The sequence below is a fragment of the Lathyrus oleraceus genome, chromosome 5, assembly GCF_024323335.1.
Source record: "Lathyrus oleraceus cultivar Zhongwan6 chromosome 5, CAAS_Psat_ZW6_1.0, whole genome shotgun sequence".
Taxonomy (NCBI): domain Eukaryota; kingdom Viridiplantae; phylum Streptophyta; class Magnoliopsida; order Fabales; family Fabaceae; genus Lathyrus; species Lathyrus oleraceus.
The window spans coordinates 186927152-186999240 of NC_066583.1; the positions used below are offsets into that span (position 1 = coordinate 186927152).

At 37.9% G+C, this 72089-nt stretch overlaps 2 protein-coding genes and 1 non-coding gene across 3 annotated transcripts; 2 read left to right on the plus strand and 1 right to left on the minus strand.

The window, feature by feature from the left end:
• The first annotated feature begins 3694 nt into the window (after window positions 1–3694).
• LOC127082238 (transcription factor SPEECHLESS) lies at window positions 3695–6911 on the plus strand. Its single transcript, XM_051022482.1, has 3 exons — window positions 3695–4220; window positions 4347–4883; window positions 6569–6911. Exons 1-3 carry the CDS (start codon window positions 3825–3827, stop codon window positions 6632–6634), a joined length of 999 nt encoding a protein of 332 aa, XP_050878439.1. The 5' UTR covers window positions 3695–3824; the 3' UTR covers window positions 6635–6911.
• A 6046-nt stretch (window positions 6912–12957) lies between these two features.
• TRNAH-GUG (transfer RNA histidin (anticodon GUG)) lies at window positions 12958–13029 on the plus strand. Its single transcript has one exon. It is a non-coding gene; the product is annotated as a tRNA-His (tRNA).
• A 1283-nt stretch (window positions 13030–14312) lies between these two features.
• On the minus strand, window positions 14313–19109 carry LOC127082239 (mitochondrial carrier protein MTM1). The gene is made up of 10 exons (XM_051022483.1): window positions 18696–19109; window positions 18493–18582; window positions 17406–17534; window positions 17221–17280; window positions 16943–17113; window positions 16233–16335; window positions 15679–15770; window positions 15441–15593; window positions 15126–15184; window positions 14313–14853 (listed from the first exon to the last, which is right to left on the minus strand). Exons 1-10 carry the CDS (start codon window positions 18894–18896, stop codon window positions 14721–14723), a joined length of 1191 nt encoding a protein of 396 aa, XP_050878440.1. The 5' UTR covers window positions 18897–19109; the 3' UTR covers window positions 14313–14720.
• Window positions 19110–72089: the final 52980 nt, after the last annotated feature.

Here is a 72089-nt window from a genome sequence, read left to right on the forward strand (position 1 = left end):
CTTTGACGTGTCTCAGATACTGAATGATGGTGGCAGCTCTTGTAACATAATGTACTCATAATTGTTAGAGAAGATAGGCCTAAAGATAGAAAACTTGTTGCCATATATGAGATCAGATTTGCAGGCATTCAACGACAAGATGACCCGTCCTTGAGGATACATTGAATTGATGATCAAACTAGTGAGATAAGAACAATCATCTTTCGAAGCAGACGTCTAATACTCTTTTGGAGTACAAGGTCCTATACGAGCCAAAAAGACACGGGCTCGCGATAACCCTCTGGAACCTCCAAGAATATCGACATCGGGAGCAGCCCCCGAGGCATTTCCTCCTTGCAACCTAAGAGAGTCTGAATGAAAAGATCGGGCTAACCTCATTGTCACCCTGACTGAGGCACGAGTACTGAATGACACCAGAATATGCGAAGGACCAGTAGTCACCATCATAGTCTGAATTCCCCTCTTCATTCGGTGAATTATCTTCTCATTATTCATAGAATTCATATATGGAACAAACTTGTACACCTGTTTCCCATTTTGATTCCTATGGAAAATACGGTCGCATGAGCCTCTTCGTTGAGAAGGGTAACCAAAATGAACTGATCTTTGAAGTGCTTCACGCCATCAAAAAACACTTCAAAATAATGGAAAACATGCGTCATTTCAATTAAGTTATGGCCCTGCGTGTGGTTTGTCGAGCTACGTTGTACCCTGAAAAGATGGGAAAAAAAAGGGATAAAGATGGATTTCCTCCTAGATGTTCACATCGGTGCTGGAAGACTTTAATGAGGCCTAACTCATAAGATTTAGCTGCGAGGGGGAAATCATTGGATGGTTCAAGACCTTTACTTTGAAATTGATGAAGGGTGAGCGAAGATCCATGATCAAAAAAATTGCACTCATAAAAAGGAATATTGCATTCATAATATTCACTTCAAATTCTTTTATCTTTCTCAAGGATCAATGCGCCTCATTCAGAAGAAAGACTCACGTCAAGGAAAGCCCCATTCTAAGCTACCTTCGCAGGAAAAGGTAGAAGCAGTTGTCAAAATTGTAGGATCAACCCAAAAGATAGAAGTGTCATTTGTTTTTACTCATGGTGGGCACCATTTCCATAGACTGGGAAAATAATATTTTATTGAAATGCAAATGATGAAAAGAACAAAAAAAACACCCCCAAGAAATTATGCAATTGACTCCACAAAGATCATGTGACACGTTACCAAAAGAAAAATGATATGAATTATAAATGGTTCAGATTGCCTCAGAAAAATACTCAAGTACTTTAGTTCCCAAAGGTCATTATAATAAAATATATGAAAAGACATCTAAAGTATGAGACGCATTTAAAGTGTAAGTTCCCACATGACAATGACGTGACACTTTAACTTTTCACATAAGTAGACTACGACTGGTAGAAGAGGACAAACACAACAAAGCCCTCAACCTACATAGCAGAGGCAAGGGCTTGAGGGCAATTGCTCTGGATCGGCTAGAAGGTCCAATAGATATTAGAGCACATTGATCCACTGTATCACTCACGTAGCAGGTATGATATCTTATATGCAAGTGATCTAAATCTACGGTCCATCAAACAGATCTTCACTTTCCACGTCTAAAGATTAATAAGTTGTTATAACCACCCTACTATATAAGAGTGGGACACACCATTTTTGGTACAATTCAAATTCAAATTTCATTCACTCATTTTACTCTCATATTGACTTCAGTATTACAGTGTTAACCTTGTCGATCAGTCATCCTCTCATCATACTAAAAGCTCAAGTCCATCGTTGTAATCCAAAACCTTCGACCTCCGATGAATTCTGATTTTGTAGTCGAACAAAGTTTTTATAAAGGAATTAAGAAATCAACATTTAAGTGACAAAATTTCTTTTTCTTCACATAATTGCTTTAAAAAAAAGAAAATCACATAGACAAAAAAAAATCCTATCTAGCAATTGCAAAGAGTTGGATAGAATGATTCATAGATCAAAAAATATTGAAAACCTCCAAAATTTAAATTATTACTATAATTAAATATGTAAAAATAAATAGCAATTGGTTATGTGTACTATTTCAAACTTTTCATGATACTAGAAGTTGTTATAAAAAATAAATACATGGTAAAAAAATGTTTTCTACAGAATTTTCAATTACAAATCACGCAGGAAACAACCGGACAAAATATGCAAGGACAGAGTCCGCTATTTATCTCATGAGTGCCGTCTCTCGGCGGGTAACTGTATAGTAAGATTTGATGCACAACATTCTCCTATTTGGCCATATATCAATAACGGTTTCCCACATTTATGTGGCCATTTTAATTTGGCCATATACCAATATGCTCCATTTTCTTTCTTCCTCCATAAAAATTAAAAGGTGACTTAACTACCAAGATTTCTTTTAAAATTTTGTTTCCATTTCTGTTGGGATGAATCCAGGGGATTAAGACGAGAGAATTTTATTTTGAAGACTTTCTTTTAAGAACAACACACATTTGTAAACACTACATACTCATCAAAAACTTTAAAGTGATAGGTGTGTGAGTTCTCTTACTTATAAATGATCAAATCTTCATATTTTTAACCAATATGACACTTATCCATACTACTCATACTTGTAATTCTTTTTCAACATTGTCTCTCAAATATGAGTCTATCCACAATAGGACCACCTCCTACCTTGTAGGGAATTTTGATACAAGTAAGTCGTTCTCTTCACTCGAACCGAAGACTCATGATATCACTATTGGGGACGAGTCACCTCCTATCTAGTAGGAAATTTTGATATAAGTAAGTTATTCCCTTCACTCGAACCAAAGGCTCATGATACCATTATTCGAGCTATTAAGGGGGGTCAACAAGAGGGGGCATTTTTACTTTAAAGTTTTTCTTTAAGAGCAACACACATTTGTGAGACACTATATAGTCACTAAAAATTTTAAAGTGATAGGTGTGCGGATTATTCCACTTATAAATGCTTAAATCTTCACATTATTAATCAATGTGAGACTTTTTCATACTACTCATACTAGTAATTTTTTTCAACAAACATTAGTAGCAACGACGCTTCTAAAAAAATATACTTATAATAGTGTCTAAAATTGACATTGACTTTTGTGACTATATTTTATTTGTTTATGTTTTAAAATTATTATAAATTTATCATGTTCCCGAGATCTACATGCACATAATTAAAATTTATTATTCAATTCACTTTTATATAAACATAAATCAATTATCTTAAATTCAATTTTATTAAAATCAATTTTTCGAAATTCAATTCCTTTCAAATTAATTATGTGAATCTAGAGAGTGACTGCAATCTTCTTTAAGGAGATGTACATAGTAGTACTATTACAAAATGGTGTTGCATTATTTGAGTGCTAGAAGTATCCGAGGTACATCAAATCAAGTTTAAATATTTTACCGTTCACTCCCAAACAGAAACACAAACATTTCAGTGACATATTAATCAACAACATCAGACGTATTTATGAATCACAATTACAACGCCCTTTTTTAACTCATGCATGTATACTACCCTCCACTTGCACTCCTCGTAATAAATCATTATAAGACAAAATCACTAACTACCTCAAATTAAGTTTATATATATATATATTTTATATATAGTACTTGTATTGTGTATATATATTTATATTTTTTTTATTACTCCTTTAGCACTACTATCACTATATAAAACTTACAAAAACCCTTCTCTTTCTCCATTCTATCTCTCTCTCTCTTTTATTACTTTTCTGTATTCTGTCTCTGCTCTGCTGCTTCTGCATATTGCATTCAGATACCTACCCTTTTCCAATGGATGAGAGCTTATATGATATATTTGAAGACAGAACAGACGACGATCTTTTTGCCATTTTGGAGAGTCTAGAAAACTTCACTGATTTTCCTCTCATCAACAACAACAACCACCCTGAAACTGTTATTACTCCGAAAGAGAACGATTCAACTTCCACCTCAAGATTACTGTCTCAGAAATCAGTCTCTTCTCAACAAGATTCTGAAACTGAAGTTGAAACTGAACACAAAAACAAGAGACAGAAACTCACACCGTCTTTGTTGCAGGAGCAGATCATTAACAGTGATGGACAACAAAGGGTTTCTCACATTACCGTCGAACGTAACCGAAGAAAGCAGATGAATGAACACTTATCCGTTCTAAGGTCACTCATGCCTTGCTTTTATGTCAAAAGGGTAAGCATTTTTGTTTTGTTTATATTTTATATCATATCAGAGTCGTCTCAGGTTTTTTATCTCTATGCAGTAGTCTGCCTTATACGCGTTTATTTCCCTTATATTTTTACACTCTTTTTTAACTAGGGAGATCAAGCATCAATAATCGGAGGCGTAGTCGATTACATCAACGAGTTGCAACAACTACTCCAAGCACTCGAAGCGAAGAAACAAAGAAAAGTATACAACGAAGTCCTAAGTCCGAGATTAGTTTCATCGAGTCCACGGCCTTCGCCGCTAAGTCCGAGAAAACCACCATTGAGTCCAAGACTAAACCTACCCATTAGTCCAAGAACTCCGCAACCAAGTAGCCCTTACAAGCCAAGATTGCAACAAAGCTACAACAATATTTTGCTTTCACCTCTTGACCCATCTCCTACTACTTCATCCGCTTCATCTGTGAATGATAATATCAATGAACTTGTTGCGAATTCTAAGTCTCATATTGCTGACGTGGAGGTGAAGTTTTCAGGTCCTCATGTTCTTTTGAAAACGGTTTCTCAGAGAATTCCAGGACAAGCTTTGAAGATTATATCTGCACTTGAAAATCTTGCACTTGAAATTCTTCATGTTAACATTAATAGTACTTCTGATGATACCATGTTGAACTCCTTCACTATCAAGGTACGTTTTTTCTTGAATATTCAAATGCATGTATAGTGTAATCAGTTTTTTATTTCCTTTTCTTTTTATACTTTAATATAGTTTTTTTTTTAACAAAAATAAAGATAAATTATTTCTGGAATTTTTTATGACATGAATAATGTAAAAATCATTTTTTATATTTAATGTCTGACTCACTAACGGAAGGAATCTAGGAATAATTGAAGAAAATATATTTTAAAAATTATTTAATGATTAAAAGTGACATTATATAACATGGAAAAATCTCTTAAATAATTCTATTGACAATATTATTAAATTGGACATCAGGGTTGAATCTTAGACTTATGTGTTAGTTGAATTTTTAGTAATTATTATTGTTTTCTTAGTGAAAAATAAAAATAAATTATTTCTAAAACTTGTTTATCACATTAAGAAAAAAATCATTTCTTATATTTTATATTTAATGTCTGACAGACATAAGACACAAATATCTTTAAAAATATAATAATCCAAAAAAATATATAAATATAAATAAAGATAAATATTATTTCAAGACAAATACTAACACTAACACTTTATAATAATTAAGCAATTTTTGTTTAACTTATTTTCATTCTTTATAATTTAATAATAAAAATTATATATCAGACTATATTACTTATTTTTTTATTGGTAAAATTAATTATCTTAAGAATTGTATCTATTAAATTAAAAATAACAAAATAATTGGAAAAAAAATATTCAAAAGATCGTTTAATAATTAAAAGTACGATGCTATAAGTGAAAATTCTCATAAATAAGAATATACATTTCTATGGTAATAAATCCCAGTAGTTTAACGGATAAAATGAAAAAAATCAATATTATTAAATATAATGGGTGGTAAAACGGATGCGTCTCGTGAATATACCCGATTTATCTTGTAGGACAGGTCAAAGATTTAAACCCTCACTCGTAAAGTCCAGATGTGTTTTTTCCATGAGCTTTTATGGGAACGGTATTTATATATATTTTTGTATTTTTAGACTTAAAAGATGCAGTGTCTGCAGACCTTTTCCATCCCGCCGTAACTATTTTACGGGACGTGCATAGATTTTAGACTCACATCTTCAACTATGTCAGTCCCGTATTTTCAAACTTTTGTAGGGTGGATCTAAATGGGGCAAATATGTTCGTTTACTACCCTTAAGTGTAAGTATTACACGCGGGTTTTTAGCTATAAAGCCCCAAACACAACAACGACATCGAAACAGCGATATCAATAATAATTTTTAAAAAATTAATTAATTAAAGTAATCACAAATATTGATATAGATGTTGGTGTTCAACGCGGATACAGACACATACATATCGTTTTCAGAAGTGTCGATATTACGTAGTTTTTAGTAACTATTTTCAGTTCCTCTCTCTCTATCTATATATATATATATATATATATATATATATATATATATATATATATATATATATATATATATATATATATATATATATATTGTGAATACTAAATATGTAAAAGGATAATGGTTAAAAACTTGATGATGTGTGAAAGTACTAACTGCGCCTTTCTGGTATAGAAAGATTCATGCATACAGACAATTTGTCTTCATTTGGTGAAAAGACATGTCTATTATTATTGATTACTATTATCTGATTAAAAGAAGCTTATGATTGACTAGTAACAAATACATTTTGGTGTATAGATTGGAATTGAATGCCAACTGAGTGCAGAAGAATTGGCTCAACAAATCCAGCAAACATTCTGCTAAAAATGCCTATGTCTAGAGGACACTCCTTAACCAAACATCACTCTCTCTCTTTGTTATTGCTTTATGTAACGCTGTATGTACGTATAACTGTACAAGTAACAGAGTACGTGAAAAACTCATTTAATTTACAAGCATCTCATCATCATTTTTTTTCTCTTGTCTTTTAACTACAGCATAGCAAGTTAGTCATCACTAGTATAAGTTAGCTAGTACTAGTACTAGTATACAGGGACTGTCTTGTAATTCCACATGTTTTATCTTTTTTCTATTTCTCATATTTAAACTCAGTTGTTACATCAAATTACCTAGTACCTAGTGTTCTCACTACATTACTCAACAATCTGCTCTAGTTTTGTTGAAATACTACAAATTACCTAATAGACAGGCTATGAATTCCAACTATTTAAAATTTAGATAAATCACATAAATTGAGTTATCATGTACTCCATCCACAACTTTACAATTTTAGAGATCATTACTCAAATGATAACTAATCAATCTAAATGGACAATCACATTTCAAAAATATTGTTTATTGACATCTCATTTTCTTCTTGTATTGTTTGTACTTACCATTTCTTTCACATCCCAACACAATAAATGGTTTTTTTTATTTCAATTAGGTTAGATTTTTAAATGACAATAGTAAATCTTAATACTCTGTCTCACCTCGAGCTCATGTCAACAACTCATCTCGTAAAGCAAATTTTCTCACAACCGTAAATTGTAGGTGTCAATCAATACGGTACCTAATTGGAGTACACTATCGATTTTTATATTTGTAAGAGAATCCATATTAGAATCAGCGCAAACCAAATTAAAAAGAACTACTTCAGTGAACATATATTTTCTATTCTACAATCTGAACGTGCATTATGGGCTTGTTTTTATTCGGATTGTAGAATTCAAAATTGCATAATATGCATGTTGGGACTTTAAAAAAACGCTAAAAATGCAATGGTGAATGTTTAGAATCTTATTTCATTTGCATTCGGAATCCATTTATGATTTGATTATCATTGTGTAAGTTTTAAGAAACTATTTGTTTGAGAGAAGTTACAAAAACATCTTATAATATTTTTTATAAATTATTTTTAACTTATAATTTTTCATAAGTTCTAGAAGATAGTTTATAAAAATAGTTTATAGTATGTATAAACACAATTTAACTTTATGTTCATCTTTTACTTCTGAAAAGAGATCCAATCTCATTACATAAATATCATATATAGGATTTCTCACCTTCTTGCGCGAGCTAGCTCTAAACCTCACAACAAACCTTAAAAGCCTATGACAGTCTTTAACCAGTCAGAGTTATCACATATTGTAGTTTTAGAAATTATAAGTGGCGTCCACTATGAGGTCCCGATAAAATTGACATGGGCCACCATTACTAGACCCAACCAGATTACTATCATCACGTTCAATTCCTCCATTCATCATGGTAAACAAGAAGGTAGTAACTTCGGTCAATACTGAATTTGACAGCGAGGAGAACGCATGGTAGAGATGTGAGCTGCCAATGATGATTTACACCGTCAGAATCAAACCTTGAAGGATAACGTCATACACATCCAACAACGTCAGCATGAAATTAATCCTCCAGAAGATGTTGAAATATCAGACCCTCATCCTCTCTCAGATAAAATATGGGAGTTTCGGTGCTGGAGAATTTTAAATCACATTCGTTGGCTAAGTTAGATGGGAATAAACGAACTATATGAGCTTATCGCCTCCATCAACACATAGATGGAAATAATTAGAGCTTATAATTTCCTAAAGTTCAAGCTCCTTTCTACCACCATTAGAGATTGGTAGATGGCCTTGTCTCGCCTCTCCATAATTAACTATAAAAAATTAGTGAAAAATCTAGTCCACTAGTTTGCAACAAGCGAACATGGATAGATTGTCGCCACCGGCCTTTTCGACATTCCTCGAGACCCCACTAAATCTCTAAGGGATTACCTTGTATGCTTCAATGAGGCGGTGATCAAATTCGTCCACCCCAACAAGGAAATCTTAGTAGGAGCATTCCAAAATGGGCTTAGGCGGGACATTTTAATGAATCAATCTCTTAGAGACCCGCATCTTCCTTAGTTAAGGTTATGACATGCGTGGAATTTTATATAAAGGGTGAGGAAAACACTGCCAAAAATAATACTAGGGATGTCAAAGAACACACCTCTGGTAATCCTGACAGCTCACAATAGTCACAAAAGAGTCATTACACATCGCCTATTAGTGACAAAACAACGTTCAAGCAAAGCAGAAAAATTGTAAAGAGCTTAACACCCCTGAACACTCTTTGTGAGCAAATATGGCGAGAAGTCATCCACATGCATGACATTTCATAACCTCCAGCTTCCAAATCGGATGTCATGGGGCCTGAGCCTAGCAGATGGTGCAAGTTCCACAAAGTCAAGAGACATCATATAAAAGAATGATATCAAATCAAGAAAGAGAAAAAGAGTATGACCCAAGAAGGTCACCTGAAGAAATATATCAAGGGAGACTCTGCGCAAAGGCTATGCGGATCTAGCTCTCAAGGGCAAGATGCTTATGGGAGCCCTTAGTCCAAAAATGGAAAGAAAAAAAAAGTCTAGTAGAGGGGGAAACAAAAAAGTTGTACGCCATACCCTTAATACTATCAAGAGAGGAAAAGGTCAGGCAGAATAAGATAAGGTACCTTATTATAGATGCACCTTCCTCATATAACATGATTGTATTTCGGCATGCTTTAAACTATCAAGAATCCTCCTTTTCTATATTATATATTTTCATGAAGTACCTATTACCAAATGAGAGAGTTGGGGATATCCAAGGAGATTAGGAGAATTCCAGGAAGTGTTACATCGAGAGCCTAAAGCTGATGAAGACTTAGAACATGGGCGTGAACATTGTAGGTTTAAAGTTTGGAGCCAAGCCACAAGAGAAAACTTCTAATGTTGAAGACATGACCACTTCACTCCATGAAATCACAAAGGCAGCTGAAGAAGATCTTTGTTAAAGGTTTTTAATTGTTTAGGCATTGAGCCATGTTTAGCTTTTTTCATTTACTATTTTTGTTTATTTAGAAGAGTTACAATATTTGTCACTTGTAAGGTTAAATTCATGACATTCTTTCTTTGGTGGGGGGCATTATTTTCCCCTGCAATATCAACGTGGTGCAAGGGTTTTTAATGAGGCTCATTTCCTTACTATATAAGTTGAGAATATTGTTGTTTTATTTACATGAAACCGAAGAGCGAAAGATATCTTATCGCAGTCGCCTATTAAGGCGGCCATATATAATGGATCCTCACAAAGGAATCATTTCCATCCTTTTGAGGAAATTACACATGCAGGAATCCTTACTTCCCCTCGAGGTGATCACAAATGATGAATCATCAAGCAGGAATATGTGTCGCCCATGTGGCAACATTATTAGCCTCAAACAAGAATCCTTGTTCTCCAAGATAACATCAAGGCCAAAGCATGTTCGAATGACATTCAAAGACAACTCACACAAAGACAATAATAACAAAAATATGCAATAGAATATAAAGGAAGCCTTCGAGGGAAGAATTCACCATTACATAAAAGAGAGTCGCCAAGGGTGTTATTACATGATTAATTCGCAAAAGGGCCAAAATGAAATAGGAAAAAACCTCCGGCTCATTGGACCCCTTCGAGAACCCATCTTTCCTTAGAAGCATCCTCTAGATAGTTGTGTAACACCTTAAAAAACCCCAAGCACATTTTATAACATAATTAGAGTATACTTTCCACCAAAGGGTGTCACACATTCTCAGCATAAACATTTTTCATCATTTAACATGTTGCAACAGAATTTAAAAAATTTAGTAACATCTTTTCATGGTCTTATAATATAAATTTATTTAATCAAAATAAAAAAATAAGTTCAATAACAACTCAACAATAAGCGGAATAAAATAAACAACGGCCACATCCCAGTGTTACACTATCAGAGTGATACCAAGTACTAGACAATAAGCATAAAGTGATAAATGAAGAAGGCATGATCCATCTTCCATACAATAGCATCTAAGGCTTCTTAGTCTTTACCTGAGTATCTGCAAACATTGGCGTAAAGCCACAACAACAAGCAAATAGGGGCAAGAATACAATTCAAAATATGATAACAATGGAAAGTACAACAAGGATAGATAGCACACAAGTACTCTCAATGTTATAAAACTCAATCACACAACAATTAATCACGTAATACAATTTATGTATGCAATGAAATACTCGACTATACTCCAATGCATGTGGTGCCAAGTTTTGGAAGTTCAAAGTTATGTTACTGAGGTCATCCACTCATCAGGTTACATCTATAAACATGATTACACGTCCAGATCACGATGCTAGATCGAACACGTCATGATCACAAAATTAGATCACAACTTACCTATCTTTAATATATATGATGCATGCAATACAACTACCCACATATGCACAAAGGTATCACCACCATCCCCAATTTCACAACTTATAACTAGTTACAACACTAAACATGTTACTCGATAATGGTCACAACACTAAACCAATAACATCAACATCATTATTGTCAATATAAGATCATCACAATTTATAGGTCCCCTCTCTGAAATAACGCCATCAATTAAACAACATAATAATAATGCCAATCATAAGGCTATGTCGGTTACAATTTCAATTCAAATACGTAAACATATCAACCATTAGAACACAATCATAATACTTGATATATTTCTGAATAATCATTAATCATACACAAGAAATTAAACTCTTAGGGCATCACGAAGGATATAATTATGCGTTAGTTTTCCAATGTTATGAATCACGCCTCAAACGGAGTCATGAAACTTAAGCTATGATGAAAATAGTATTTTGAACAAAATTTGCCTTCATGATTCGAATCATACGTAATCTGTGACTCGAATCAAATCAGGAAGAGGCCACCCGGACGCTATGATTCGAATCAAATTTCACAATATAATCCCATTATTAGAATCAAATCAATCTGCAACATTTTTGTGCTAAATTTACACGAAAATTCCACTTTTAAGCCTAGTTTTTTCAACCTAAATCTATCCCAATCCAATTTTTAACATGAATTATCATAACATATCACTTATACCATTAAAATCAATATTAGAATCAATCAAACAACACTCAGTAATTCAACCAAATACATTAAGTAATGATAACACATAATAAAATCACAATAATCACATCATAGGTTATAGAGGTTTGCTCAACCATCTCTAACCTCAAGCTCCATCAATTGATAATGGGAAGGGTGAGAAGAAGGAAGAGGACATTCTCTGTCCCGTCAGAATGTTTTGTGTTTTTATAATAGTAATTCCACATGATTATGTGCTCATCGCGAGTCGGTGGTTCTACCAGGTTATCATTCTCGTCTAAATCCTTAATTATTGCATAAAGAGAAGGGAGAAGAAAAAATATTGAATCTGGTTGGTATATCAGACTTCTGAAAATTTTGGTAAACCAAAACGACACATCGAATATGTCAAAAATATCCGATAAAAATTTACACTGAACTTTTAAAAAATTTGATAAATTCTTTTTTTCTTTTGATCTGTACAAAAATCTAAAGAATTTTTTAAAAAAACTATCGGATTTTTTACATTCTACTTACTTTTTAATAAAAAAATTATACAAATCATAAATTTAAAAAAATAATAATAATAATAAAAGAGATATTTTTGACATTATTAAAATATATGTGTCAAGTAAATTTTTTAAGATTTTTTAATTGACATTCGCATAAAAAAAATATGATTGACCTCCATTTTTTTCATTCAATTGAAATGTACCTTCTTTTTTTTGTAATTACAGTAGTATTATATTAACATAAGCTTAACTAGGCCATGATGCTTCTTATATGGGTGATCCTTATGCTTGAGAAAAATTGGTCCACTCTTGTTAAGGGATATTCCTTCACACTGTTACACCTAGTCCCTTCTTACATATTTTTATTTCCTTTTTATTTGTCTTTTAAATAAATTATAATTTAATAGCATACATACTTATTAGGGATTATAGAATCAGCATTGCTATATGATTTGAACTGTTTTTTCATACAATGGAAAAAGCTAGATCACATGATAGTTAATTGTGAAGAAATAAACCATGAAAACTTTAGGCTAACGATGTTAATTGTAGATACCAAATTAGTGGAATAAATTTGTACCTAACATATTATTTTATAATTAATATTAATTTCATAAACTTAACAACATCAAGTGGCTGGAATAAATTTGTACCTAACATATTATTTTATAATTAATATTAATTTCATAAACTTAACAACATCAAGTGGCTGTAGTTTAGTGGTAAGAATTCCACGTTGTGGCCGTGGAGACCTGGGCTCGAATCCCAGCAGCCACACTGAATTTTTGTTTTTTTAAATCTAACACTCTGGATTTGCAACAATCTACAGGTTGAAATCGCTGTCTTATTTGAGGATTTTCCTAAACGTGCGGGTGCATGTTGATTCAACATCTCAAAATGGCTGGCTCCTATCAAAACTTGCATTGCCATTATAAAAGGAATTCCAATAGCCTCTTTCATTTTCATCACCCGAACATCTTTCTCCAACACAAGCCTTGTTTTTCTTTTCATTTCTCTCTCCTTTCTTTCTCTTCAAAAAATAATAGAGAAAGTAAAGGAGAGAGAAAAAAAAGCAAACAAACATAAATATGGCTGTTTCTGGTACTTCATTTAGGGTGGTTGTCTTCCTTTGCATAATTTATTCAACCCTTATGTATGTGGTTTCTTCACAATCTATTGCACCTGCTCCAGCTCCTACAAGCGATGGTAAATATTTTTTTTCAATTTTAATTATTTCATATAACAAATATCATATTCTCCTTTTTAATTTATTTTTTAATAAATATAAGTGAATAGTGCATATTGCTGATGAGTTGTTGTTTATAATTTGCAGGAACTACAATTGATCAAACGGTTGCATGTTTACTAATGCTTCTGGCTTTGGTGCTCACCTATATAATTCATTAATTTATTCATAAGAGATTTCTCATTTGCTTCTAATTCTAAGTTCATGGATGCCAACAGAGCTTTATTTTTTAGGCAAAGAGAAGCATTTATTCATGTCATAATTTACAGAGGAGGGTGAGATTTTATAATTGGGGAAATGTGTTGTGTGTAATTCTCTTTGTTTTTCCAATAAAAATCTCATTTTAACTTACCAGTTGTTCTATAGATTATTGTGTTTTGTTTCTGCAATAAAATTCATTCATTTCCTAGAGACAAACCAGATACTTCTAAAATCAATTGGAAACAAAAAAAATGATTTTTTTGCTCAAATCATTGATGTTAAAAAATTCTAAATATATAAATATTATAATATCATTTTGTACATCTAAAGTGCGATATTGACTTTCATTTACTTGGACACTATTTTTCTGAAGGAAGTCGTTATAAGTTTGTCACTTCAATTGAACAACTACAAAACACCCTGGAAATCTTTCAAGAAACCCCAAATTTAGCGCATTTTTCTTGATTCTTATAGCATTTGACTTATGTCACAAATTGAGGAAAGCGTTGGAAGAAAATAAACTGTAATTGAATGGAAATAGTAGTAGCAAGTGAAACTTCTAATTCATGCATTTCAAATTTGAGCCCAGAATAGTAGCTTAACAAAAAATCCATACAGAATCAACAATTCTAGCTTAACAATAAATCTATATAGAATCAACAATTCGGTTAATAACTTAATAGCCTCGTGTATACATAACCAAGTGTAGTGCTGATGTTTTCCAAATAACTAAAATTTTATTTAAAATTTGCTTTTGGGAAGAACCCCAATTGTAACAAAATTGAACTCTGCTGATCAAAGGCAGAGAAACCACAAAAAAAGTTCAAAAACCTATACTTGGAGGTTGTCCTATACTGGTTATTTTTTGTTATTTTTTCCTATGCATGAACGTTGGTTCATGAGTAGAAACGAACTGGAATAGCTTCCTTTCAACGGAAAAACTAGCTGCACAGTATCCATAGGTTCTCATCTAAAAAAAGCCGCTTTGGCAATAAGAAAGTATCCACAGTATTTGACATGGTCATGTTGTTACGTTCCGGTGATTTAAGACAAACTTTACAACTTCATAAAACGAAACCACGATTCCAACAGAGGGGCCAGCTCGACCAACTCGCGGACCAAAACCAGTAAAAAGTCCTTTCAAGCCTCCGTCTCTGAGAGATGGTAAAAAAATCAGATCAGATAGAGCATGTCAATAACCAGTTATATCGATATATTGATAGATTCTAACAATGTACACCCAGATAACATATTAATACGAGACGGAGAGAAGAAACAAACAAAGAGCTTAAAGCAAATCATCAATTATGATACATAGATGCAGCAGACCACAGAGATAAAAAGAAATGAGTGCACATGGCATCTAAACTCTGTCATAAAAACATGGATAAAGTCAAAACTTTCTAAATTTCAAATTATGGCATACCTCCAAATCTCGATCAGTGTCTGTCTTGTAGTCATCTTCAAAGCTCTGACATGATCCATCTGCAAAAACATTATGCAGAAAACATGACGAGAGTAAAACCAAATGCGCAGATGCATACATATAAAATGTGTCTCTAGTTCAAATGTAACAGTTAATCTGAAAAGAATGATAAGCTGCCACCTCTATTTTCCAGAAGGAAGAAAACCAAAGCAGAATGAGCCGAGTAAAATCCTCTACACCACCCCTACCTTCCCCTTTAAAGTTTGAATAAATAATACGCGAAATGTGACTGACTCAAAACCAAATGAAACAAACCTCTATCTGTCTTCGTGTTTTTGCAACATCTAGTGGACACGTAGCTCCAGCCGCTAGAGTTCCTGCAACAACACCAGCTGAAAAATTTGCACCAAGAACACTCAATATACCGGCATCATCGCCTCCAACCAAACTAATAAGTTTCCTTCTGGTCTGCAAAAGAAAAGTAGTTGACATAAGAAGATAATATTATTAAGAAAAACAACTCCTTATTCTTAGGACTTGGAAAGAAACTCACAGGCTCAAGCGTCGACCAACAAATTGCAGAGAATGGTACATCACGAGCAAGCTGTGCGCCCATGCCAGTCCACAGGGCACGATAACCTTGCACTGTAAGTAAATAACAACTATTACTAGATAATCTTGTATTGTTATACTGACAAATACGGCAGCTAGGTTAGTGCAATAATTGATTATCAAAAAAACCATGATCATTTTAGAATCAAACCAAACAGATCAGAAATGTAAATAATTCGACCACGCTACTTGCTTGACATACATACAGAAGAACTTTGCCATGAATAGCCACTATTAAGAGCTGTTTAAATTATCAGTTCATTAACAAGCTAAATCCAATTCCTAAAGATTATATTATGACATCAACAGTAAAACTGTATTGTGTTTGTTCAAAATTTAATAAATTAAACAAAAAGGGGGGAAAAACCAGTCAACTAAAAAAAATTATAAATTTATATACACTAAGTAAACTCCAAAGCATGCGGATGCAGACTCCTTTCAGTGTACATTTATATAATATCATGTGTTCTGTTGTCGCAAAAGCTGTGCACTTACAGCTGTTCGGTGAATTACTTGTGCGCTTGACATTAGAGACAACACCTAGCAAAGTCTTGTATACTCCAGGTGGCTTTTGCCCGATTTGAGTCTCTTTAAATGCCTACAAAAACCCAAGATCCAAACACCAGTAAGAATCCATATTGTGAATAGGAAATGTAGCTGGATAACATAATATGACAACATGGCTTTTCAAAAACCCACTGATTAGGAAGAAATAAAAAATGAAAAACACCATTGCCACGCCAAATTAAATCCACAGCAATACCAACTTGATCACCAGTTGAATAAAGAAAAAATCAAACCACGTGAACTACAGTAAATAGAAGTAGAACAGAGATAACTCTGAGGGACAAACAAGTAAAGGTAAAACTCAAAACATTATCCGGCCACAATGCAGTTCTTTAACTATAAGCCATGACCCATGACAAAGTCATAATCATAAGTTGAATATAATGCTGCCAATTGGAATTGACTTGTGATAAATCATGGCATCAATGACTTGGTACTTGTGAAATAAATAGGAAAAAAATAAACCATGCACTCTCCAGATCAGTTGGGAGCAATTGTCAGGCTAAAATCCACTTTGAACTGCTGGTTAACTTGCGCAATTACAACATAGATTCAAAAAAGCATGGAAAATAACTGACTTGAACAACATGGTACTTCAAGAAGAAAAGAACATAATAGAGACTATCTTGATTAAATACCTGCATGCGAGTTTTGGCAAGTTCAATAGGATAACAAGTTGCACAAGCCAATGAGCGTGCCAACGAACCAGCCACTAAGGGTACATACGGAGTTGCGATGGGAGCATTTTTGGCTGTGTACTCCTCGAACCAGTTGCGAAATATGTCATAGCAAGGAAGGTAAATTCCAACCTGATTTAAGCATATAAAAGAATACGTTAGCCAATTCGCACGCTCTCATTATGCAATGTCTAGTACTTAGAACAGTAAAAACACAGTTAATTGGATTGTGAACCTACAGTCGGTACTGCAAGTGCGAGGCCTGCGTTGGTGCCTCTCCATAGCCTAGTAAATCCTTCCTGAAACAAATACCACTCTGGCATTGATTAACAATGTGCATGTATTAAACGCATATTATACAATACAAGTAAATGATTGTTTTAATCCATCCAATACCAATATTCTATAATATTAAACTACCAACCTGTTGTGTAACTTTATACATGACATCTAGTGTTCCTTTGTACCGAAAACAATCGGGAGGACATAGTGATACAGTGCCATGGAATCCAGCCCGGGTACATGATGGAGAACATCTTAAATCAGCAAACATCTGAAAAACAGTATTGGAAAGGTCAAACTATTTGCTAAATTAGCCTTCTAAAAGAATGGGATTTTCTTTCCGCATGTTAACATACAACTAGGTTGGCTTCAAAACGACGCAGAGTGTAATTTAACCATGCAAACTGTTAAAAACAATCCCAAATCACGGCTCTGTTTGGCCAGGCCAAACCATTAACTTATGAAAGATAGCTTATAGGATAAAAGCCCCTACAACTGTTTGTTTGGTAGTGGTCATTCTCTCACGAACTTGCAACATTTTTCACGAACTTACAATGATTGTTTAGATGCTACTTCAAGTTACGTTTGAACTTGTAATTTATAGTGTATCATTTTTCCCTCATTATCTTGCAACAACAACAACCAAACTTTATCCTACTAAGTGACGTTGACTATATGGATCAACTTATAGCTAATGTTCTATCCAGGACCATGTTTCTATCCAAATCATTAACTTTGAATTGTTCCTCAATAATTTCTCTTATAGTTTTTCTAGGTCTTCCTCTACCTCTAGTTGTTTGACTCTTCTTCATCTAATCTACTCTTGTTATCATTATCACAGAATCTACAAGTTTTTTGTCTACATGCCCAAACCTACAGGTCTTTTGTCTACATGCCCAAACCTACAGGTCTTTTGTCTACATGCCCAAACCACTTAAGTATTCTTCTACTATCTTTTCTACTATAGGTATTACCCCAAAACTCTCTAATATTGACATTTCTAATTCAATACTAATTAAATAAGATTATGTTATTCAATATTGTTTAGCTAGCTTGACCGCTAATTTTATTAAACACTTCGAATTTGATCAGCTAACTTATTCGCTACAAGTTCGTTTGCTATCAGCTAGCTTATCATATGTTATCAGTTACTTTATACAAATACAGTTGTTGAAGGCAATAAGAATTCTCTGATAAAAGACTTTCAAAATGGGTGAAAGGACACATACCATATTTGGGCCAAAACAAGACATTCTGCTGATCAAATTACTGAGTGGATGAGAATAAGCAACCCCTGCAGCTTGTGCTTGCAACCTTGTCTGATAAAATCCAGAAAAAAAATATAAAAAACGCCATAAAATTATTATATAAAGTAAGAGAATGAAAACCGCTAAAAAGGATGATTGAGTAATTGGCAGAAGAAAGAGCGGACCTTGGCAACATCAAGGGGGTTGACAATGACGGCGGAGAGAACAGCGGCGCCGGCGGCAGAGAAAGCGCGTTCAGGAATCCCTAAATTATCACTATTAGATGATTTCGACGGAGGAGAAGAGCGTTGTGTAGCGTTGGTTGGATTCATTGGAGTTTGTTCCGACGCCATCCATGGGTTTTGGATTCGGTCTGAATCCACCATTTGTGTTAAACGACCAAAATAAGCGATTAATTGGTTTAGCTTTTTTTAAGAGAGGAGAAAATGAAATAAATTGGGTTGGCGAATATGTGGGAGGGAAAATTAGAGAAAGAACGGCGAAGGGAGAAGCTAGAAGGAAAAGCTAACGTAAGTGCTTATGCCACGTTTGTTGACAAGTAGTGGTAGACGTTTTTTCCCGCGATGTAAAAACCCTAGATAGATGGATGCAGTGAAATCTAGAATCAATAAGCTTCTGATTTTTAAGACAAGGGTTTTACATACATATGAAAAATCTAAATATATGAAAACAAAAATCGGTTACATTTATATGAAAAATCTAAGTATTTAGTACCTTACACTAATATGCATCTATTTGTTTTTAAAATTAACATTATTCATCCGTTTATTGAAATTGTCTATTATTAAAATTATTTATTTGAATTATAACTTATAAAGTTAAAATGTGATTGATTGTGAGACCTTGATGTTGGAATTAAACCAAATTTTCGATATGGAAATTTATTAAATTTATGGAGAATTCCGAACCAATCTTGATGAATAAGAATCAATCATTTTTATTGATTATTTTTCTTATTCTTTATTCTTTATTTGCAAACCGATTATGTTACATGGTGATTATTGAGGAAGAAAAGGAAAAAAAATGAAAAAGAAAATAAATTAAGGTTTCAACGAGAAAATGAAGAAAAATTTTGCAACAAAACTTCTCTAGTTTCAAACTAAAATTTTATTCTTATTTTCTATGTAATTGCATTCACGTGTGCTTTACAAATAATATGGTACCTCCCTATTTATAGGCTGAGATTGATTGTCCACCAAACAATCTCCAACTACCCTAACTAACTCAACGAAAACAAATAAATAAAGTTAAGTCATAATTCTGTCAAGATACACTTATTTTTGACATTTTGATACTAACAAGTATTTTGACAACTTCTTGTTTCCTTCGAGCAACATGTTTCGATACTATGAATTACATTCTCAACACATCACTTAATTCTTTGTGTCTAAGTTATCTACATTCATCATAGATCTTAATTTCTTAAATATTTTGACCTGCACCGCTTTCGTCACGATGTCTGCAATTTGATTCTTAGTTGTGCATTATTCCAAGTTCAACTTTCCATTTGCTATTTGCTCTCGAAGATAATGGAATCTCATTTCGATGTGTTTGCTTCTTTCATGTGCTATCGGGTTCTTCGTCGGGTTGATAGCAGACATGTTATCGATCTTCATGGTAATTGCTCCATGATTCTTCGCTGTAATTTCTTCGACCAAATTCACCATCCATGTTGCTTGACATGCATAGAGGGAAGCAACTATGTACTTTGCTTCACACAATGACAACGCCACTACTGGCTCTTTTCTTTAGTTCCAAGCAACTGGTACACCACTTAGCATAAACACATAACCAACTATGGATTTTCTATCATCAACATCACTGCACCAACTTGAGTCAGTGTAATCCACTTGCTTGCATTCTTTTTCTTCATCAGCTACAGGAAACATAATGTCGTAGTCGAGATTTCTTTTTAGATACCTTAGTATCCTCTTCGCCGCTGCTAGATGTGATATCTTTAGCTTCTATATGAATCTACTGATCATACCTACATTGTATGATAGATCAGGCCTTGTGTGTCAAAGGTATCTTAATGACCCAATAAGTCAATTATACTGTGTTAGGTTAACATCATCTTCATCTAAGTTTTTCGACAGATGCAGTCTTGGTTCGGCATGTGTCGAAGTCGAATGGCAGTCGTCCATCTCAAATCGCTTGAGTATCTCGCTTGCATATCTTCTTTGATGCATCAATAAGCCTTTACTACTCTTGTAGAATTTGATACCAAGGAAGTATGAAATATTATCCATATCAGACATTTTGAACTTCTTGCTAAGATCATCTTCAAAGTCTTCGATCTCTTTCTTACAGCTACCTGTTATCAACAAGTCATCGACATAGATATATAATATAAGCAATTCATTATTGCTTCTTCTTACATATACTCCATGCTCAGTTGTTCATTTCAAAAATCCATTCTCCCTTAGAAATCTATCATCTTCTTATTCCAAGCTCTTGGAGCTTGCTTAAGTTCATACAGGGCTTTATGCAACCTGTATATCTTGCTTTCTTCGCCTTGCTTCACAAACCTAATTGGTTGTGCGACATAAACCTCTTTATCTAAGGGGTCATCCAAGAATGCATATTTCAAATTCATTTGACACATATTCTAGTTTTTCGTGTTTGTTAGACCAACAATCAACCTGATTGTTTTGATCCTAGTAATAGGTGTAAAAACCTCATCGAAGTCAATTCCTTCTTTCTGAAGAAATCCTTTCTCCACAAGTCTTGTCTTGTGTCGAGTTGCTTCTCCTTTGGGATTCAAATTCACCTTGTATACCCACTTCACATCGATTGCCTTCTTTCCGTGAGGCAAAATTCGACAGGTGACCAAATGTTGTTGACTTTGATGGACTTCAATTCCTCATTCATTGCTTTCATCCACTTTGAATCCTTCAATGCCTCAGTTGCATTGTGTAACACCCCATTTTTTATTAGATATTTTATTATATCTTAATTGTTTGAATTATGGATTTTGAATTTATTGTATGACTGGGTGTTGGCGGAGTATGTATCCTTGAGTTAGGGGTATAGAGGGATGATAGAAGTAAGTAGAATAATTTAGAATTGCTTTGATAATTAAAAATAATATTTTATTTATTTTTATTATATTAATTAGTGAAGATAGAATAATTGGGCCAAATATGAGAAATTGAGAAAGTTAGTGGGAGGAAGGAATATGAGATAATTAAGTTTGTGTCAAATTGGTGATTTGGAAAAGTTTACCCTAAAAATAAAAAGTTAAGAGAAACCTAGGTTTAGGGAGATTTTCACAGTATGTGACATTTGAGAAAAAAAAGAAAGAGGCAATAGGAAAGGTGATCAAGGGAAGAGAGTGAAGGTTTCAATTCAGAATTTTTGCAAGGAATTCAGGTAAGGGTGGAAACTTGTTCCAATAGTAATGAGTATGGTAGAAGGGTAGAATGGAGGAACCTTTGACCTCTTTGGGGTTGGGTGTTTTGATTCGTAATTTTGAATTTGGATGCTATGATGGTTGTTATATGATGATTAAATGATGAGTTTCGTGTCCCTTATGTGCGTGTATTTTTCTATTTTTATGATTAAACATATATCCACCATTGTTGCAATTTCGAAGGTTTTATGCATAATCTTAAAACTGTGATTAAATGATGTAATACTGTTAAAACTATAAATTAACTTTAAATAATTAGAGTATTGCATGGGTTGTAATTTTCTGAGCGTTTGACTTTTTACGGAATCGAAATCGGAGGTCCGGAAGGCCTCCAACGATGAAAAACACAGAAAATTTGGCATTTTGTCTGTCACGATCTAAGGGGTCATCCAAGAATGCACATTTCAAATTCATTTGACACATATTCTAGTTTTTCGTGTTTTTCGGTCGAAATCGTTTTGGCCATAACTTTTGATCCGTAAGTCCAAACTGAGTGTCGTTTGAAGTGTTAGATATATGAAACAGAGTCTATAACTTTGTTTCAGGGATAAAATATTTTTGGTGATTATTTCATAGACTTTTTTGGGGCTGAATAAGATGTGAATTGTGTTGGAAATTTTAGAAAACAACAACTTTTTAGTAATGCCTTCGTGCCCGGTTTTTATCATAATTTTCAACTCGTGAATCATTTTGGGTTGGGGTTTAAAGCATTAGAAAGCTGACTCTAATAGATATAATGTGATGGTCATAAGTGAATTGATTGAGTATTATTCCTATGCCTATTGTATTGGTGAAGTTTTTGTTCATACGTTAGGTTAAGGAATTGTTGACACATCCCGACGATTTTGGTCAAAACTTACATTTCGTAAGTCCGATTTTGATGGCGTTTGAAGAGTTAGAAAGCTAACGCTCAGACCTATAACATGGTAGTAATTGTTGATATGTTTTAATAATATTCATATGCTTGATATGTTAATAAATGTATTGGTTTATACGTTTGGTTGATGAATTGTTGCATTGTTGTAATATCGTGGTGTGATGATTATGTTGTTATGTCGATGATGTTAAGATATTGATGAATTGCTGATGTTTGTTGATATTATTCACGTGGAGACATGAATTGGTTGTTGCATGATGAATGATGTGATACATAAATGATGAGATGTGTGTGGGGATCCTTTAGGTGAACTTTGTTGTGTTAATGCATGTTATTTAAGAGTCATGCATCTTGGTGTACGGGCTTCGGTCCAATTTTGGTGAGCCTCGATTCTATGGTGAGGGATCGAGTGCGAGTAGCTAATTCTTATTATGGGGGATTAGTGAAGTGTTACCTATGTTGATGGTAACGAGTTTTGGTGAGCCTCGATCCCATTGTGATGGATCGGGTGCGGGTAGCTAATTCCTATTATGGGGGATTAGTGAAGTGTTACCTATGGTGGTGGTAGCGATTTTGGTGTTCTCTGGTTCCAAGAGGGAATCGATCCTATGGTGGGGATCATGGAGTGATATGAACCTGAGTGTTCATATTTGGTACCACATGCATGTCGAGTCGGTGTTGAGTATATTGCATAAGTGTTGCATTTGTATTGGTTGTTATTGATGTGTTGTTGAATGAGATGTTGTTGCATATGATGTTAATGATAATTGATATGTGGTTTTGTATGATGTTGATGATAATTGAGATGTTGTCGTGTATGATGTTGATTATGATTTGGATGTAAGAATGTGATAAATTGGTATGCATGATTGCGTAGATATTGTAGTCTGTTCTTCATTCTATATTGTTATATTGAAATGAATTCCCACCCCTTTTGTTTGAATGTTGTCTTTACATGGGCATCATGCATATACTCAAGAGTAGTATTGCTAAAGCAAGTGGAAGATGACTCTTAGATTACTTCTTTATTTTGTCGCTTTTACTAGTGGTACCTTGCTCTGATCATGTAACATCGGGTTGGGTTAAACGCTTATTTTATTCCTTATGTCTGATTATGTTGAAGTCATAAGACTAATTTTGTTGTTGAGAATTATTAAGATATTGAGTTGATTGATTAGAACTCTCTTATTTTATTATTACAATTGAAGTTGAGACTAGATGTTATTACTTGCTTTATCTTTCATAATTGTGATGATAATTCCGCTGTGATGATACTTTAAAATGAAAGTGAGCATACAATGGCAAGTTATGAATGTCTTATTTTGTGAATATATAATACCGATCAGATGAGAAGGATGTCGTGTAAAAATCCAAGGTATGATTCAAATAAGTAGGATGTCGTGTAAACATCCTTATTACAAATGTGTGTATTGAAATTTACTGTTGAAACCTGTGTTACGGAGCAGGTCATGTGTGTTGTGAATGTGTGACACCCTACATGGTTTTATTTTATATTTAATTTACGTGATAAATTATGTGCGGGGTTTAGGGTGTTACACATTGACTGGTTCGACATCTGCATAGAAAGCATAGTATACCAGTTTGCCTTCATCATTGACTATATTATCTGATGTAATCACACATTCTTGTAATGTTGCAGGCATGTGTCTTGTTCTTTGAGGTATGCTTGTGATTGGTTGACCTCTGACTTCTACTTGTCGAAATTCTCTTTTGACTACACTTATTGGTTCTTCACATAAGATTCTTACTGAATATTTCTTTACTTTTTCAGTCTAATCTCATTCCTTAAGCTCATTTATGATCACGTCCATGTTGATCATTACTTGCTTGTTCACTGGGTCAAACAGTTTGTATCCACCAGTCGAATGATATCCTATTAGGATCATTTAACTCGACTTATCATCAATTTTTCTTCTCAACTGATCAGGCACATGTCTACGTGTTATATATCCAAATACCTTCAGATGACTCAAGCTAGGCTTGACTCCATACTAACATTCTTATGGCGTGATTCCTTCTAACATTTTCTTTAGACATCTGTTTAGTATGTATATTGCAATCAACACATATTCTCCCCATAATTCTTTGGGTAGATGTTTGCCTTTCAACATACTTCTCACCATATTCATGATGGTTTTTTTCTTCCTTTCTGCAGTTTCATTCTACTGTGGAGTGTAGGGTGGCACCACCTCATGCACAATCCCTTCTTTCTCACATAATATGTTGAAGTCTTTCGATACATATTCTCCACCGCCACCAGTCCTTAGAATCTTGAGTTTTTAGCCACTTTGTCTTTCGACCATAAATTTAAAGTTGGCAAATACCTCAATCATTTTACTTTTCTTCTTGATCAGGTAAGTCCACAGTTTTCGACTGAAATCATCTATGAATGTGAGAAAGTATTTGTTACATCCAATCGAATCCACCTGGAGAGGACCACATACATCAAAGTATATGATTTCAAGAATTACCTTTGACTTGCTTCCTGCATCCTTGCTGAATTTATTCTTGTGCTGCTTTTCTTGTTCACATTCCTTACATACTTCATCTTGAATGTTGATTTCTGGTAACCCTGAAATTATATTTCTCCTTTTTAGATCTCGGATGTCTTTGAAATTGAGATGGTCAAGTCTATAGTGCCATATCCATTCATCCCTGCTAGCTGTAGTTGCAAGGCACGTGTGCTCCATCATATTAAGTTCAACCTTGAAGGTTCTATTATGAGACATATGTGCCTTCAAGAGTAACCTTCCACTTGAGTCGAGAACTCTTATCATCTTGTCTTTGATTAACACTTTGTAATCATTTTCAAACAACTGCCTTATGCTGGGAAAATTACTTTACATGCCTAGTATATACAATACATTGGAAATTACTAACCTCTTGCCATATTTCCTCATAATCAGAACATCACCAATACCTTCATTTGCCAGAGTATTGTCATTTGTAAATTTCACCATGTTCTTCATTGAGGGTTTTATGTTCAAAAACCAATATTTCCTATATGTCATACCCTAAATTTTATCCTGAGATTTTTTCACCTGCATCAGTATAGCACAATCATCTCATTTCATCATACATTATATCAGTCAAAAGCATTCATCGGGGTTTAGATGAAAAGTCAAGAGTTCTGGCATTTTATTTGGTCTTGATGACATTCATTCAGTCATATTTTGATTAAGAAGTCTAAAGATTTGATTTCCTAGCCTAAGTGCATCGTTTATTCCATTGCATCAGGTTTTAGAGGTCCAAGGGGTGATAGTTAAGAGTATTGTTGTCATCTGAATCTTTGTAGGTTTTAAATTGTGATTCATTTGCATCTGATTGTCTATTCATAATTCCTCAGTCAAGAAATCAATACATTCATTAGACATTTACATCATCTATCCATCATTTCATGCATTTCATTCTGCATAATACTTAAAATGTCAACCAGAATAAACTTTCGGGTCTATAGACAAACCGGTTGAATCAATTTTCAAATATACATCGAATAAACAAGCTAATAGTTTCAAAGTCGAGCTTGCAGACGTCGGTATTCTTAATCTACGGTCCGCGAAGTTTAACCTAGTGTGCTCATTTTGTTTTTCCGTCTACCTTTTCATTCACATTTCGATCAGTCTAAGTCTTTTAATCGGGCATTTTTTATTTCAAAAATCAACCAAAACATGTATGTTTCTGAGAAGTTTGTTTTGTACGGATCATTTTAGTGCATTCAATTTAATTTTTCGAGCATTTTTGCGTCTTTTTTTTTCTTTTCATTTTAATCTCTTTTATTTTTGTTTTTATATCAAACTAATCATATAAAAATAATTATAATTTATTAATTAGTTTGATTATTTTTTATTAGAGTTTTTTTGTTTCTTTTAATTTTTAATTTTTGTTCCATCACCAAAAATAATATCAAATGGATTTTGCATATAATTAACAAATCATTTTTGTTACTAAGAGGAATGAAGGGAAAAACCCTTAACATATGCATATGGTGCCTAGATTGGGAGAGGACGGACATCTCACAATTGTTGTTTCAAGGATGACTTTTATCTAATAAAAAAGTGTATATGGATCAATATATATGGATACAAAAACAAAATAAAATGGGAGTTTTTTAGATATTTTTCCCCTTTTTCGAACTTCATACCCTCTCTTCTTCATCCATACATCTTCATACTCCCTCTATTTCCTTCAATATAACAAACAACATAACTCTCACGTTTTTTCTTGAACTTCAACAATAAAACAAAATTTTCTCAACTACAAACACATACATCTTCACCCCCAATCTCCAAGTCCTCTTTTCTCACCATAACCAACATCATAAACTTCATCCATTCTTCACTCTCACACAAGCCATACTCATCTCCAAACAATACAAACACAATAACCATAACACAACCATCCACACTTCAAACATCATTTATGACCCTCTCTTTTCACTCTTCATCGACCAACCAAATAGACACTAACAAACATCACATTCCATCACAACTTCACTTCATCACCATCATCATCAAACAACAACAAAAGCTCCAAACAACCTACAACATAATAATACCAGCACTATCGTCTACATGAACACACCTAGACCTCACTTGCACCATCGAATCTATGACCAGCAAACTGTGTTCATCCTCGTCGACGCCATCACCGGAAGCACCATTGTCAGAAAACTCACCCTAAAACCACATCCACCACCGTCAGACTTTTCGATTGAAAGTAAGTGAGAGAAGTTTGAAAAATAGTCACGTTTTATTTTCTTGTTAAGTTTTAATATTTTGGTTGTTTATTCATGGAACACTTGAGAAAGAAGGAGTTTGGTTTTAAAAGAAGAAAAAAAAAAGTGAAAATATTGTTGTTGTTGTTAACATACCTGCGAGGAAGAAGAGAAAAACTCTTTTTTTTACTTTTTCTTACACAACTTTACAATATGTCGGAAGGGGTGTGGAGGAATTTTTTTTGAAAAAAATCTTTGTTTCTTCTCTCTGAACAACCGAGCCACACCCTTTCCATTTTTGTTTCATGATTTTTTTTTAATTTTTTAATTTTTTTATATATTATTATTATTATTATTATTATTGATTATTATTTTTTATTATTACTATTATTGATTATTATTATTATTATATTATTTATTATTAATAATTATTATTATTATTGTTAATTATTATTATTATTGATTATTATTGTTATTACTAATTATTATTATTATTATGAGATTAATTGTTATGCATTGTCAGTGTAAAAAATTTTACACTGTCAATGTATCACAATCATCTGATTGTATTACTTTTCTGATTAATTAATAGTGTAAAAAATCTTTTCATTGTCGGTGCATATCAATTAAATTCTATTATTATTAGTATTATTATTGTTGATTATTATTATCGATTATTATTGTTATTATTAATTATTAATATCATTATTATTATTATTATTATTGATTATTATTGTTGTTACTAATTATTGTTGATTATTATAATTATTATTTAGGTAAATGGTTTTGAATTGGGTTTTGACCCATTTAATTTTTGCACCCTCCTTTTTATATTTACACCCTTGTAATAGTTATAATTTGGTTTAATTGGTTAATTTATTTATTTTAATTTGATTATTGAATTTTAATGATTAATTGGATTATTTGATTGATTGTTCCAACAGTTCCAATGCGTCGTGATTTCGTAGTTAAAATTCAATTTAACTTTAGAAACCGCTCAAACGCAGAGATTGTATTGATTTGCTTCTTATAGAGTGACTCATACATGAATTACTTTAAGTTAACTTAACATAGCGCTAAATTAATTAGTTTAATTGTTGTTTTATTTTATCTTTAAAAAATATTTTTTAAATCATCGAGTTGTTGGATTTTCCAAGTGTGTCGCGAATTCAGAGTTAAAATTCAATTTGACTTTAGAAACTGCTCGAACGCATAGATTTTACTGACCGACTTCTTATAGAGTGATTCCTACATGAATTACTTTAAGTTAGCTTAACATAACAATAAATTCACTAGTTTAATCAGTTTATTTATGATCCTTTGACTTTCTCTTGAGCCTTCTTACAATGAGATTTTTAGCTGTTTACAGTTGTTTATTGAGCTTGTATTGTTAATCGTTTTATTATATCCCTATTCGAGAAAATGTACCCTTGTTCCCATAACCTATAATAATTTTACCGCTTTCCTTTATTTTTATTGTTATTGTGTTAGTTGATTGTTAACTCAAAGATTAAAATCAACTACTTTTAGAAAAGAACAAAAATAGTGTTCGATCAACGTCGAGCAATTTACCCAAATCAAAACCATTTTCACTATCCCGACTTCTCAATCATTTTTAAACCCTCAAATCATTTCATCCTGTTTCAATTCAACGCAAATAAAAAACCTCAATCAACATTGATTGCCTTTTCCTAATTCAAACTAAAATACCTAATCATACTTAAACACCATTTCGAAAGGGTGAAAATGGAGATAGTCTAGAGCCTTCGATTCCTCTCCTCGATTCTTTGGATACGAGTTGTCTTACTCGATCATTCAAGAAATCATCATCCATTAAAAACTTCTAATTGGATTCACCTCAAACCACTTTCATAATAAAAACTTAGTGAAACCCATTTTTCGTAGCAAAACTTGGACGAAAAAAGAGGTGGCTCTATTCCCTTCCCCGCATACTTGGATACGAGTTCCCTTAATCGACCATTCGAGTATTTTTCATCCATCCAAATTACGTTAACCTTATCTAAACTCTTTTAGAGTTAAGGATGAAAAAGGAGATGGTCTAAAGCTTTATATTCCTCTTCTCGATTATTCTGATATGAGTTACATTACCCGACCATTCAAGTAATCGTCATCCAACAAAGCACTCAATGCATCAAACTTGTTTTCTCGCTCTTGCATGACTTTGAAAAAGGAGATGGTCTAAAGCTTTATATTCCTCTTCTCGATTATTCTGATATGAGTTACATTACCCGACCATTCAAGTAATCGTCATCCAACAAAGCACTCAATGCATCAAACTTGTTTTCTCGCTCTTGCATGACTTTGAAAACCTTTTCGAAAATGAGTATGCTTTATCCATTTGGATGTGAAACAAACAAAGGCTTCTACTTCCAAGAGCGAGCGGCAAGCAAATGTTTAAACACTCGAAATCTAACATTTAATCGCAAATCTAACTAAAAGGTTCTCATTGAGTATAATTAATGTGAGGGGTGCTAATACCTTCCCCTTGCATGATCGACTCCCAAACCTGAATTTTGTTGCAATAACCATTTTCTTTTTCTTTGTAAAGGGATTTATCGATATTTTCCCTTTCCTTCTCTGGAATAAATAAAGTTCGGTGGAGACTCTATTCGAATCAGTTTTCCACAAGTATGCGAACACCTTCGTGAAGGATCGTATTTTTCGAGATACGACAGTTGGAGACTTTGTTGGGGGACTAAAGCTCCAAGCTAGAGAGAGTCAAGCCTAATTTAGTTAATTTTGTGATGAACGTTAGCTTTGTTTATTTGTTTTATTCCTTCTTCCTTTCTTTATCTCATTATTTTGTTGTTATCTATTATCTGTTGTTGGTTCTCATTGGTATTATTGGGGATCTTTGTTGTTTGTTTTCTACCCGAGTATGAGGAAAACCATAAGATTAATATGGTGCTTATGCAGTAGAGGCCCGTGAGGTATCTTCCTCGTTGGGACAATACGAAAACCACTCCTAGAGTATACTCTCTTGGAGATATTATCGTCCGATGAGCCTTCATCATGATGATAATGTTTTCATGTTTGATCGATGACTCAGGGGACCTTTTGAGAACCTTGGAGTAGATGATTATGTAATATTAGCCCACGTGTATCTTCCTCATTGGGATGATACGAAGATTTCACCTAGAAGAGATTGTCTTAAACATATTATTGTTTGACGAGCCTTTGTCACGGCGGTAATATTCTCAAGAAGGATCCACGACTCTTGGAACATATCAACCGTAGAGCCTACCTACGAGGTTCCTATAACCATATATACTTATTACTTGTTATTCTAACCAACCTAAGAAATTTATTATACCCGTGATCGTGAAACCATGCACATGCATTGTATAATCATAATCATAATTATAAACATAACATTTGCATTTTTGTTTCCTGGTGTAAGACCCCAATTTTGACCCTAAGATCCCTCATGCAATTTCATCATAAGCACTAGCATTGGGATCATACCTTGGCATCCTCCTTACCCCTCTTTCATTGGGTTTGTTTTGGGAGAGATCACCAAACACTATGTGATTGTATCATACTTGTATATTATCATTTTACTAACCAAAATACCAAAAACATGTCTTTGCATTTGCCTAACTCTTTTGTAGGTAAGGCATGATCCCCATTGATCTATCAAGTTCGTATCTAGGATTTGAGACCCTCATGACAAAGAGCACAACCATGAATTGATCCAAGAATGGTTATGAGCATCATATATGAGTTCCATTTATTCCTACATGTTATATTGGTCAAGTTTTCTTCAAGAGTTTGAGGGTGATTTGCCTTGGAAACCCTAGTTTGACTAGGTATCTTAAGTAACTTCTCCAACGAGCTATCTCACCAACTGATCAAATTTCTCAAGGGACACTTAAAAATTCATCATCTTATTCATATATAATCTACCATGATCCAAAAAGTCCAAAGAATTGAAGGTTAGCAAGTTGGTTGATGGTGGTTGGCCAGATGAATTCATCTGATCAAAACTGGGTCTCCCTAGACCTTATCTCCTACAATTTTCACCATATGAAAATGATTCCAAGAGAAACTTTACTCTAAATGACATTCCAAACAACTTTAATGTTTATACCTAGAGCTAGTTTTGCTTGGAAAATCATTTTTTATGTTGAAACATTATAGGTCATTTTGTCTAAACCCTAATTTGAAAGTCAACTTCCCAAGGCCATAACTTGATTAATTTTTATGATATGAAATATTTCCAAGTTGCACAATAAAATTCAATATGTCTAATTTAACTTTTATGTTTGGAGTGAAATCAAATTCAACTTTTATGAGCATGTGATATGAGGTTACATTATAGGTCATTTTTGACCTATACCATTGAATAAGTGATTTTTCCAAACTTCAAAAATGCATAACTCTATCATTCCAAATCCAAATGGCATGAAATGTATGATCATTTTGAAGGTATTTGAAATATGTACAACTTTTATGAAGACACTTTTCTCATTTGAAGCTCACATAAAAAGTTAAGTAAGGTGGAATATTGAGATATATGGCTTGACACTTAGAAAACTTTTCAACATGTTGAAATTTCCAAACTTCCACCTCAAAATTCTCTATGTTCCAAGCTCCAAATGAAAAAGTGTTGAACATCAAACTTGTTCCCCTTGATCCAAGCTTTCCAAAGAACCCAAGTTCATGCATTTGGGATGAAGTTTGCTAGGTCTGCGTATGGCTTTAACAGAGTTGCATATTTGGCAAGAATCAAGCTTCAAAACTTCAGTTCCCTTTGCCTTGCCAATCAAGCTTCCATTCAGACTTCATTTGGAATGATTTTGGACCTTTTTTCATTGCATCATAGGCCTGCACATGCCCATGCGCTCGTGCCATCAACATTGCTAAAATTAGACAAAATTTGAAGTGTGCAAATATCATTCATTCATGCTATAAATACATGCTCTCTGTGCTCATTTGAAACACACCTTGCGCGTCAGCTTTGCCCCCATTGAAACCCTCTCATTCCAAAGGAAAACCTGATAAATTTCAGTTTGAAATTTGAGTTTGAATCTCAACTGTTGGAGATTCAAGAACTCCAGGATCCAAAGCCTTGTAACCTCTCTAATGACTTCTTACTAGCTTCTCAAGTGTGATCAGATCGTGTTTGGAGCAAGCAACACCAAGAACTCCATAACATTGAAGGTAATTTTCAGAAAACTTCATCTCTTCAATTCTCTCTCAATTCTACTCGATTCTTTTGGATCTTTGGTTGTCTAAAGTCCTACCAATGTAGACAAGAAGATTGAGTTGCTTAGAGGTCAAATCGAAGCAACTCAGTTAACACACCTCAAAATTCAACTCCTCATATCTTTCTACATATGTGGAGTTGGTTAAAATTGAGGTCAGATTCGTGCTCTACGCCATTTTTTCTTTCAGATCATGTCCTCCTTTTTCATTTTCTTGATGGTGATGAGTGAACCAGTCCGGCCAGGGTCATCGGAGAAGATGATCGGCCTTTGGACTCCGACGATGCACTGGAAGTGTTCAAAACCATTGATTTGTTTTAAAACGTTTTAATCTCACGCGTCCATTGTGAATACCAGGCATGTGGATGAGTTGACTAGCGTGCATCATGGAACGCGCGTTCTAGGCCACTTGATCTACCACCTTAATTAATGAGGGAGATCAAGTGGCTCACGTTTTTTGCTGTTTTCTGATTCAAATTGTTTTAATCTCACGCGTCGGTCTTGATTACCATTCATGTGGCGCATTGACTTAAGTCCACGGTGGAAAGCGCGTTGAGGACCACTTGATCTGCCACCTCAATTAATGAGGGAGATCAAGTGGTCCACGTTTTTTTGTTATTTTCTGATTTTCTTTTATTCCTTTTATTTTCATTAATTCATATTAATTTTAATATTGATCCAAAAAATATGAGAGTTTCACCAAAAAAATTCAAAAAATTTCCTCTTTCATATTCTAAATTAAAATTATTTTTTGGATCATTATTAATATTTTTCATGATTTAATTGATTTTGTGATTATTTTTAATTGATTAAAAATACTTTTAAGTCTTTAAAAATTCTGAATTTTTTTCTCCAAGGTCCTTTGACCTTGTTTGACCTATGATAAATCTCATGGCCATTTATTTGGTGTTTTGATGAGATTTTAGGAATTTGACAAATCATATTTAATTTAAATGCCTTATTTTAGTATTTTTAATTTGAATAAATGCCAAATAATTTTGTTGACCAATTGTGATGACTTGTTTGAGTTTGACTCTTGTTGTTGGGCCTTGGTCAAGGTTGATTTGACTTTGTCAAGTTAATATCATTGGATTTAGGGATTGATGGAATGTACATTCCATCTCCCAAAATGAATGGATGATATTAATTTGTTAAAAGTCCTCCTTTGACCAATTTGAGTTTTGCTCCATTCCCCTCCCTCTTCATCCCATTCCCCTTCTTTGTGCATTCATCTCATTTGGCTTATGATATATCAAAGTTCTAAGGCTAGTTGATTGAAAAATTAACATAAGTATGGATGAGATTTGACCACCTCTTTTGCATATTCTTTTTGTGTGTGGTATGTTTCATGAGCATAGTCCATTATATTATGTCTCTAACATGCATTAACACCAAAATTCTATTGCCCGACCTCAAATAGTTGTGACTTCTACATAAGTCCAATTACGATTGCTTAAATAACGCTAAATTTGTGACACAAAAGGCATAACATTCTAGTTAGTGAGATTGTAAGTCTCCCCTCTTTCATGGTATTGTGCGGAGACTTGGCCTTTTTTCCTTCCTTTGGAAGATGTCTTGGCTCAAGGATCCATGCTTGTGATAAGTGGGTTGAGTGTTCTCCAAAGAATGACTTAAAAAAATGAAAAGCAAAAGCAAAACAATACTAACTTCTAACTAATTAAAGACTAACTTTTAACTCCAATGCATTTACTTTAATGTCATTTCATTTTAGCTTTATTCATTTGCCATTGTTCATACCATTCTAATTGTTTATGTTAATGCAATTTTCACTTTTTCCACTTGGACCATATTGTGTGATATATCTTGTTTGTGTATACTTTGCTTATTTGTGTGGTCTTTTAACCATTAATGTACAAAATAACAACAAAAACCCTAAAAAACTTTTGTGTGGACTGTTGGCTTGATCTTGGACAAATGGACTTAGAATTTAGGCAACATTCCTATGCTAAAGGACTTGGCCAATGCCAACTTTTGTGAAACCAAGTACTTGTAATTTGAACTTCATATGATAAATCATCCAAGATCCCTCTGAGTTCATCTACAACATGATCACTGTGAAGCTATTATTTTGAACCTGTGACTTGTGGAATTCATCTGCTACATGGGATAATTTTGAAGAAGATCATGGAATGGCTAAAGCTTGGAGGTGGCTATCTTTATTTGGTGCCTTTGCTCTTCAAGATAATATAATTGTGCATTTAAGTGTTGCTTGATTCTAAATGTCCAAGGGAATTCTGGGTTTCTATTGACATTCTTGTCTATTGGATTGCTACCCATTTGGTCAGATCTTTTCAACTCTTAACTTTTAATTTTGTGCATAGGATTAGTCTCTTCATCTTCTCCCCATTTCTTTAATTTCAAAATCTCTCCCCCCTTTTTAAAATATTCTTTGATTTAACTTATTTTGTTCTAAACATTTGACCATTTTGCCAAAAAAATAGAAACTTTGGCCTTATGCCATTGTATTTTCAAACTTCTTTTCTTAAATTAAACTTGTAAATAAACTTAACTACACTTGACTTAAACTTTCAAAAAGCCAAAAAGAACTAACTCATTCAAACCATTTTTAGGCCTTTGTGCCTTTCAAACTTAATTTTTGTTAAAAGCATTGCATCCACTTTGAAATTTGTATCACGAACTACGAGGTTTTGATCCCTCATTTTTATGTTGGTACGTAGGCACAAGTCCGAAGGTCTTGTCAAACACAAAAATATAATTAATGAATTCTTTTCTCATCCCCCATTCTATTTGTTTGTAAACATCAATTTTGTACCAAATACATATGCACACAAAAAGGGCTTCCTAGGAGTACCTAAGACACTTTGGGTGTTAACACCTTCCCTATGTGTAACCAATCCCCTTACCTGTAATCTCTGACATTTTATTAGTTTTGATTTGAAAACTTCTTACCTTTGGGTTTTGTTCGTGCTTTTTCCCTTTTCCATTGGAAACAATAAAAGCGCGGTGGAGACTCTTGTTATTTGACGTCTAGCTTATCCATAGCTTGATGATCATGAATTTACCGCTACAGAAATTAAGTGGCGACTTTGCTGGGGAATAGTCTCTAGTGGGTTTAGCCTACTTTTTATGTGTAAATATTTGTATATATGTGATGTTTGTATATATGTATGTGTGATATAATCTGCTTGTTGTGCTTGGTGATCTCTGAGTGGTGAGATTAGTTCTAACCCGAACTTGAGTGCAATTAAGATAGGAGGATGGTATAGTCATGTTCGACTTGTGTGGAGTAGTCCTTAACAAGTTGGCTTGAGATCCATCTGCTCAGTGGAGACTCTTTTGGATTTGGAAATGTCACACAAGTATTTGTGGTTAGGCATTACTATCTCTAATTTGGGTCCGAGAAGTTGAGGACGACAGAAGATTTACCCCCTCTTGGCCTATTTAGGACGTAGTGCAGAAACTGTTCAAGTGTAGACTTGATAATAGTTGTTATGCGATACTACACTCAGACGAGTTTCTCTTGAGAATATTATGGATTGATGAGTCAGTCATCTTAACCTGTAATATCCGATAGATGGAATTAAGACTCTAGGAACTTTTAGAACATGATCTACAGGTTTTTATCCTTAGTTCACTCCTCTGGGATGGTTCTTACCCAGACTTCATGCTCGTGACTTACAACAAACCCTTGATTCTTGGTTGATCCAATCAAGTCTTGACAATATCAATGGAACTTGGGTGTTGATAAGGTGTAAACTATAATCCACCAAAATGGATGATTGATCTTGACAATGACTTGATTCATCCCTTGACCTTTGTTTGTTTGCCTTGTGTGTGATCCCTTATTTGTGATTGTTGCATTCATGCATTCATGCGCATCATAACATTCATCACATGAAAATTTCAAGGAACTGAGGTATTATTTGCAAATATTTTCAGACCATGGGTTGTGGACGAAGGAACACTAAGATGTACAGTTTCAGATGTCCCGACTTGAAAGAGTTAAGGAAGCTAGCATTTTTTGTATTAGATCCCTTGGACTTCAAACAACTCCATGGGAAGCTTCTGTCTATCTTGTTTATTGATGTGGTTGAAGGACTTTTGAGTGTGCTAGTACAGTTCTATGATCCTCTCTACCGTTGTTTCACTTTCCTAGATTTTCAGCTTGTGCCTACCTTTAGTAGATTGGAGGAGATTCCCCGATCTAGTATTATTACTGAAGCTCTTCACTTGAAGAAATCTGAGATAGATGCTCATTAGGTGAAGAAAGGAGGATTGTTTGGGTTGGCATCTGATTTCCTCATCAAGGAAGGTACTGCTTTTTCTCAAGCTGGTAGTGTGGATGCTTTTGAAGTTATCCTTGTGTTGCTCATTTATGGATTAGCTTTGTTCCCTAACATTGACGGTTTTGTTGATGTTGACACCATTAGACTTTTCTTGATTGGGAATCCTATGCCTACTTTGTTAGGTGATATGTATTTCTCTTTGCATCTAGGGAATTCTAAGGGTGGTGGAACCATTGTCTGTTGCACTCCTCTTCTGTACAAGTGGTTTATTTTGCACTTGCCTCAGACACCTGCTTTTGTGGAGAACAAACAATGTCTACGGTGGTCTCAGAGACTTATGTTTCTCACTAATGATGATATAGTTTGGTATGATCCTTCTTTGAGCAGTTTGGAGATTATTGATAGTTGTGGTGAATTCTCTAATATGCCTCTCATTGGTACACAAGGAGGAATTAACTACAACCCTGCTTTGGCTCGTCGTCAACTTGGGTTCCCCTTGAGAGACAAATCTAATAACACTTTGTTAGAAGGTCTTTTCTATCAAGAGGGTAAAGATCCCTAACATTTGAAGCAGAAGATTGTGCATGCTTGGCATAATGTGCATAGAAAAGGAAGATCCGAGCTTGGTCCACGCAATTGTGTAGCTTTGGAAGCTTACACTCTTTGGGTGAAGAAGAGAGATTTAGAGTTGAAGATGCCTTATCCTTGTGAAAGACCTATGTCTATGGTTGTGGTTGAGCCATTAACTCTCCCTAACCGAGATGTAGAGGAGTTGGAAGACGCGCTCGTCAAGATGAAGCAAGAGAAGGACATGTGGGAAGAGCGTTTTCGTGCTTTGAGTAAGAAGCATGAAGAGTTGCAGTTGGAGTCTAAGGACAAAGATGAACTTATTGAGTTACTTGAAGACCGAGTGACAAAGAGATAGAGAGAGCCAGAGGTTTCATATTCTAGCATGCCTCAGCCTTCCGTTGCTTGGAAGAAGATTGTTGATCAACTTGTCCTCGAGAAGACTCAGATGAAGGCTTCTTTTGAGACCGAGACCCGTCGCATTCGAAGGAAGTACGCGCCTTCAGCCAGATCTTCTGACGTTGTTAGGGATCCTTAGGATGACTAGTCTCCTTTTCTCTTGTATTTTTCATTTGGTTTCTGAAAGTGTACTCAGTGAAATCCTTCCAATTATATAAATGAAAAAGAGATTTTTGGTCATATAAAAATTATTGCAATTGTTGACGTATATGTTTGCAAATGATATAGTAAGTTCCTTGAAAACAAAAATAAATAAACAAGCAATGCATTTCATGCATCATTTGCATAAGCAGGTTTCTCTTTCGCCAGATGTCTCATTGGTGTTTCTTCTGTGCTTTAGCCAAGCTGACTCATCGGTACAACACCCGCGCCAATCACTTCAAAATTATGGAGCATCTAGAGCAAGAGAATAGAGAGCTGAAGGACGAGATCGCCAGCCTGACTGCCATGATGGAGTCAGTTCTTACTGCTCAGAGTTAATCTTCTCCAACGCCTGCAACTCTTCCTCCTCAGAGGACAGTTATTTCAGAGGTGGCCACCTCTACCATGCTTGCTGCTACCGCTCATTTCGCGCCCACTATGCCTGCCGGATTCCAGTGGGGAATGCCGTCCAACTTTATACCTGAAGGCTTTGCGCCTACTTTTGCTTCCATGCCGGCATCTAGCCCGGTCATGTCTGTGCCACCTCCCATTGTGCATACCTTACCTCGTGTAGAGGACACCATTTATCACTCCGAGCCGTCTGAGGGTCCGGATGTCTACGAGAAAATGGATGAAATGAAAGATCAGTTTCTTGAGCTGCGCAAGGAATTTAAGACGCTAAGAGGTAAGGACTTGTTTGGAAAGAGTGCTGCTGAGTTGTGTTTAGTGCCCAACGTCAAAACCCCGATGAAGTTCAAAGTGCCTGACCTTTATTTCTCCAGATACAGCCTAACAGACGGCTCAGTCTGCTACTCAGATACGATCTAGCGTATGATCCGGTCTGATCTTCCATCCCCAGTGAAGTCACCCGCCTAATGGACGACTCATTCTGCTACTCAGATACGATCTAGCGTACGATCCATTCTGATCTTTACCTCTCCAGATGCAGCCTAACGGATGGTTCATTCTGCAATTCAGATACGATCCAGCGTATGATCCATTCTGATCCTGTATCCCCAGCAGTGTATGACCCATTTGGATCCTTATCTCATCAGGATGACTCATTATACGGTCTAGCGTAAGGCCCAGTATGACACCCATGTCTTCAGATGTGGTCCAATGTACGACACACTCTGAAGCCTCCATCCTCATACTTTCTGGATGGCATCTTTAAGCCCATATCCATCAAGACTAACTTTTAATTAACATGCACAAATTTTTGGGGCATTCTAAGTGTTCAATAATATTCCACCTCCAGATCACGAATGGCATACATACCATTCTAACTCTCTCGGTTTATGAATATTGAACAGGGGCAGCTGTCATACCCCCAAATTTGTCCGTTAAGTGTTCAGGACATTTTTCAAGACATTCTAATCCATTTTCAAGACATTAATGTTAAAGGAACGAGGGTCCAACGCACAGATTACCTAAACTGGCATGCTCGCTAGGCGAGCAAACCCTTCGCTAGGCGAATCCTTCGCTATCTCACTCGCCTAGCGAGCTCACGAAATACCAGAAAATTTTGGGCTTAATTCTGAGCCCACCAAGACACAGCTATTATAAATACCAGAACTTCACACAGAAAAGGGGACATAGAGACAAACGGTGGACAGAGAGGGAACAAGCAAACCCTAACAGAGGCAACCGGAAAAACCCTGGAGGCTAACGAAGAGAATTCAGAGTAACCCCCGGATACCCTGAAGGAAACTCATCTGCACAAAGGTTACCTCCGCCCAGCTCAATTGCAAACAGGTTTGCCACACCCCCACTAATTTTATGCTCCTAATTTGATATCTGCAAATACATGAGGCATTATGATTGAATTTATCATTAGGTTTTGCATATGGGTTTAAGTATGCATGAATGTGTAACACGATATCTTGAATGTTTAATCATGTAATTTCTGTAATGGATGCCATAGGGTTTGGGGTTCCGGAAATCGCACTGTTATCAAAGGAGAACCCAGAACCCGCAGCCGTTCGCCAGCACTTTGCTGAGCGAACATGTAGCGAGGGTTCGCCAAGCCTTCGCTAGGCAAGGCAGTAGCGAACATGACAGTATTTGTTTTTTTTTTCATTTGCATTCTAATCTGTTCTGTACTTGATTGACATGTTTTCTATTGCATCTACACGCTGTTTGCCTGACACCATTATTGCTGTGATTCTTTGTTTGGTGCAATTCTTGGTTGCACCCTAGCTTGGTATTCTAACCCGTTTGTTGAATTTTGTGAGGGTTCACATACTCCTGAAGAGACAGTTTGCTAGGTATTCCACTTTATTTATGGGATACCCTTGTGAAGATTCATTTTAATTACTTGACTGATTACATTGCCTTCGAACATATGATTTGGGCCCTCTCTTTGTTGCCTTACGATAATACGACCATGTCCTGCGAATGTAAGGATACCCTTAGCAAAGACCCTTCGGTTAAATCATCATAGTCCCTCGAATGTTGCCTTCGAATACATGACTTTGTCCCTCGATGACCCTTCGTGGTAGCCTACGGTTAAATGATGATCGTCCCTTCGAGTGCTAAGGTATCCTTACAAATGTTGCCTTCAATGACCAATCGACGACCCTACGATGTCCCTTTACATCCAAAGGATAAGACTACTTACTTCTCAATAGTAAGGACAGTTTTACCCTCATAAGGATAGGAAATACCCATAAAGGCCTTGGTTAGGTATAACTCTTAAATGCTTGCTCGCAGCTTAAAATACTTTTCACACCTCCCACTTTTCAAAACATCTTTTAGAAAATCACCACTTGGCATACATTCGCACCAGAATCATCGTCGAGTTATATTTTTCTAAACATCCTTCAAAATCAAACGAGATAAACACTTTGTATACATTCGTACAAGAATCATTATAAAGTTAAATTCTCCTTTCAAAATATTTTCTAAACACACCACATTTCTCAAACACTTTCTCGAACAAAGAAAACATAAGTGAGCTAAGCAATTAAGAGCCCATGGATAACCATGGATACAAAGGGTGCTAACACCTTCCCTTTGTATAATGTACCTCCCGAACTTAAAATCTAGTCAAGGTCTTTCCTGTTCTTTTCCGCCTTTCCTTATTGGATAAAAGAAAAGTCGGTGGCGACTCTTGCTATCCGCAACATTGCTTTTCAAAGCAAAACACAAAAGTCAGTTCACCGTATGACAGAACTGGCGACTCTGCTGGGGATTTAAAAAGAGAGGTTACCTTAAAAAAAAAGGTCATTTATGTTTTCGAATTGTTCCTTCGTTTGATTTACTTTTAAGGGATTGTTTAGGTATTCTATGCTTGAGTGAAAGATCCTACACCCGGATCTAGTGTACCTTAGGTAAGTAGCAAGAGATCATCGCGACTGTCCGGCGTATACTGGAATGGTTAAAATGATGGCTACGGTTAATGTGACACTTTAGATGTCCTGATGTTCCTCATGTTTACTTGAGGAAAAATTTGGCGTCTGCGTGGTGTCATCAAAGCATTAACCAGACCTTTAGAACCCTAATTGACTCATCCTAGCCATTAGAAAGTAGTGAGATAACTGACTTCGGTTCCGACTGGGGTTGGTTGATACTCGATACTACACTCTTTGAGATTGGACTTTAGGGAAATTTTGGTCAATCGCTTGGTGTTGTACTGAAGTGGACTTAAGGAAAGGTCGATGATTTGAGATCCTTCTAGAACCCGGTTACTATTCTAGGACAGGTGGAACCAACCAAACTTCAGTGGGGAGGGTACTTACCTATGGAACTCATGCAAGCCTTAAAACCTAGGAATGATTGCGGTGTGACTTGTTTGTGTTTGTTACTTACATAACATCATAACATCATAACATCATAACATCATAACATCATAACATCATAACATCATAACATCATGACATTATGGCATTGTACTAACCATTTCAAGGACTTAGGGATTTAACTTTGCTCTGTTTTGCAAGGCTATGGCTTCCAGGAAGACCATCCGGATCAATTTTGTAGCGACCTCTCCTCAACTCAAGGATTTAGTGTCAGAACTGCCCGATCATGCTCAGTTCATCAAGAAACATGGCTCTCTCCTCAATTTAGTTACTACCGGTTTCAAAGAAGATATGATGAGAGTTCTATTCCAGTTCTTCGATCCTAAACATCATTGCTTCACCTTCCCAGATTATCAGTTGGTACCCACATTAGAAGAATTCTCCAGGCTGCTTGGGATACCTATCCTTGATCAAACACCTTTTAGTGGTTTAGAAAAGATTCCGAAGTCTGAAGAAGTCGCTGCGGCTTTACACATGACAAAGTCCGACATTGAAACTAATTGGGTAACAAGAAGTGGAGTTAAGGGTTTACTTGCCAAATTTCTGATAAATAAGGCCCGAGAATTCCTAAAAGTTATGAATATTCATGCTTTCGAAGATGTTCTAGCAGTACTAATCTATGGTTTGGTGCTATTTCCTAACCCGGATCAATTCATAGACATGAATGCTGTTAGGATATTTCTCACTCATAACCCTGTGCCCACCTTGCTTGGAGACATTTTGCATTCCCTTCACACTCGTACTATGAAAAGGCAAGGGACTCATGTGCTGCGTACCTTTATTATCTAGGTGGTTTATTTCGCACCTTCCTCAATCAGTCTTGAAGAATGAGCAAAATTTGAAATGGTCTCAACGGATAATGTCGCTCTCCCATTCAGACATCCATTGGTGTCCCCAACCCAAAGAAAATGTTATCATCATTGACCGTTGTGGAGAATTCTCTAACGTACCACTCCTGGGGATAAGAGGAGGTATTACTTATAACCCAGCTTTAGCCCTACGTCAGTTTGGTTATGCTCGAAGAGAGGGTCCACATGAAATAATTATTCAAGGCACTGTGTTTGACTATGACAACGACCCTCAAGGTCTCCGTCAAAGGTTTGTACGAGCTTGGGGCATGGTGAAAAGAAGTACTTTAGGACAGAAAAACTTTATTCCTATGGAACCTTATCTCAAATGGGTACGCGCCAGAGCTCGTGAGCTTACCATGCCATATCTTGCAATCGGACCTCTGATTGTCGAACCAAAAGTTGAAGGAGGTGCCCCTCAGATCATTCCTTATCCAGATATGCCTACCAATGTTGAAGAATTGAAGAAATCCTGGATCCAGTTGAGAGAGGAAAGGGATACTTTTGAAACTCAGTTCGGTGCAGAAAGGAAGAAAGTATTAGAGCTCACCAGCCAGCTTAATGAGGAACGAAGACTCAATGCATATCTCCGCCCAAAAAGAAGCCGTCCCTGGGAGACTTGAGCTTTCATTGTATTTTTATCATTTTTTATAATGAACATTGATTAAAGAAATTATTAATAAAAGTTTCCCTCTTTTGGTGGTTTACGCAAAGTTAAATTTCGAAAGTCCTTGAAAACATTTCATACATTGCATAGCATAACATAACATCGCATAACAAGTATTCTAAAGGATCAATGTTCTCACGGTCTTCCTTCTAAACAAACAGATGGCTCTCGAACAATTTGTCAAAGATCTCCAGGCTCAGAATGCTCAATTCCAGGAGATGATCTTGAACTTATCCAAGGGGCAGGATGAGCTGAAGGCTCTCTTGCTCGAGAAGAAGAAAGACAAGAAAGCTGTGAGTTACATTAACCCGGGAAGAAGGCTTAAAGGACAGGCCGCAAGAGTCAAGATTAGAATTCCGAAGGATAAAAAAGATGAGACAGAAAATGATTCGGAAGAGGAGAATGTTGATCCCTTCAACCCTGAAGATGACGATGAAGATTATGAAAATGAACAGCACTCTCCAAAAGATGATAAGTATAAGTTGCTGGAAGAACGTATGCTAGCTATGGAGGGTCAAAAGGCACCCGGTCTGGATTTCGAAGGCTTAGGTCTGGTCTCTGATGTGGTCATTCCCCGCAAATTCAAGGTCCCCGCTTTCACTAAGTATGATGGTGCATCTTGTCCTCAGATGCATCTGAGAGCTTATGTGAGAAAAATTCAGCCGTATACCACTGATAGGAAGCTATGAATCCATTTCTTCCAAGAGAGTCTGTCTGGCACACAGTTAGAGTGGTATTATCAGCTCGAGAGCTCTAACATCCGCACTTGGACCGATTTAGCGACAACTTTCTACAAGCACTACCAGTATAATTCTGAATTGGCGCCTACTCGGCTACAATTGCAGAATATGACTATGGGATCTAAAGAAAGCTTCAAAGAATATGCTCAAAAATGGAGAGATTTGGCTGGCAGAGTCAAACCCCCTATGACTGATCGAGAATTAGTAGACATGTTCATGGGTACATTGACTGGCCCATTCTACAGCCATCTATTGAGAAGTTCCTCATCGGGTTTCACTGAACTTATATTAACAGGTGAACGTGTTGAAAGTGGCATTCGAAGTGGAAAGATACAGGTGGCTACCTCTGCAAGTACCAAAAAGTCCTATCAGGGAAAGAATGAATCAAATGTTGTGTACGGTCAAAGGGGTGATAACAAGAAAAATCGTGACCATGCTGTTGGAGCAGTTACGATTACAGTACCGTCATCTCAAAACTTCCAACACAGACAAGACAGGCCAAGAAGACAGTTTACGAAAATCAATATGACTTTAGCACAGGCACTGCAGGGTATGCTAAAAGCAAATTTAATTACTCTCAGAGATCCTCCTGCAAATCCCAACACTACTTCTCCTCGTTATAATCCCAATGCCAGGGGTGCATATCACTCCGATAGCCCCGGGCATGATGCAAGCGATTGTTGGTTGTTGAAGAATAAGATTCAGGATATGATCGACGCTGGGGAAATTGAATTTGATCCTCCGGAGACTCCTAATGTCATCATTGCTCCTATGCCTAATCATGACAAGACTGTTAATGCTGTGGATGACAATTCCCACATTTCTAATGTAGCTGGCTTAGCATCTCCTCTCCTGATCATCAAGAAGAATTTATTACAAGCTGGTTTATTTCCAGGTTGTGCTGAAAATTGCGATCTCTATATACTCCGACCCAATGATTGCTTGAAGTTGAGGAAGGGTATTCAACGGCTGATGGATGATCGTACAATTCTCTTAGAAAAGATTCCTAAGGAGGAGAACCCCATTGAAGAAATATCTGTAATTGCTAGGTCCAGAGTGCCTGTGAAGATTACCGCTACTAGAGTGCCTGTGAAGATTACTGCTGAGCCCAAGGTAGCTCCCCTAATTATTACTGCACCTGGCCCAGTACCATATTCCTCAAGCAAAGCCATTCCATGGAATTATGGAGGTGATGTTTACATCCACGACATAAAGCAAGATGATAATTCTGCTAATCCTAATGACATTGACATTGTTGGGACTAGTAAAATTACTCGAAGCGGAAGGATCTTTTCTCCAGAAATCTCACCTCCCATCCCTGAAACTCGAGGAAAGGAACCAGTAATCAATCCTTCTCAGTCAAGGACACCAGTCGAAGTTACTACCGAAGATGTTGCCAAACAGGAAATGGAAGAAATGCTGAAAATCATCCGCAAGAGTGATTTTGATGTGCTAGAACAGTTGGGGCATACCCCGTCTAAAATTTCGATGTTATCCTTGTTGTTATCTTTTGAATCTCATGCCAATGCACTGATAAAATTCTTGAAGACCGCTCATGTACCTCAGGAGACATCTGTCGATCAGTTCGAAAATTATGTTGCTCACTTGGCTGTTGACATTGGCCTAGGCTTTTCCGATGCTGACCTGACACCAGCAGGAAAGAATCACAATAAAGCTCTACATATCTCCATTGAGTGTAAGGGGATCACCTTGTCTCATGTGTTGATCGATAATGGCTCTTCTTTGAATGTGCTACCGAAAGCTGTGCTCGATAAACTTGACTGTAAAAGCATTGAACTGAAACCTAGTGACATTGTGGTGTGTGCTTACGATGGTGCAAAGAGCGTTGTCCATAGCGAGGTGGTTCTCCCTATCAAGATAGGACCTCAAGTCTTTAACACTACCTTTCACGTAATGAACATTCGTCCTGCCTATTTCTGCTTGCTGGGACGCCCTTGGATTCATGGGGCAAGTGTTGTAGCTTCGTCTCTCCATCAAAAGCTGAGGTATCCAATAGAGGGTAAGATTGTCACTGTGTGTGGAGAAGAAGAGTATATTGTCAGTAGTGTGCATACCTTCAGATACGTCGAGATGGATGGCGAATTCTTTGAGACTCCTTCTCAGTCATTTGAAGTAGTTCCTCCGACCAGCCCTGTCCTTAAGCCAACTTCCCATGTGCCCAAGGTTATTCGTGCTCCTCCTGCTATGACTTCTCTGAAAGACGCTCAAGCCGTGGTCGAAGATGGTGGTCGTACTGGCTGGGGTCAACTGATCGATGTACCATACAAGTCTGATAGATTTGGCTTGGGATTTAGCTCTAAAAAGGTAGTCAAAGATCGGATTAATGTTGTAGAAGATGCTGATAGCGATTGCGACTTGGATAGCTGGATTTTCCCAACAATTGGTGACGGACTCAATAATTGGAAGGCTGAAGACACTATCCCGATTTCCTTTAGTCAGGAGTAATTGTTATTGCCAATTTTAGTGTTGCAAATTTTTAATTTTTACAATTGAACTTAAAGCATTGTGTCTATGCCCGGGGCACAAATAGCTAATTTGTTAAGGGTTTTGTCATTTTCATAAGCATATCCACATTCAATAAATCAATGGACTTTTTGCATTCAAATATTGCGCTCTTTATCTTTCCTGTCATCTTTTAAACAAGCTATGCTTTCTTACACACACTCACGTAACAAATTGCAGATCCATATCCACTCTGGATCCTGTTGATAATAATTCTGCTACTGTTCATTATGACTTTGAAAATCCGATCTACCAAGCCGAGGATGGAAGTGAGGAAGATTGTGAAGTACCTGGAGAGCTTGCCAGACTGTTACTGCAAGAAGAAAAGACTATACAGCCGCATGAGGAATCAATTGAAACCGTAAATCTGGGTACTGAAGTAGACAAGAAAGAAGTCAAAATAGGAGCAGGCTTGGGAAACAGTGTCAAAGAAAGATTGATTCAGATGTTACATGACTATATAGAGATTTTTGCTTGGTCTTATGAAGACATGCCAGGACTGGATATTGATATAGTAGTGCATCGTTTGCCAATGAAGGAAGATTGTCGTCCTGTTAAGCAAAAGGTTCGTCGCATGCGTCCTGAAATGTCTGAGAAAATCAAAACCGAGGTTATGAAACAATTCGATGCAGGTTTTCTGGCTGTTACTTCTTATCCTCAATGGGTTGCTAATGTGGTATCAGTGCCAAAGAAGGATGGTAAGGTGCGAATGTGTGTAGATTACAGAGATTTGAATAAAGCGAGTCCCAAAGATGACTTTCCACTTCCGCACATTGATGTTCTGGTAGATAACACCGCTCAACACAAGGTATTCTCATTCATGGATGGATTCTCAGGTTATAACCAGATTAAGATGGCGCCTGAAGACATGGAGAAAACTACGTTTGTGACGCAATGGGGCACTTTCTGTTACAAAGTAATGCCATTCGGTTTAAAGAATGCAGGGGCAACATACCAGCGTGCTATGGTGGTTTTGTTCCATGATATGATCCATCATGAAATAGAGGTATATGTGGATGACATGATAGCCAGATCTCATACTGAAGAAGAACATCTCGATCATTTATACAAACTGTTTGAGAGGTTGAAGAAATACAAGTTGAGATTGAACCCGAACAAGTGCACCTTTGGAGTAAGATCCAGTAAACTCTTGGGCTTTATTGTCAGTGGTAAAGGAATTGAGGTTGACCCGGCTAAGGTGAGAGCTATTCAAGAAATGCCAGTTCCCCGTACAGATAAGGAAGTCAGAGGTTTCTTGGGACGCTTGAATTACATTGCCCGATTTATCTCCCATTTGACCGCTACTTGCAAACCCATCTTCAAATTACTGAGGAAAAATCAAGAGATGATCTGGAATGATGAATGTCAAGAAGCTTTTGACAAAATCACGAAGTATCTCCAAGAACCTCCAATTCTGATACCACCAGTTGAAGGAAGACCTCTAATCATGTATTTGACCGTGTTAGAAAATTCAATGGGGTGTGTGTTGAGGCAACATGACGAGTCTGGTCGAAAAGAGCATGCCATATACTACCTTAGCAAAAAGTTTACCGACTGTGAAACAAGATACTTATTGCTCGAGAAAACTTGCTGTGCTTTGGCTTGGGCTGCTCGCCGACTAAGACAGTATATGTTGAATCATACCACTTTATTGATTTCTAAGATGGATCCTATCAAATATATATTTGAGAAACCTGCCCTCTCCGGAAGAATAGCAAGATGGCAGATGATTTTAACAGAGTATGATATCCAATATACTACTCAGTAAGCAATCAAAGGAAGCGTGTTAGCTGATCATTTGGCTCATCAAGCAGTTGATGATTACCAATCTATGAATTTTGAGTTCCCAGATGAGGATGTCATGCTTGTTACTGATTATGAAGAACCTGGACCAGATGAAGGACCTGAACTGGGATCCCGATGGACTATAGTTTTTGACGGATCTTCTAATGCATTGGGCAATGGTGTTGGTGTTGTAATTATTTCTCCCAGGGGTTGCCATACGCCTTTCACTGCTAGACTATGTTTTGATTGTACCAACAATATGGCTGAGTATGAAGCATGTATTTTGGGACTCAAGGCTGCTATAGACCTGGGAATCAAGTTTTTGAGTGTGTACGGAGACTCAGCCTTAGTAATCAGTCAGATCAAAGGAGAATGGGACACTAAACATCCGAATCTCATCCCTTATCGAGAGCGGGTGTTGACATTAATCCCATACTTTGAAGAGATTACATTCGAACATATTCCACGAGAAGAGAATCAGTTGGCAGACGCATTAGCTACCATGTCATCTATGTTCAGAGTCAGATGGGACAATGAAGCTCCCATGATTACCATTGCACGATTAGATGAACCAGCATATTGTTATGAACTGAATACTGATGAAGTAGAAGAGAAACCTTGGTTCCACGACGTAAAAAGATATCTAGAAACTCAAGAATACCCTGAAGGGGCATCCATCAATGACAGAAAGTTTCTGAGGAAGTTCTCCGCTAAATTCTTTTTGAGTAATGGAGTATTATACAAACGTAATCATGATTCGACTTTGCTTCGCTGTGTGGATAAAAGGGAAGCAGAAAAGATTATGGAAGACATATACGACGGTATTTTTGGGACTCATTCTAGTGGACATACGATGGCCAAGAAGATTCTGAGATCAGGGTATTATTGGTCTACCATGGAAGCTGATTGCCACCATCACTCCAGAACTTGCCACAAGTGCCAGATCTATGCGGACAAAGTACATGTACCTCCTACTCCATTGAACGTGTTGACAGCACCTTGGCCCTTTGCAATGTGGGGCATTGATATGATTGGAGAGATTAAACCTACTGCTTCTAATGGACATCGTTTCATTCTTGTTGCTATTGATTATTTTACGAAGTGGGTAGAGGCAACCTCATTTGCTTCTATCACGAAGAATGTGGTGGCACGGTTCATCAAGAATAGTCTTATTTGTCGGTATGGCATCCCTGAAAGAGTTATCACTGACAATGGTACTAATTTGAACAACAAGATGATTACTGAACTCTGCACGCAGTTCAAAATAAAACACCATAACTCTTCTCCGTACCGGCCAAAGATGAATGGCGCCGTAGAAGCTGCTAATAAGATTATTAAGAAGATCATACAAAAGATGGCAGTAACATACAAAGACTGGCACGAGATGTTACCCTTTGCTCTTCATGGTTATCGCACTTCAGTGCGCACTTCGACAGGGGCAACTCCTTTCTCTTTAGTCTACGAAATGGAAGCCATTTTACCAGTGGAAGTTCAGATACCCTCTCTAAGAATTATGAAAGATGCAGGCTTAGAGGAAGATGAATGGATTCAGACTCGACTCGATCAAATAAATTTGATTGATGAAAAGAGACTTGCGGCTGTTTGTCATGGGCAGGTATATCAGAAGCGCATGATCTAGGCATTTAATAAAAAAGTCAAGAGACAGGTATATCAAATTGGCGACTTGGTAATAAAGCGTATCATTCTACCACAAGGTGATTCTAGAGGCAAATGGACTCCCACATACGAAGGGCCGTTTGTAGTTAAGAAGGTATTCTCTGGTGGAGCCATGATGCTTGCTACGATGGATGGCGAAGACTTCCCACATCCCGTGAACACAGACATAGTTAAAAAATACTACGCATAAAAGAGACCCGCTAGGTCGACGTATCTAGGCAAAAGTAAGGGCATCCCGGCGAACCAAAAGGGTTTGGGCAAAAACTAGGGATAAACATATAAAAATGTACACCCGGCAAGTCAAAAACCTGAAAAGGCGGCTTGGGCAAGAAAGGGTATCCTGGTAGACTGAAAACCTGAAAAGGCGGTCCAGGCAAAAATTAGGGATTAAAGCGTATGACTATGTCCCGTTCTAGGTCAGCTTCACCCAAGTCAAAGGGACTGAACAAGCCAATCACTTCTATCCGACAGCAGGAGATGAGAGGCTTGAAGACATAATGACAGTAGTGAAATTAAAATCAATAGGACTTTTTCTTCATAGCTTTTTCTTTGTTTTCTTGACAATTTCCTCTTACTAGGATCTTTGTCTCCTTGTACTCAAATTGCCTGTTTATAGGCCCTCTTTCAAAATCGATACAATTTTATTTCCAAAAAGATGCTTTTGTTTTACTTTCTCTGTTTTGTTTGTATAAATGTCCATTGATTTAATTCGAATTAATATATGCGTTTGAACATGATTGATGTTTACCGAAAATACATGCATAAAATAGGAATAGCAATTACTAAAAGACTTTAGGGTCGAGGATAAAGTCTAACCATGCTTTCCGATGAATCCAGTTGCTAATCCTATTCCCCAGCAAAACCAGTTATTTCCCAGAAGAAATTGGCATTACTAGACAGACTGGTCATCTCTTTTATCCCCCAGTCAGGTCCTGGTGAATATTTCTACCATCAGACAAGAAATCAAATACCCCCAGCTAAGAAAGGGTCATCAATACAAATATCTCCAACCAGAATATGGGGATTTATTTTCCCCTGGCAAAAAATTTCAGACGCATAATTCATTCATGCGTCATTTCACATCATACACATGCATGCAATGTTCACATTTATTTTCACAAGCATAAAACATCTCATGCATCATGACATGGCATGAGGCTAGCTTTTTTTCAGGTTAATTATCCTCCCGATACAGTCAAAATAAATGTTCATTCAGACGGACACCCTCATCGGTTACATTTGAGATTCAGATGCATCTTTCAAATATAATCCATATGGATGTTCATTCTGATGAGCATTCTGACATCCTCCTAATGATGGCATCTTTAAGCCCATCCCAGACATTTATTGCAAATACAACATATACAAATATTATCAGATATAGCCTAACGTACGGTTCATTCTGATTCAGCCTAATGTATGGTTCCTTCAACTGTTCCAATACGGTCTAGCGTACGATCCATTTGGATGTTCATCCCCTCAGATACTACCTAGCATACGGTACATTCTGAAGTGTAGTCTAGTGTATGACTACCCCCTTTTATCATCAGTTACAGCCTAACGGACGGCTCATTCTGCTACTCAGATACGATCTAGCGTACGATCCATTCTGATCTTTATTCCTCAGATACTACCTAGCGTACGATACATTCTGAAGTGTAGTCTAGCGTACGACTACCTTTTATCATCAGATACAGCCGAACGGACGGCTCATTCTGCTACTCAGATACGATCTAGCGTACGATCCATTCTGACCTTTATTTCTCCAGATACAGCCTAACGGACGGCTCAGTCTGCTACTCAGATACGATCTAGCATATGATCCGGTCTGATCTTCCATCCCCAGTGAAGTCACCCGCCTAATGGACGACTCATTCTGCTACTCAGATACGATCTAGCGTACGATCCATTCTGATCTTTACCTCTCCAGATGCAGCCTAACGGACGGTTCATTCTGCAATTCAGATATGATCCAGCGTATGATCCATTCTGATTCTGTATCCCCAGCAGTGTATGACCCATTCTGATCCTTATCTCATCAGGATGACTCATTATACGGTCTAGCGTAAGGCCCAGTATGACACCCATGTCTTCAGATGTGGTCCAATGTATGACGCACTCTGAAGCCTCCATCCTCATACTTTCTGGATGGCATCTTTAAGCCCATCTCCATCAAGACTAACTTTTAATTAACAAGCGCAAATTTTTGGGGCATTCTAAATGTTCAATAATCTTCCACCTCCAGATCACGAATGGCATACATACCATTCTAACTCTCTCGGTTTATGAATATTGAACAGGGGCAGCTGTCATACCCCAAAATTTGCCCGTTAAGTGTTCAGGACATTTTTCAAGACATTCTAATCCATTTTCAAGACATTAATGTTAAAGGAGCGAGGATCCAGCGCACAGATTACCTAAACTGGCATGCTCGCTAGGCGAGCAAACCCTTCGCTAGGCGAATCCTTCGCTACCTCACTCGCCTAGCGAGCTCACGAAATACCAGAAAATTTTGGGCTTAATTCTGAGCCCACCAAGACACAGCTATTATAAATACCAGAACTTCGCACAGAAAAGGGGACATAGAGACAAACGGTGGACAGAGAGGGAACAAGCAAACCCTAACAGAGGCAACCGGAAAAACCCTGGAGGCTAACGAAGAGAATTCAGAGTAACCCCCGGATACCCTGAAGGAAACTCATCTGCACAAAGGTTACCTCCACCCAGCTCAATTGCAAACAGGTTTGCCACACCCCCACTAATTTTATGCTCCTAATTTGATATCTGCAAATACATGAGGCATTATGATTGAATTTATCATTAGGTTTTGCATATGGGTTTAAGTATGCATGAATGTGTAACACGATATCTTGAATGTTTAATCATGTAATTTCTGTAATGGATGCCATAGGGTTTGGGGTTCCGGAAATCGCACTGTTACCAAAGGAGAACCCAGAACCCGCAGCCGTTCGCCAGCACTTCGCTGAGCGAACATGTAGCGAGGGTTCGCCAAGCCTTCGCTAGGCGAGGCAGTAGCGAACATGACAGTATTTGTTTTTTTTCATTTGCATTCTAATCTGTTATGTACTTGATTGACATGTTTTCTATTGCATCTACACGCTGTTTGCCTGACACCATTATTGTTGTGATTCTTTGTTTGGTGCAATTCTTGGTTGCACCCTAGCTTGGTATTCTAACCCGTTTGTTGAATTTTGTGAGGGTTCACATACTTCTGAAGAGACAGTTTGCTAGGTATTCCACTTTATTTGTGGGATACCCTTGTGAAGATTCATTTTAATTACTTGACTGATTACATTGCCTTCGAACATATGATTTGGGCCCTCTCTTTGTTGCCTTACGATATTACGGCCATGTCCCACGAATGTAAGGATACCCTTAGCAAAGACCCTTCGGTTAAATCATCATAGTCCCTCGAATGTTGCCTTCGAATACATGACTTTGTCCCTCGATGACCCTTCGTGGTAGCCTACGGTTAAATGATGATCGTCCCTTCGAGTGCTAAGGTATCCTTACAAATGTTGCCTTCAATGACCAATCGACGACCCTACGATGTCCCTTTACATCCAAAGGATAAGATTAGTTACTTCTCAATGGTAAGGATAGTTTTACCCTCCTAAGGATAGGAAATACCCATAAAGGCCTTGGTTAGGTATAACTCTTAAATGCTTGCTCGCAGCTTAAAATACTTTTCACACCTCCCACTTTTCAAAACATCTTTTAGAAAATCACCACTTGGCATACATTCGCACCAGAATCATCGCCGAGTTATATTTTTCTAAACATCCTTCAAAATCAAACGAGATAAACACTTTGTATACATTCGTACAAGAATCATTATAAAGTTAAACTCTCCTTTGAAAACATTTTCTAAACACACCACATTTCTCAAACACTTTCTCGAACAAAGAAAACATAAGTGAGCTAAGCAATTAAGAGCCCATGGATAACCATGGATACAAAGGGTGCTAACACCTTCCCTTTGTATAATGTACCTCCCGAACTCAAAATCTAGTCAAGGTCTTTCCTGTTCTTTTCCGCCTTTCCTTATTGGATAAAAGAAAAGTCGGTGGCGACTCTTGCTATCCGCGACATTGCTTTTCAAAGCAAAACACAAAAGTCAGTTCACCGTATGACAGAGATGACAAAGATCTTTCTGAAAACTCCGAGTTCATTTTATTATGAACGAGTGATTGTTAGTGCCCCCAGTGACTTTACCGAAGTGGTAAACATGGGGATGAGGCTTGAGGAAGGGGTCCGAGAAGGACGTTTGTCGAAAGATGAAGTATCATCGAGTAAGAGATATGGTAGCAATTTTGGGAAGAAAAGGATAATGAAGCGAATGCAATAAGTAGTGGGAGGTAGAGGAGGCCTCAAATCAGAAGGAATCAACCGTCCCATCAACATCATCATCAAGTATCTTCAGTTATCCTTGTGTTTTCTAATCAACAATCAACACCAGTTCAACAACCACAACGTCAACAACAACAACCGCAACAACGAACAAACACCTAAAATAACAACAATACTACCAACAATCATCATCAACAAAACTTTGAGAGGAAAAAAGTCTCTTTCGACCCGATTCCTATGTCTTATGCAAAATTATACCCGTCTTTGGTTCTCAAAAACCCGATCCAACCAAGAAACCCGTCACAGATTCTAGAACCACTTCCATGGTGGTACAAGCCTGAGCTCCGTTGTGCTTTTCATCAAGGAGCACCCGAACATGATATCGAGAACTGTTATCCGCTCAAGTATGAGGTTCAGAAGCTGATGAAGAGTGGAATGGTGTCCTTCGAGGACCGTGCGCCGAATGTGAAAGCAAATCTATTGCCCGCCCATGGGAACTCTTCTGTGAATATGGTGGTTGGTTGTCCTGGTGAGTTTAAAGTTTTTGATGTACGTTTTATCAGGAGGTCCTTGGTGCAGATGCATAAGGATGTTTGTTTGGTAAGTGATTGTGAATATGACCACTGTCGCACCCTGAAAAATACAGTGTGCGGAAAATCAACCGGCGAAAGAAAATGACAGAAGAGTCGCCACTGTGCATTATTTATCCCAAAGGAGGGAAAGGAAACGCTCGAAGTAAACCTGAAAAAGGAAAGGACAAGATGAGGTCTCGCAACCAAATCTTGGGTTCGGGAGTCGGTTATGCGAAGGGAAGGTATTAGCACCCCTACGCATCCGTAGTACTCTACGGGATCCACTTTTGTAGTTCTTGTCTAAAGGGTGTGAGTTTATCTTGTGTTGTTTACCACAAAAAATGTTAAATGAAAATGACTCGCGCGGATGTCGCATCCACTGCATACGTATCTCATCTGAATATGAGAATCAAAGTCTTCGTAGCTCGGCTGACCTATGGGTTGGGGGGATGTGTGCTCGCTAAGACATCGCGTCTTATGCCTACGTATCTCATATGGAATGAGAATCAGAGCAAGTCGTAGTTCGGCTAACTACGGGGTTATGGAGTGGGTTTTGGACGAATGACGTTACTACGCAATCTACCAGATGCTCGACCTTTGGAGACTTACTCACCTGTAGTAGAAGGAGTAAACGTGTGTTTAGGAGAAGAAAAATCAATGAAGGGTTAGGGTTTGGTGAACTCATGCAAAAAGGCAGTCCTCGACGAAGGAACCTGTAAAAAAACACACACAAAAACATTGCCTCCTATCGAGGTCTTCCAGCTAGGAAAGCAGTAAAATGCGGGAAAAATGTAAAAGTACCACGCGGATAAAGATCCGAAGTAACAACAGTTAGAGGAATCGGAAACCCAGGGATCCTTCCAAGCTAATCACCATCAAAGAAAGTGAGTCAGTACAGGTAATCGGAATGAAACCTCCAGGGGGTATCCCACAAACAAAGTGGAAAACCACGCAAGTTATCCCTGCAAAAGTCATGTGAGCCCTCACAAAAACTCAACAAAAGGGTTAGTGAAACACGATAAGCATTTTTTTCATGGATAACAATATGGTTTCAGAAACCTCAAACCCTGTGGCATACACTTCAGAAATTAAACGATTAAGCATTCAAGGCATTATTTATACATTCATACATAACTATGACCCGTGGGCAAAAACCTAATGAAATTCATCCATCATACCTCAAACATTCAGATGATCCAAATTAAGAGCATAAAGGTAATGAGAATAAGGGCAAACCTGATTGGAGAGCTTGATTGAAATTGAGTTGCACCCGTGAGGTTTACAAAACAATCTTTAGGGTTTATGTGAGGCAGAGGTGATTCTGTGCAGTTGAGTTCCCTTCAGGGTTTGGAGGCTGCTCTGAACTCTGTTAGCTCTTCTCTCACTATCTTTTTCCTCAGGGTAATAGGAATAGAATCAATCTTTGTTTCACTGAAACTCTAGTATTTATAGCCTAATATTGGTAGCTTAGTGGGCTTTTGAGAGAGGTCCAAGTCTGAGATTTTATTTATTTATTTATTTATTATTATTTTTATTTATTATTATTATTATTATTTATTTATTTTTCGTTTTATTTTTCGTTTTATTTTTATTTTTTTTTAAATAAAGTTTCTTGGATCTAATTCTGATTGGCATGATGAAATGCAATGTATCTAATGTTAAATGACCTAAAAATGAATGCATGCATGAGGTGTAAAGCGTATGCTTCCAGGAAAAATGAAGGGTAAATTTTGGGGTATTACAGCTGCCCCTATTCAATCAACTAGAGACCTGGAAAGAAGATAGCAGCGGCTTCCGTGCTTTCGAGGTATCAAGGGATTGAATACAATAAAAGCCCAAAAATTTGCACTGAAGTGAAGTGAAGTAACAATGTCTGTCAGAATCGGCAAATAGGTGGTCTTGAAAGAAGAATCCGTCTGGTACGGTGAGAGTCAGTCTGAATACCGAAAAAGAATGTTAACTTGGATACCAAAATAAATGGTAACACAGAAATAACCATGGCCTGAATTCCGCTCATCAGTCTGAATACTGGAAATGACTTTGATCTGAACATCGGGAGATATGAGATTATTAATATCGGTCTGAACACCGAGCGGCTGGCCTGAATGCCACAAGTTGCGTCGACCTGAACGTCGGAAACTTCTTCGATTTGAACATCGGAAAATTGGCCTGAATGCCACAAGTTGCATCGACCTGAACGTCGGAAACTTCTTCGATCTGAACATCGGAAAATTGACCTGAATGCCACAAGTCGCATCGACCTGAACATCGGAAACTTCTTCGATCTGAACATCGGAAAACTGGCCTGAACGCCACTTCGGTCTGAATACCGGAAACTGGCCTGAACGCCACTTCGATCTGAATATCGGAAATTGGCCTGAATGCCACTTCGGTCTGAATACCGGAAAATTGGCCTGAATGCCACTTCGGTCTGAATACCGGAAAAACTTCATGCCTGTCAGCATCGGCAGAAATAGGGAAAAATAATAGAGGCGGCGCATGGGCCAATGACACTTGCTGGGGATAACAAAGGTAAGTCATGAACAATCTTTAGTCTGAGTACTAGAAACAACTTCTAGCTTATCACTTGGGATACCGAGAATGTTTTATGCTTACATGCGTATGTTTGAATTTTTCAATGGCGTAATGCTCCATGAAAATGGAAATGCTACGCGATTTGGAAGGATGCAATGCAATATGATTCTACATGTAGGGATGCGAAATGTTGGGTAGAATGCCAAGCTGAGGCAAGGGGATCTGCTGGGGAAATGATCACCATCTTCTGGACCCTGGCAAGGCTGCTGAAGATGCACATCGCAAAGAATTATGTGGGGAAATGACCCGCCACACGGTGTTCTAGCAATGACGAAATGCCGAGATTCAGACTGGGGAGAGAACGACACTGAAAACCTGTTGTTGGGGAAAGCGATAGTGGTTCTGGCAACCACGATCTGCGAGAGATGACTCAGTAGGGGAAGCAAACACTGATACGGTACCGAGGTTCTGCTTCAAGGAAAGAAACCATGGATCTGGCATTGGGATTATCGATCTGGCCTCGAACTCTAAGGAGCAGCCACTTCTGCTGGGAAGATACAGTCTGGCACTGTCAACTCCGCTGGGGATATATAGTCTGGAACTGTCAACTCTACTGGGGAGTGTATGTCCTGAAACAAACGCTTGGGGAAGTACAGTGGTGAGAACCTGCTGGGGATTGAAGAATCCAACACTCTGATCAGCTCTGCAGGGGTAAGACACCGGATTCGTCTGTTGGCGACTTCACTGGGGAAGATATTCACGATCATCTGTAGGGGATTTTAAGGAAATGCCCCGAGGGTATCTGTTCTGAATAGACGATCCAAAGCACTTAAAATTTACAGCAATTTTAAATGTTTATTAAGCATGTACCTGTAAAGCCCTTATGTGTCATGATGCAATGTTTATCAAAAATTCGGACGTCATTTTTGCAAACAAAACCGTAAAATGAAAATGAAAACAGAGATATACTGAATAACATGATTTTATTGATTGAATGGCCTCTGAATAGGCATTTACATCAGGAAGCAATCCCTGGAAAGAGGTAATCGCACAAAAGATAAAAACAGAAATTAATCTAATGGCAATGTGAAATGGATTTCTATTGGGTTCCAATTCTGCTATGACTTGCCCGTCTTCAAGATCCTCCAGATGATCAGCCTTCTGAAAAGGTGATTGGACTGTTTCCTACCTTTCGAAAATTTCCCGTCAATCGACATGAGATGAGATTCAGAATTAACTCAGAACGCAGTCATTCGCTTAATCCCTAACTTTTGCCTGGATCGCCCTTTTCGGGTTTTCAATCCACCGGGATACCCATTTTTGCCTAAGTTGCCTTTTCAGGTTTTCAACTTAACGGGTGTACGATCTTTTCATTTTTAATCCCTAATTTTTGCCCGAACCTTTTCGTTTTCTTGGTTCGTCGGGATGCCCATTTTTGCCTGGACTATTCTTTTTACTGTCCAGCGGGTCTATTTTATGCGAAGTATTTTTTAACTGCGTCTGAGTTCACAGGGGAAGTGAAGTTTTCACCATCCATAGTTGCAAGCATTAAGGCCCCACCATCAAAAACCTTGGTGACAATATACGGTCCATCATAGTTAGGAGTCCACTTGCCCCTGTGATCTGTCTGAGGAGGAAGGATCCTTTTCAACACTAAATCTCCGACTTGGAAACAACGAGGATGCACTTTCTGATCAAAGGCTTTCTTCATCCGACTCTGATACAACTGCCCATGACAAATGGCTGCCATTCGCTTCTCTTCGATAAGACTCAACTCATTGAACCTTGTCCGAATCCATTCGGCTTCGTCTAACTTGACATCCAACAGGACTCTTAGAGAAGGAATCTCCACTTCAACAGGTAGGACTGCTTCCATACCATACACCAGGGAGTAAGGGGTTGCCCCAATCGACGTACGTACTGAAGTACGGTACCCATGCAAGGCGAAGGGTAGCATCTCATGCCAATCTCTGTACGTGACGACCATCTTCTGCACAATCTTCTTTATGTTCTTATTTGCCGCCTCAACAGCGCCGTTCATCTTAGGGCGGTAAGGGGAAGAATTGTGATGCTGAATGTTGAAGTTCTGACACAACTCCTTCATCATTTTGTTGTTGAGATTAGAACCATTATCAGTAATGATTCTTTCGGGAATCCCATAGCGACAAATGATTTCTTTCTTGATGAAACGGGCAACCACATGTCTGGTGACATTCGCGAACGACGCTGCTTCGACCCACTTGGTGAAATAGTCGATGGCAACAAGGATGAAGCGATGCCCATTGGAAGCAGTCGGCTCAATCTTTCCAATCATGTCAATGCCCCACATAGCAAACGGCCACGGCGAAGTCATCACATTCAGAGGATTTGGCGGCACATGCACCTTATCAGCATAAATCTGGCATTTATGACACTTCCGAGCATATTTGAAGCAATCTGATTCCATGGTCATCCAATAATAACCCGCTCTCAACAATTTCTTAGCCATTGCATGTCCGTCGACATGAGTACCGAAGGAACCTTCATGAACTTCCTGCATTAACATGTCCGCCTCGTGTCTGTCCACGCATCTGAGCAAAACCATGTCGAAGTTCCTCTTATACAGCACATCGTCTTTGTTCAAGAAGAAACTGCCTGCCAATCTTCTCAAAGTCTTTCTGTCATTGTTGGATGCCCCTGCAGGGTACTCTTGATTCTTCAGAAAGCACTTGATATCGTGATACCAGGGCTTGTCATCGACTACCAGTTCAGCAACAAACACATACGCGGCCCTGTCAAGGCGCATCACATTGATCCTGGGAGCATGGTTCCAACGAATTACCTTGATCATGGAGGATAGAGTAACAAGTGCGTCTGCCATTTGGTTCTCATCACGAGGTATATGATACAATTTTACTGTTGTGAAGAAAGTCAACAATCTTCTCGTGTAATCTCTGTAGGGGACCAGAGTGGGCTGAAGAGTATTCCAATCACCATTCACTTGATTGATCACCAGAGCTGAATCTCCGAAGATGTCCAGAGTCATGATTCTCAGATCAATGGCTTGCTCAATACCCAAGATACAGGCCTCGTACTCAGCTTCATTATTTGTGCACTCAAAAGTCAAACGAGCGGTGAAAGGCATGTGGGCACCTTTCGGAGTAGTAATGACAGCGCCAATTCCACTTCCTCTAGCATTGACAGCCCCATCAAACAACAAAGTCCACTTTTCGTTTGGATCAGGTCCCTCCTCAACAACTGGCTCTTCACAGTCTTTCATCTTGAGGAACATGATGTCTTCATCTGGAAAATCAAACTTCATTGGCTCATAATCATCAATCGGCTGCTGAGCAAGATAGTCTGACAGAATACTCCCTTTGATGGCTTTCTGGGATGTATACTGGATATCGTACTCTGTCAGTACCATTTGCCAACGAGCCACCCTTCCGGTGAGAGTTGGCTTCTCGAATATGTATTTGACTGGATCCATCTTGGAGATCAGTAGGGTTGTGTGAGATAGCATGTATTGTCTCAATCACTTAGCAGCCCATGCAAGTGCACAACATGTCTTCTCAAGCATTGAGTATCTCGACTCGCAATCTGTGAACTTCTTACTCAAGTAGTAGATGGCATGTTCTTTCCTACCTGTCTCGTCGTGTTGATCGAGAACACAACCCATAGAATTGTCAAGTACTGTCAAGTACATAACCAGCGGTCTCCCTGGGACTGGAGGCATAAGGATAGGAGGATTCTGCAAATACTCTTTTATCTTCTCGAAAGCCCTTTGACAATCTTCATTCCACCTGATAGCCTGATCTTTCCTCAGCAATTTGAAAATTGGCTCACACGTGGTTGTTAGGTGAGAGATGAACCTTGCAATGTAGTTCAACCTCCCTAAGAAACTACGGACTTGCTTCTCTGTTCTTGGCTCAGGCATTTCCTGTATTGCTTTCACTTTGTCAGGATCCACCTCAATCCCTTTTCCGCTAACAATAAAACCCAACAATTTTCCCGATCTCATCCCGAAAGTGCACTTGTTCGGATTAAGTCTCAGTTTGAATTTCCTTAACCGTTCAAACAATTTCTGCAGATTCACCAAATGTTCTTCTTCTGTCTGAGATTTGGCAATCATATCGTCCACATAAACCTCGATTTCATGATGAATCATATCATGGAACAGAGTCACCATAACTCGTTGATATGTTGCTCCGGCATTTTTCAGACCAAACGGCATCACCTTGTAGCAGAAGGTGCCCCATGGGGTTATGAAAGTTGTCTTTTCCATGTCCTCTGGTGCCATCTTGATTTGGTTATAGCCAGAAAAGCCATCCATGAAGGAGAATACCGAGAACTGAGCTGTATTATCCACCAAAACGTCGATGTGAGGTAATGGGAAATCATCTTTAGGGCTAGCTCTGTTCAGATCCCGGTAGTCGACACACATCCGTACCTTTCCATCCTTCTTAGGTACTGGGACGATGTTTGCAACCCATGGCGGATAATTGGTGACTTCTAGAAACCCTGCATCTAACTGCTTTTGCACTTCTTCCTTTATCTTGACAGCCATCTCTGGTCTTGTTCTTCTGAGCTTCTGCTTGACCGGAGGACAACCTTCTTTGAGAGGCAAGCGGTGTACCACGATGTCTGTGTCCAGCCCGGGCATGTCCTGATAAGACCAGGCGAAGATGTCAACGTATTCTTGCAGCAATTCAATCAGCCCTTTCTTCACATCATCTCCCAAAGCAGCCCCTATCTTGATTTCTCTCTTGGCGTCCTCGGGGCCGAGATTAATCACTTCAGTAGGCTCTTGATACGGTTGAATGACCCTTTCTTCCTGTTTTAAGGACCTGGCAAGTTCTTCAGGGAGTTTACAGTCTTCATCACCCTCTTTTTCAGCTTGAAAGATTGGATTTTCAAAGTCGAAGCGAGCCATAGCAGAACCGTTATCAATAGGATCCGGTGACGTGCATCTGCATGAGTGATGGTATGTGCTTATGAGTGTGAAAGAAAAAAGTGGAAACTAAACAAAACATTGCCATTTTCTTTATTTTGAAAAACTGCAAAAATAGAAAGACAGGGAATGAAATATTTGAATGCAAAAAGACGTCCTTTATTTATGATAAAAAATGCAAGTGTCACATAGATGAGCCCTACAATGAGTCATTACGCCCTGGGCGGAACATAAGACTTGGACATGCATGAATAAACAAAGAAAATTACTCCTTCAGAAAAGTGACTTGGACAATCTCCTCAGAAGACTAATTGTTGATGACTTCACCCGGGATCCTCTGACGCACCCAGTTGTCGATGTCACAATCACTATCCCCACCCTCTTCATTGATTGCTGATATCTGGAAAACTGATTTGGCTTCTCCTTCAACCATGTTAACATTTTCCCCACCATGTTGTGGCATGGGATTGTTGACGACATTTGGAACCGGTGCAAGGTCGATGGCCTTTGAATCTATGAGGTCCTGAACTACGTGCTTAAAAGCTTTGCAGTTCTCAATGTTATGGCCAGGTGCCCCAGAGTGGAAGCTACACCTAGCGTTGGCGTCATAACCCACCGGAAGTCTACCAACAGGAGGAGCCAGAGTGCGCAATTGCATAAGTTGTAGTTGTTGAAGACTAGAAAGCAACTGAGCGTACGACATTGGAAGGGTGTCGAAACGCCGGTCCATCATCCTTTGCCTCTGTTGATAGGCGGGTCTGTTACCCGGTTGTTGCTGCTGTTGGTACTGAGCTGGTTGAAGTTGTGGTTGTTGTTGTTGTGGTGCTGCAACTGGAATGGTCACAGCCGCAACATACGGTTGTTGATGATAATTCTGGAAACTGTTCCTTCTAACACCTCTGTTCTGATAGGAAGTCAAAGAATTCACTCCCCCCTCTCTCTGCTTATGCCCTCCAATGAACGACTTTTTTACCCCTGATGAAGATCCAACTCCATTTTGGATCTTGCAGGTCTTCAGGTAATTCTCCACCCTCTCTCCGGTAGAGACCACATCAGCAAAGTTGGAGGCATTGCACCCCACCAGACGCTCCAGATAAGGTCCAGGCAGCGTATTCATGAACATGTTGGCCATTTCCTTTTCCAACATAGGAGGCTGAACACGGGAAGCTATCTCCCTCCAGCGTTGAGCGTATTCCCTGAAGCACTCATTGCTTTTAAGAGACAGATTCTGAAGTCGAGTTCTGTCCGGAGCCATGTCTGCATTATACTGATACTGCTTTACGAAAGCCTCCGCCAAATCCCTCCAGCAGCGGATATGGACTCTGTCCAGCCTCATATACCATTCCAAGGATGCCCCAGCTAGGCTATCCTGGAAGAAGTACATAAGTAGCTTCTCGTCATCAGAGTATGCAACCATTTTACGGAAATAGGCTTGCACGTGAGTTTTGGGGCAAGAGCTGCCATTGTATTTGTCAAAGACCGGGACTTTGAATTTCGGTGGCACTCTCACACCTGGGACCAGCCCCAAGTCAGCAACATCTACTCCCATAGGATTCTATCCTTCCACAGCTTTCAGCCTCTCCTCTAATCTTCTAAACATGGGGTCCATGCCATGGCCCATGCCAAAGTCTTCCTGAAGTAGGGGGAATTGATCGGCCTGATCATCATGGACGAGCTGTTGATCAATGTTGACATGTGGGATCGGGATAGGCCCCCGTCCATTGGGACCATTAGCCTCTCCAGCTGGAGGATCATCCAATGTCTCTAGTTGAGTAGCGGCGGGATTCCTCTGCATCATCTGTCTGAGCTCTTGCTGTCCTTGAGCCACCCCTTGAACCACATCCATGAATTGGGTCATGCGGATCCTCATCTCAGCGAGCTCTGCTTGTACACCTTCCATTGCTCTCTGTTGATTCCTTCGGGTACCGTATCGGTGAATGCCTGAGTCAGCTATCCTGCTGATGAAACACCAAACAATTGAGAACACTGCGGCAGTACCTGTTATGCAAGACATGTTATGGATATGCAAATGCAATGACATGTTTATCAAATCCAAAAGGTATTCTACCCCCTTGATTCCAGTCTCTCATCAGATAAAATATCCCTTTTAAAAAGTACCAGAAAAACCCCGACTAGAATCAAGAAGAAGATATAAACCCCATAGAAATGGATAAACATGTGTTAAATGATATGAATGCAGAATGATGTGATGCAATGATGTGAATGCAATGCAATGGCATGGAAATCAGGATTGCAGGATTCGCTTGAACATCTGTCAGGTTGCACTGTCTGAAGAGAAACCCATTGAAGAATATAATACAAGATCAAAGCTTTGCTCCAGAAAACCGGGTTAGTTGGAGGTTAAGGTTTCCTGAATTTAGCCCGCCCCTCACTGGTAGGTTCTAAGAACAGAAGTTCGTCAGCTTCAGCCCTTCAGTCGCGAATAATACGTTTACCACTGAAGGTTTGGCATTATTACGGGACAAAAGACCTCCATTGACTCCCCTCAATAGGACATCCTAAAGCAAGTTCCCAGTCTAGGGGTCCTCGGATTGAGCAGCGAGAATGCGCCCACCAGAGCTAACATAATCACGTCTCGGAGGAGAGGCCTCGACTGAGTTCTCGGGAAATGGTCACCAGAGTCGACGATTTCTAGAGGAACATCCTGCCGTTACGGAACACCCGTAGGACATAATATATCCAAAAGAAACCTCGTCTGGGTGTGGTTCTTCACGAACGACTTAACATAGCAACACGCCACGCAAGCCTCATGATTATCCACTCTAAAACCTGTGTGTACACTCAAGCCTGGGTAATGGGCTTATCTCTCATAGAACACCCCATCCCAACAAACAAACAAACAGATCCAACAGATATAGCAGATGAATGCAAGCAGGTAAGTAAATAAATGTACAAAAGCATGAACACCCAATAAACAAGAAATCACACAAGCTAGGAGGGACTCGCTTAGGGAAGATGGACCAGCAAGAGGTCAACTTCTTAGTGTCCCCAGCAGAGTCGCCAGCTGTCGCAACCTGAAAAATACAGTGTGCGGAAAAACAACCGGCGAAAGAAAATGACAGAAGAGTCGCCGCCGTGCGTTATTTATCCCAAAGGAGGGAAAGGAAGCGCTCGAAGTAAACCTGAAAAAGGAAAGGACAAGACGGGGTCTCGCAACCAAATCTTGGGTTCGGGAGTCGGTTATGCAAAGGGAAGATATTAGCACCCCTACGCATCCATAGTACTCTACGGGATCCACTTTTGTAGTTCTTGTCTAAAGGGTGTGAGTTTATCTTGTGCTGTTTACCAAAAAAAAGGTTAAATGAAAATGACTCGCGCGGATGTCGCATCCACTGCATACGTATCTCATCTGAATATGAGAATTAGAGTCTTCGTAGCTCGGCTGACCTATGGGTTGGGGGGATGCGTGCTCGCTAAGACATCGCGTCTTATACCTACGTATCTCATCTGGAATGAGAATCAGAGCAAGCCGTAGTTCGGATAACTACGGGGTTATGGAGTGGGTTTTGGACGAACGACGTTACTACGCAATCTACCGGATGCTCGACCTTTGGAGACTTACTCACCTGTAGTAGAAGGAGTAAACGTGTGTTTAGGAGAAGAAAAATCAATGAAGGGTTAGGGTTTGGTGAACTCATGCAAAAGGCAGTCCTCGACGAAGGAACCTGTAAAAAAAACACACAAAAATATTGCCTCCTATCGAGGTCTTCCAGCTAGGAAAGCAGTAAAATGCGGGAAAAATGTAAAAGTACCACGCGGATAAAGATCCGAAGTAACAGCAGTTAGAGGAATGGGAAACCCAGGGATCCTTCCAAGCTAATCACCATCAAAGAAAGTGAGTCAGTACAGGTAATCGGAATGAAACCTCCAGGGGGTATCCCACAAATAAAGTGGAAAACCACGCAAGTTATCCCTGCAAAAGTCATGTGAGCCCTCACAAAAACTCAACAAAAGGGTTAGTGAAACACGATAAGCATTTTTTTCATGGATAACAATATGGTTTCAGAAACCTCAAACCCTGTGGCATACACTTCAGAAATTAAACGATTAAGCATTCAAGGCATTATTTATACATTCATACATAATTATGACCCGTGGGCAAAAACCTAATGAAATTCATCCATCATACCTCAAACATTCAGATGATCCAAATTAAGAGCATAAAGGTAATGGGAATAAGGGCAAACCTGATTGGAGAGCTTGATTAAAATTGAGTTGCACCCGTGAGGTTTACAAAACAATCTTTAGGGTTTATGTAAGGCAGAGGTGATTCTGTGCAGTTGAGTTCCCTTCAGGGTTTGGAGGCTGCTCTGAACTCTGTTAGCTCCTCTCTCACTATCTTTTTCCTCAGGGTAATAGGAATAGAATCAATCTTTGTTTCACTGAAACTCTAGTATTTATAGCCTAATATTGGTAGCTTAGTGGGCTTTTGAGAGAGGTCCAAGACTGAGATTTTTTTTAAATTTATTTATTTATTATTATTTTTATTTAGTCTTTTTTTTTAAATAAAGTTTCTTGGATCTAATTCTGATTGACATGATGAAATGCAATGTATCTAATGCTAAATGACCTAAAAATGAATGCATGCATGAGGTGTAAAGCGTATGCTTCTAGGAAAAATGAAGGGTAAATTTTGGGGTATTACAACCACGACAGTTGTGTTATCTGTAGTGTTAACCCGAGGGATTGTGAAATTATGAAAAGGTACATCCAACGACTTATGGATGAAGGCATGATTCAAATTGTTCAATCCTGTCATGTAGATGACGCTGTAAATGTCATAGTGCCCATTTTCAAGTAGCCAGAGAGATTGGTAATCCAGTACGACAACAACAACAGTAACAATATGAGCAATAGATCAGTATCGCCGTTGGTTATACGGTTAGCGGGCCCAGTCCCGTATTCATCTAATAAAGTTGTGTCATATCAGTATAATGCTACAACTATAAAAGGTGGTCAAGAGGTCCCGTTGCCTACGACTAGCTCTGTGGTGAGCATTGCTGATGTTACTAAGGTGACCCGCAATGGTCGTGTGTTTGGGTCAGTGTTCCCAAAGGACAAGGAAGAATCAGTTGTGAGTAAGAAGGTGAAAGTGCATGTCGAAGATCCAGTTGGTGTTTCAAAGGGTAAGTCTAGTGAATCCAGCGATTTGAAGGCTAACAATGATGATGAGGTACTTCGGTTAATCAAGAGGAGTGAGTTCAACATGGTGGAGCAGCTACTCCAAACCCCCTCAAAAATCTCAATGTTGTCTCTGCTCATGAATCCTGAAGCGCACAGAGAAGCACTGCAGAGATTTTTGGAACAAGCATTTGTAGAACATGATGTTACAGTGGACCAATTCAACCATATCGTGGCTAACATCACTTCGTGCAATAATCTTAACTTCTGTGATGAAGAACTCCCTAAGGAGGGAAGAAATCATAATTTGGCTTTGCATATTTCTATGAATTGGAAAGAGGATGCTTTGTCAAATGTACTTGTTGACACCGGGTCATCACTGAATGTGTTGCCGAAGTTAACTTTGTCAAAACTATCATACCAAGGAGCGCCTATGAGGTATAATGGTGTAATCGTTAAGGCCTTTGACGGTTCGCGCAAAACGGTTATTGGTGAAGCGGACCTTCCAGTTAAGATAGGTCCGAGTGATTTTCAAATTAATTTTCAAGTAATGGATATCCACCCGGCCTACAGTTGCTTGTTGGGAAGGCCACAGATCCATGAGGCAGGAACTGTTACTTCAACTTTGCATCAGAAGCTCAATTTTGCAAAGAATGACAAGCTTGTGATTGTTGGAGGAGAGAAGGCGCTGTTGGTTAGCCACCTGTCATCTTCCTCTTATGTTGAAGCTGAGGATGAGGTTGGAACTCCGGTCCAGGCCTTATCCATTGTTGCTGAAAAGAGATTTGGGGCACCTATGTCCTTATTGAAAGATGCTAAGAAGATTGTGGAAGAAGGCAATGTTGATCAGTGGGGGCGCATGGTAGAGGTCTCCGACAACAAAGGCAGAATCAGTTTGGGGTTCCAGAAAGGTTCATCTACTGCAAGATCTGAAGATATGCAACTTAGCTTCCATAGCGGAGGGTTCATTCATGGCAATGATTAATACTTAGCTACTGTGCTAGAGGATGGCGAAAAAGAAGAATGCACCAATTTTGTGACGCATGGAAAGGCTTGCAACAATTGGACTGTTGTTGATATTCCTGTTATTTTGCATCGATCTAAGTAATTGCTTTTATATGTTTTTAAAATCCTTCTCCTATGCCTAAGGGAGAAGTGAACATTGTTTGGGCATTTTCAAATTGATCATTAATAAAATTAATTTTATTCATCCACATCTATGATGTCTTGTTTTTTACTTTTTGTTTTATTCTGAACATGGTAATCACAAAAAACATAAATAAACAATATATTGTCCATCTGCATAATATTTGGTCACAAATTCACTTCTCTAAAATCAAAATATCAAATTGTTATGCAGGTTGGTTCCTAACCCCATTGAATACAATGATCCTTCTCCCTCTCCAAATTTTGAATTCCCTGTGTTTGAAGCCGAGGAGGAAAGTGATGTAGAAGTGAGTGATGAATTGTCTCGTCTTATTGAGCAAGATGAAAAGACCATTCAACCGTTCGAAGAGCAGATTGAGCTAGTCAACTTGGGTTCCGAGGATGATGTGAAGGAAGTCAAGGTTGGGTCTCGCCTGTGTCCAGATGTCAAGAAGGGGTTGATTAATCTTCTTCGAGAGTATTCAGATGTGTTTGCTTGGTCCTATCAAGACATGCCTGGTTTGGATTATGAGATTGTGGAGCATAGATTTCCGTTGAAGCCAGAATGCCCGCCAGTCAAGCAGAAGTTGAGAAGAACGCATCCTGATATGGCTATGAAGATTAAAGAGGAAGTGCAGAAACAGATTGATGCCGGTTTCCTTGTGACCACTGAGTATCCGTAATGGGTGGCCAATATTGTGCCTGTGCCGAAGAAAGATGGAAAAGTCCGCATGTATGTTGATTATAGATATTTGAATAAAGTCAATCCGAAAGATAATTTCCCTCTGCCACACATTGATATGTTGGTAGACAATATGCTAAATTCAAAGTCTTTTCGTTTATGGATGGATTTTCTGGATATAATCAGATTAAGATGGCACCCGAAGATATGGAGAAGACCATATTCATTACACCTTGGGGAACATTCTGTTATAGAGTGATGCCTTTCGGTCTAAAGAATGCTGGTGCAACTTACCAAAGAGTAATGAATACTCTTTTTCATGATATGATGCATAAAGAGATTGAAGTATATGTCGATGACATGATTGCTAAATCAATTGATGAAAAGGAATATGTTGAGCATTTGTTGAAGCTATTCCAACGTTTGAGGAAGTATAAACTCCACTTGAATCCTAATAGGTGTACTTTTGGTGTTCGTTCTGGTAAGTTGTTGGGCTTTATTATCAGCGAGAAAGGTATTGAAGTTGATCCTGCCAAGGTCAAAGCAATACAAGAGATGCCTGCGCCCAAAACTGAGAAGCAAGTCAAAAGGTTTTCATCGGCCGCTTGAATTATATCTCCAGTTTCATTTCCCACGTGACCGCCACATGTGCGCCTATATTCAAGCTTCTTTGGAAAGATCAGTCTTGTGATTGGACCGAAGACTGCCAGTAAGCTTTTGAGAGTATCAAAGAATATCTGCTTGAGCCTCCGATTTTGTCTCCACCTGTTGAAGGAATACCTTTGATCATGTATTTGGCTGTGCTTGAAGATAGTATGGGTTGTGTTCTTGGTCAGCAAGATGAGTCTGGAAAGAAAGAATTTGCGATCTACTACCTCAGTAAGAAGTCCACCGATTGTGAGACTCAGAATTCTATGCTTGAGAAGACTTGTTGCACATTGGCTTGGGTTGCTAAGCGTCTGCGTCAGTATATGTTAAATCATACCACTTGGTTGATATCCCAAATGGTTCCAATCAAGTATATATTTGAGAAGCCTGCTTTAACTAGGAGGATTGCTCGTTGGCAGATGTTATTATCAGAGTATGATATCGAATACTGATCTCAGAAAGCAATCAAAGATAGTATCTTGGCTGACCATTTGGCTCACCAACCATTTGAAGATTACCAGTCAGTGTAGTATGATTTTCCTGATGAAGAGATTTTCTACTTAAAAGTGAAAGATTGTGATGAACCATTGCTTGAAGAAGGGCCAAAACCTGGTTCCCGTTGGGGCATGGTATTTTATGGAGCTGTTAATCAATATGGAAATGGCATTGGGGCAGTGATCATTACTCCTCAAGGCACGCATCTACCATTTACAGCTAGATTGACTTTCAAATTTACAAACAACATGGCAGAATATGAAGCTTGCATTATGGGGCTTGAAGAGGCCATGAATATCAGAATCAAGTATTTGGATGTCTTCGACGATTCAGCTTTGGTTGTGAATCAAATCAAAGGTGACTGGTAGACAAATCAACCCAGTTTAATACCATATAGAGATTATGCAAGGAGAATTTTAACTTTCTTTACAATGGTTGAGTTTCATCATATCCCTCGAGATGAGAACCGGATGGCAGATGCTCTTGCAACGTTGGCGTCAATGATTATGGTGAAGTATTGGAATGAGGTTCCCAATTTGTCTGTGATGCGTCTTGATAGGCCAGCTCATGTGTTTGCTTTTGAAGAGATAAAAGACGAGAAGTCGTGGTATTACGACATCAAGTATTTCCTCCAAAGTCAAATTTACCCGCCTGAGGCATCTTTGAAAGATAAGAAGACTTTGAGAAGATTAGCCGGTAATTCCTACTTGAATGGTGATATACTGTACAAGAGAAACTTCGATATGATCCTGCTCAAATGTGTGGATAGACACGAAGAAAACTTGTTAATGACTGAAGTACATGAAGGTTCCTTTGGTACTGATTCCAATGGACATGCAATGGCGAAGAAGATGTTGCGAGCAGGTTACTATTGGCTGACAATGGAATCTGACTATTGCAAATTTGTGAAGAAGTGCCACAAGTGTCAAATATATGCTGATAAGATTCATGTTCCTCCGACACTTTTGAATGTTATTTCTTCCCTATGGCCATTCTCCATGTGGGGGATTGACATGATTGGGATGATTGAACCCAAAGCTTCAAATGGACATTGTTTCATTTTGGTGGTAATTGACTAATTCACAAAATGGGTTGAAGCGGCATTGAATGCAAATGTAACTAAGCAAGTTGTTGTAAGGTTTATCCAGAATCAGATCATATGCCGATATGGTGTGCCAAGTAAGATCGTTACTGATAATGGATCGAATTTGAATAATAATATGGTGGAAGCTCTTTGCAAAGATTTTAAGATTGCACATCATAACTCTTCTCCCTACAGGCCTAAGATGAATGAGGTTGTTGAAGCTGCA

Excerpts from the sequence above, each read along its gene's own strand:
- LOC127082238 (XM_051022482.1), top strand. The coding sequence starts at position 3,825 with ATGGATGAGAGCTTATATGATATATTTGAAGACAGAACAGACGACGAT. Across the intron at positions 4,221-4,346 it reads CTTGCTTTTATGTCAAAAGG|GGAGATCAAGCATCAATAAT; the intron begins GTAAGCATTTTT and ends TTTTTTAACTAG. Across the intron at positions 4,884-6,568 it reads TGAACTCCTTCACTATCAAG|ATTGGAATTGAATGCCAACT; the intron begins GTACGTTTTTTC and ends TTTGGTGTATAG.
- LOC127082239 (XM_051022483.1), bottom strand. The coding sequence starts at position 18,896 with ATGGTGGATTCAGACCGAATCCAAAACCCATGGATGGCGTCGGAACAA. Across the intron at positions 17,281-17,405 it reads TGTATAAAGTTACACAACAG|GAAGGATTTACTAGGCTATG; the intron begins GTTGGTAGTTTA and ends TATTTGTTTCAG. Across the intron at positions 15,594-15,678 it reads GTTGGTCGACGCTTGAGCCT|ACCAGAAGGAAACTTATTAG; the intron begins GTGAGTTTCTTT and ends TTTCTTTTGCAG.